The sequence below is a fragment of the Pelobates fuscus genome, chromosome 2 (assembly GCF_036172605.1).
Source record: "Pelobates fuscus isolate aPelFus1 chromosome 2, aPelFus1.pri, whole genome shotgun sequence".
NCBI classification, from domain to species: domain Eukaryota; kingdom Metazoa; phylum Chordata; class Amphibia; order Anura; family Pelobatidae; genus Pelobates; species Pelobates fuscus.
In genome coordinates, this window is record NC_086318.1 from 233988979 (window position 1) to 234061067 (window position 72089).

The 72089-nt window shown below is 40.8% G+C and overlaps 2 protein-coding genes across 6 annotated transcripts in view; one reads left to right on the forward strand and one right to left on the reverse strand.

Annotated features, from left to right (window-relative positions):
• Positions 1-2174: 2174 nt before the first annotated feature.
• Positions 2175-57935, forward strand: LOC134587121 (uncharacterized). The gene is made up of 14 exons (XM_063443264.1): positions 2175-2715; positions 12607-12726; positions 14704-14823; positions 16642-16761; positions 17317-17439; positions 21358-21440; positions 30610-30735; positions 35762-35807; positions 37008-37141; positions 38461-38589; positions 42961-43075; positions 44317-44451; positions 53104-53229; positions 57310-57935. The coding sequence occupies exons 1-14, from the start codon at positions 2493-2495 to the stop codon at positions 57444-57446; spliced, it is 1737 nt and encodes a 578-aa protein (XP_063299334.1). The 5' UTR covers positions 2175-2492; the 3' UTR covers positions 57447-57935.
• Positions 57936-69326: 11391 nt separating this feature from the next.
• Positions 69327-72089, reverse strand: part of MAP7 (microtubule associated protein 7) — a 171650-nt gene continuing 168887 nt past the window's right edge. For all 5 annotated transcript variants that reach the window (XM_063443272.1, XM_063443271.1, XM_063443270.1 and 2 more), the window contains exon 18: positions 69327-71388. In XM_063443272.1, coding sequence (XP_063299342.1) covers positions 71378-71388 — 11 coding nt within the window. In that variant the 3' untranslated portion in view covers positions 69327-71377. The remainder of the gene's footprint in view (positions 71389-72089) is intronic.

Consider the following 72089-nt stretch of genomic DNA (forward strand, 5'->3'; position numbering starts at 1 on the left):
AATCCTCCCCTCTGCCTGTGATATAATTACTGAACACAATGGGTTAATGTAATTTATCACAGGCAGGAAAAATACAGTTTTTACAGCATATTCATAACTTCTAAATTATACATCACATTCACATAAAATATTTATAATAATTATATATTCACAATCAATCCATTCAGGGGAACAACATATCAAAAAATGGCATGAATCAGACCAGGGGTTCAGAAGTTAGTAAAGTATCTTTTGGGGCCTGGCTGGCAGCATGGCTATCTGGCCCAAACCGGTTTTACAGAGCCCTCTATCCTGGAGACAATGGGGAAAATAATCCAATTTTATCCAGGGATAGAGGCAGATTCCATTGAGCACATGTTACCAGTAAAACACAAAAGGATACAAAAATACATAACTCCTATCATACTGAATTGAACGGGCCAAATCTCCCAGGGTCCATAGTCACAGGGCAAGAGGCGGGCAACCAGGCTTCTCCAATGCAATGTGGCGAGATTGGTCTTTAGAGATTAGGATTTAGTGTGTGTGATGCTTAGAAAATCACTTTATTGTTTTATTTGTTTATATTTGCTTACTGCTAGATTACGCCAAAACATTGAAGTTAAAATGTAAAGGACTTCTCAATGAAGTGTTCTGGGAACAGTGGCCCTGTTGTTTTGGTCCTGATTTGTTAAACACTGCCATTTTAAAGTTATGGCATTGTTTTCATTGTAGAGCTAAAAGCATCTTTAGTAGCTTTCTTCATGACAACCATTAGTTGCAGCTTCCTACAATTAAGTCAGATTCGATTCTCTGTTGTTCAACATCCTCATGCATTGCATTCAATGCTTTCCTACAAGAAACATTTAGTTGGAGACGTACACCACTTGCCCTCTGGCACTTACCTTCCCCATCACGCCTGCGGCATCCTAGAGGTCCTCGGGGCCTCTCTGCTCGGTCCTGCCGCAATCCCACCACTGCTCATTTAGGCTCCACCTAGGTCCCGCGGCAAGCTTGCAGAGACCAAACAGACACTGGTGTGGCATGTGGGTGGGCTCGGGAGGGCCGGTGAGAGGATGACCTGGACAGACTGACGGGAGAAACTGGGTAATAACCAACATGGCATCCAGTCTCTTTTCCTGCTTCAAAGGCATTGAGGCTCTTCCTGCAGGGGCGCATTAGCATTAGGATTTCCACATAGGAAAGCATTTTTCAATGATTTCCTATGGGGTTTTGGGTGGCTAATGCATAGCAACCAAAAGTTGCCTAACAGCCGGGAAGTCCTTCTAGAGGTGGAGTTAGCCCTAGCAGGTAATTAGCATTATGATTTCCACATAGGAAAAATAATATTATTTTTGGGAGTATAGTTTCTCTTTAAAAGGAACACTATAGCGTAAGGAATCCAAATATCTATTCCTAACGCTATAGTACCCAAGTCACTGTATAGGTGACTCGGCCTGCAGTGCCAGGGCAAGAAAAAGGTATTTTACTTACATGATCTACCTTGCTGCACTGGTGTCCTCCGTACAGCTCTGCCTCTTTGACTGAGATCATCAAGATCAATGATCTCAGCCAATCTCTGAGGCCATCTAACAGAAAATGCTGAGTTTTACTTTTATTTCAGGAAAGTACCTCTAGTGGTGACAGCCAATAGAGACTGGTTTACTATGCAATTAGTATGCAGAATGCAGAATGGCAATGTTTTCAGTTGCAGGGTTAAAACAAGGGGGGGTACATTAAGATTAAAACAGCTGTATATATATATATAAATCTAAATTAGAGAATTTGTACATCAGCTATTTTAGCATAAATATTGTGATTCTGTTTAAAATTCTCTAGCCTATTTTGGAGTTTAGTGAATAACCCTATGCGAATTACTGCAACTTTATAACTGATGGAAATATGCTACGATCTCTATTCACTGTTACCTAGAATAATACTTGATGCAAAAGTACAAATACCAACAAAAAGTTAGTATTTACAAATATATCTAAAAAAAAACACCAAACCATATTCAGTCATAACAAAAATGTTATTGTTAGTCAGTTTAAGCCCATCAACTATATACAATCCTTTGTTCAATTTCAGACTAGAAAAACCTGTTTTTGTTGTCTGAGCTAATCCTCTGTTTACATAGCCCAATAGCAATGAAGGATTCCAATAGTGGGGGAGGAGCCACTGTTAGTCATTACATCACACCGATCCTGCAGTTATCCCTGAGAAGGTCCTTTGCCTGCACAGTTCTTTGTCTGGAAACCCCATCAAGCAGCAGCTATTGCTTATGCTAGGCAAGCTTGCTCTGCCATACTGATTGAGATTAATGTAAGCATGTAACGCTACGCTCTATGATAATACGTCTAGCAATCAGACCTTGTCCAGTGCAATAAAGAAGCCTTTTGGATTTTGCTACATTCTTTGCAATAACAGTGGCGTATCTCTGTGTTCTGTGAATGGATACATTGTAGCGAGGCCATCAGGAAACATCAGCTCTATCCACCTGCAACCAAAAACTAACCATGGGTCGACTGTGTGATAAGTGCATTCAGCTGATGCATGACTTCGTGAGCTTTGTCAAGAGGCTGTCCTCCAGGATAGTGGAGAAGATCCAGGAGTGTGTGGTCCTTCTAAATGAATGCTGCTTCACGTCTAGGAAGACCAGGGTGAGACAGCTTTATGAGCCTGTTCTTCAGAAGCATGAGAGACAGGCTGCCCAGGACTTCCTCAATCACATGGAGGCAGGTGAGCTGACTATTGACATCATCTCCTACATAATCACAACCAATAAATAGCCACTAGTCAGCTATAGTGTTGCACTATCTGATAAGCAATGCGTTCTGCAGCAGTGTAGCAGACTTCTAGCATTCCCTAAACTGCACTGGCCACCTCCAGCTGGGATGTTTACAGTACACTGAGTGTAGTGAGGGACACCCATTATCTACATAGGGCGTTCAATGAATGCAGAGCTGGCTATGGAGGGGGAGGGGGCAGAGCTATGCTTGCTTAGAAGTACACGTGTTTGTTCAGCTGTGACTGTGGCTGCTGGAGCTACACTTTGATATTTAAATTGCAGATTGTGAAGAGAAAAGAAGTTCAGAAAATTCATTGTGGTGGCATGTTCTGTACCTGGGGGAGGAACGTGGTGTAGAGATCTTCTGTCTTATTTTATTAACTTTTTTTTTTTTTCTATTTATGATGGCTGTGAGTTTGAAGAAAACTGGTGAAGAGTTGTTTGATCTCTGAGAGAAGTTGCTGATGAAGTAAATGATGAATGAGACTGAATTGTGAGAGCATAGTCTGACACTGCAATACAAGAAGACATTCAAATCACATGAAAAAAATGTCAGTGTTCTATAGCATTACAATCCACATATGACCTAACGTAATCCACACAAATATAGTATTTGTTGTTTCCAGTTATGCTAATCCTATTTAACCAATTATCAGCGCTGCAGAATCTGTTGGCGCTTTATAAATAGCAGTAATAAAACAATTTGAGATGCTAAAGTAGATGGAGATGTCTATATATACTTGAGGGGAGAGCATGCTCCCGAAAGCTGAAACCATTTTGATGATATAATAGGTCAAATGCATATATGATTATTTGTTTTAATTTATTTTCCTATAAATGGGAAAACACGGTGGTGTCATGCCACTGATTTTATGTTGTACACTAAATATAGTAATAAATATCAATTTAAAATCTGATCTGGTCTCAACCCCAATCTTTGTTTGTCATTCTTATAAAGAGCCGTCCTATTATTTAGCCATATCAACAATGGCAGTACTGTATTCTTTAGAAATAAGACTAAACTCTTGCATCATTAAACATTAAGTGACAGGAGGTGAGAAGGCACTGTCCAAACTAGCTTACAATCTGTGAGGAGGAGGTAAAGACACACAAGAGGAATAACAGGAAGTCAGAGAGGGTAGGGATTGAAGGATAACATGCCTGTGTTAAAATAAACTAGTAAAAGAACCAAACAGTGGAAGGAGAGAGTGTGGTTTGGGCTATGGAGGTGAGGGAACTAAGGGCAATTGTAATTAGAAGTGACACCCATGAATGTGGTATGCTTTCCTAAAGAAGAATGATTTCAATTACTTCTTAAAGGACTGGAGGCAAGGGATTGGGAATTCCAAAGAAACAGGGCAATACTTCAAGAATTCTACAGATGGAAGTTGCAGTGTGGGATTGAGAAAGTTATTTGAAGAGCAAAGGGAATGGGAAGAGGTGTATTTGTTGAGTAAATAGAACATGTAGTAAGCAGTGGAGTTAGTGAGGACTTTATAGGTTAGTGTTAGCAGTTTGAATTGGATCCTGAAGGGTACAAGAAGTCAATGTAATGATTGGTAAAGATGATGATGTTGATGTTGGAGAACTGGTCAGTCAGGACAACGAACCTGGCAGCAGAATTTATTATAGACTGAGGAGGGGCAATGTGGGTATTTGGAAGGCCAATGAACCATGAGTTGCAATAGTCAAGTTGGGGAATGAGTGCATAATCAAGTGCCTTAGTTTTAGCTTGAGTTAGAAAAGGGACAATATAGGCAATATTTTTACAGGATTTGGAGACCGGCTGAATATAAGGAGAAATGGTAAGACCGAGTCCAACGTAACCCTAAGGCAGGGAGTTTGAGGGGTTGAGGTAATGTACAATGGCAGTCCTGTATTCTCTAGAAATAAGACTAAACTCTTGCATCATTACAAAAATTTATTTCAGTGTATAAAGTAGGGACACTTAGGTGTCCCAGTGACTTGCAGAAAGATAGATTAAGGAGGAATATTACAGTGGTGAAAGATGAGGAGTCCAGTTTTAGAAAGCAGTAAGACATCCAGTTAGAGGTGTAAGTGATGCAGTTTGTGATGAGTTTCCGGAGGGCAGGAGGAGAGGTAAATCTATTATCATCAGCATATTGATGGTAGTGACATTTAAAGGAGTTAGTAAGGTAACCTAGAGAGGCAGTGTAAACAGAAAATAAGAGAGGATCAAGAATAGATTCTTGGGGACCACCAACTGAGACAGGAGGTGGCACCAGAGAAAGAGACACTAAAGGAGCGTTTGTAAAGATAGGCCAGAAAAGTGCAGTGTCATGGCGTCCAAGGCTGTGGAGGATTGGAAGAAGAAGAGAGTGGTCGACAGTATCAAAGGCAGCAGAGATGTCAAGACAAGTAATAACCTTTATTTTTAGTAGTGATTAGGTTGTTTAGTCAATCTGTTAAGAGCAGTTTGAGTTAGAGGAGTGGAAGCCAGATTGAAGAGTTTAAAGAGAGCGTTAATAGTGAGAAAATAAGTTAGACAGGAAAGCACAAGCAGTTCAGGAAACTCATAAGTGAAGGAGAGTAATAATATAGGATGGTAGAAGTATGGTCAGGACTCAGGAGATGGCTTTGTTTAGTGTAGGATTGACGAATGCTTGTTTGAGGGAAGAGGGGAAGATGCCAGTAGACAGAGTAGACAAAAAATGCATTAGTAACGAGACTACATTAGTGGAAAGAGATTGGATAAGGTGTGAGGGGAGGGGATCATGTAGTGCGAGAGGATAGGAGATGTTTAGAGATAATTTTCCAAGACTGGAGAAAAGTAGTTGAGTGGAGGAAGGAACAGTATTGGAAGGATGAGGAAAGAGTGGAGTTTGCATTCCTTATTTGGTTGTGAAGTGACCTGCAACAGGTGCTTCGAGTGAGCTTTAATTGGTGCAACCATATCTAGGGGCAGGAAAGAGTTAAGAGAAAAGAAATTGGAGACTAGATACAGGAAGAGAAGTGATACATCTCAAGATAGCTCATATTTCTAACACTCAATACTAGCCTGAGGCTAGCTAGGTTTAATATGTTGAGTGGGGGGCACATTGACAGTGCAGGGTAGAAGACGGTGATCAGACCGTCAGACGGAGAGTAAGTTGTGTTAGACAAAGCATATTTTGGGAAAAGACAAGGTCAAGGGTATTGCCAGATGTGTATAGGAGAGTTAGTCTATTGAGTAAGGCCAAAGGAGGAGGTGATAGATCAAAATCTAGATGCTATTAAGTTGTTAGGTTGGTAAATAGGAATGTTGAAACTACCAAAGATAAAGGAAGAAATGTCAGAGGAGAGAAGGTAAGGAAGCCAAGTAGACAAATGATTAAAAAAGAGTAGAGGACAGTCAGGGAGACGGTAGACATTGACAATGTGGGCTGAGAGAGGAATGACGAGACAGATGGAATGTACTTTGAAAGATGAAATAGAGAGAAGGACAGTTTGTGTCCTTGCAAGTTACCAAAGTCTGGTGTTTTCGGAATCAAAGAACAAACCTGTGATGGTGTGATATGGGTCTAAAATCAGGACTATTGTACCAAATCTGGGACAGCTGGGGGTATGCAGATGTAACATTTATGGTTAAACATGAAAAGTATAGGGTTACTCCAAACAAAATGCAGTGTTTTAGTTTTTTTTAAAACACTGGTTTTGTTTAGAGGTGGTCTGCCTCTAACCAAAATAATAAAACACATACTAAAAACTTTCCTCCGTTCCAGTTTGATCCTCCTTGGCTGACATCACTCCCCCACACCGGAGTGGGAGGGACTTTAAGGAGGATGGACTGAGAAGAAGAGCAACATGGCGCGGGGGCAGCCAATGGCTGTTTAATGCTAATATGCTTTGTGTGCTGGTGTGAAACACAGAACTGATGTTAGTCAGCCCAGAGTTAATGGCTCATGACACTGCCATAGATGAAGTGGTTAATTTATGCTGCTATAGATGAAGTGGTTAATAGCGAAACGCTGCAGTCTTCAAATAACTGATGTGATCATGATGCTTGAAGTAACCTTTCAGAATAGACCAATTGTTGCCAAAGGTGATTGGTACTTTCAGATATCCAGGTATAACATGTCCCTAACATTTTTCACTTAAACAATACATGAGCTATTTATAACCTGTGACAACAGTACTGAGCTACATCCACTTTGCTTTCTAGAGAACAATAATGTGTCATTATGCAAATATTTGCAGAGGCACTCGTTAACCCTTTTATGACAGGACTGTCGGGAAAGAAGACAAATACAGTGACTTGAACATCCATATACAACAATGTAGAAACAATCCGATTCCTTTTAAAATAATCTTAATAATCCACCCACAATTCTGTGTTTTTATTATGAAGCACTTGGCACAATTGTCTAGTTTGCAAAATGTTTATATATCATACAACATACTCATTCACTAAACAGCAATTTCAAAGCTCACACAATGTAATCGGATTAGGTTTTTTTTTAATACCTAATCTAGGCAAAAACAATGTGGGTTTAGTTACAGTATATGATCATACATTGCATAAACCTGCCACAACGCCAGTGTGTTTTTTTTGGTAGACTAAATGAGGCAGTTACGTATATCCCACATTTTATAATGCTATTTCGAATCGACTATTTTATGTAAAGATGGCTATATGCTTTCTTCAGAGACATACAGGAAGGTACCACATCTGTGTTTCTAGAATAGGATAGGGGTGCTTGTTTTACGCTTCCAATCATTGTACAATAAAAGTATTCAGATGTGCAATTTGTGACCTGTTTTATTTAAGATATCCGTGACTTAAATGCAAATATTCCATGCCCCATATATTTATAAAAATATTTTATAGGGTATGCAATTAAGTTCTCATTGTAAGGTCTCCTGAATACAGGATGTGTTTTCTGTTTTTGAATCCAATTATTTTGTAGTTGGCTACAGATTGGTCATTGTTTAATGAGTGACAATCTGTATCTTGCCCCTAATGTATATGACACTGTGTGCAATGTATGTGTGTATTTAATATTAATTATGCTCTTCCCACGCCAAGCTTAAAATGGAACACACCAAACATTTGCATACCCAGCTAACCCTTTGCTATTCATAGACTGTTCCCAATGATTGAATAGCTGCGAGCAGTGTAGAGTGAGGCAGGATCCCTTTATAAAGAGCAGGTTTTTTTTATTGTTTGGGAGATTTATCAAGGCAAAGCATGTTGAGAGATATTCAATTGGTTTCCATGGTGATTACTCCTTATTTAGCACTTTACCTAGGAGTGGCACCCAGTTTTTCCTTGATAAGTCAATTCCTCTTTATGTCTTATAATATAAATTTGCTGTTGCATTGCCATTTGCAGCAAAAATATGAGAAAATTATTCTACATGTGAAACATATTATTATTTTAAAATACATAAACATTCACCCATGCAGGAGTGCAATGTATATGAATAAAAGGACCTACATTTAACATGAATTAATTCTATTTTTTAGATTAGTTAAAACAACAGTTGTGAACATTATGTCCAGTTAATTACTTTTCTAATGCATGCAAAAATACATCAATTATGCTAGGTTGAATGATGCATAGCTAGCCAACCATATCGACTTAATAAGGATGCTCTTGCATTGTTATTAATATTTATGCAAACCCTGTGACTATGCATAAATTAAAGCTTTATTACTAACTATAAGCATATTGCCTTAGGGCTTGTGCTATTTATAAAGGTGCCATAATGGGTGATGGGTTTTATATATTAGAAAAATTGATATTTTTACATTTTATTTTCCATACTCCATACATATGGGGGAGGGGGACCTGAATAATTTTTCATTTGTTTCAAAGGCAATTACACATTTCCAACCTGTGAGTACAGAGTATATCCGTAATAAACATATTCATGTTATAGACATTGCATACACATACAGGCAAACCATCATACATGTCTATCAGATCAGTTCACTTTTGTAGTAATGGGTCTCGAAAGTCTTAAGTTGCGTTTTACAGATAACGCCTTATACAGCAAGGCAGGGAATTGCTGTGTGCAATAAAGCGGTGTAAAGTCTGTTGCATTATTGCTGTGTTTTTTTGGGGGGGGTTATTTTTTTTTTTTTTTTAATATAACCCTTTTGTGGGTGGTGGGTATCTTTCCTGTGTAACAGAGGGAAGCGGGAGTGCAATGTTTTAGGGATAGCCATTTTCCCCTTACATTTGCTCTGCCTGCAGGAGGAAGATTTCTGGGTCTGTTATCAGCCAACTTACAAGTATAGGTCAAAAATAGCAAGACAGAACTACTGGACTTAAAATGGCCTGGTTTAACGTTGAAGAAGAGAAAAGGCATAAACATAACACTAGCTAAGATCGAGATATCAGATATATGAGAATGCAATAGAACTAGCCAGGTCAGGATTACAGATGTCAGGAAGGACAATAAACAAGCCAAAGCCCAATAACCAGAAAATCAGAGAATACGTAATGTACTATACATGGAAACAAGAGGAAACCACAACAGGGCAAAAATTATGGAGCCCAAAACGTTATCTTTATGATCTATCTGCAGCAAACAATTTGAACTACTAACAAATACAATATTTAACGGTCATATCCTACTCAGAATTTTGGCCCACCCTGTATATCAGAACATTTTAAATAACCCCCATTATCGCATTAAACTATGGCCAAATGGGATCTCCTTTTGCTCCCTAACCTCCTTGCTAATTTTCAAATTATTCACCCTTTTAATTGTTATTATTATTGCCATTTATATAGCGCCAACAGATTCCGTAGCACTTTACAATGTTATAAGGGGGGGATTTAACTATAAATTGGACCATTACAAGAAAATGTACATGGACTATAGGTTGAAGAGCTGTGTCGTGGTTGGTTGCTTTGTTCCTGGGAGGTGTGTGTTGTACTGATGATTTTCTTTGCTGCTGAGTGAAGGCGAAGAAAGAGAATGCATGGTACTCGCCTCCGTGCCATCAATAAAATCATAACTTTACGTCATGCTAATAGTAAAATCTGGGAATTATGTTTTTACTGTTTCAGTGCCAGATATGGGACTTACATTTCTTTCCAATGTGCAGGTCACATCTATGGCATTTAAATAAGTCAAACCATGTAAAGTGGGTTTATTTTATTTTTTAAATATTTTCCGTTCATTTCATTTTTTTACATTTTATTTGAACGCTATATTCATGTTTCATATGGGTCCAAGTTGAGAGGGGGTGGAGCCAAGTTATGTGGGGAGAGTCTGGCGCCCACATCAATTTAAAACTTCACCAGCCTCCCCTGGTATTCGGTTGTGCATCCTCTAATAATATGCAGTCTCTATAACAGTGTTTCCCAAACCAGTCATCAAGACCCACCAACAGCGTTCTACTGACTAACAGTAATAAGATTAATTTAGAGATAAATGAACTCTGTAGTATTAGGAAAACAAAGATGCATCCTAACACTAGAATGCTCCCCCCACTGTTCAGAAAAGGGCTTAAAAAACATAACGAAAAAGCTTTCTTTAACTTGCCTGATTCCAGCACCAAGGTCCCTTGGTACTGTATCGTGCGTCTCTTCCACCAATGTCAGCTAATTGGGGGGCAAGGGACCCTAATGCACGTGTGGTGAATACCACCTGCATTAGGCCTCCTCTATAGGAAAGCATTGACTCAATGCTTTCCTATAGAATGTTGCTTGATGCTGGATCTCCCTGTGCAAAGCGTCAGGATGTCCAGAGTTGTTTCACCGAGACAAACTCTGTGAAACGTCAGAAAGCACCTCTAGCAGCCACTAGACAAGGTCTTCACGCTGCAATGAAAACATTGCAGTTTCTCTCTCTCTTTTTTTTTTTCCCTTTTACTAGACTGTTCCTGGGATAAGTGCGCACACCAGACATAAAGAAATTCTCTTGATTGAAAATGTAAAGATGTATAGGCTTTCTCATAGATACCGAGCTCATCCTGTTTCTGTACTATGCACATTAGGAGGGATTTGACATATCCTGCCTCTGAAATGTCTAGTTTGCATCAAAGGAGTAGCTGAGCGTCTACAGCAAGCTTTCCCAAACTCCAGCCCTCCAGATGTTGCTGAACTACAACTCCCATGATTCTCGGCCTATCTATTTCATTCATAGAATCACGGGAGCTGTAGTTCAGCAACATCTGGAGGGCCGGAGTTTGGGGAAGCCTGCTCTACAGTCTCAGACTTATATATGGGAAGAGATTGGGGAAGGTCTCACATCTCATTTTACTCCCAAAGCTTTCAACAAACTCATTCAGATTATATACTTTATACATAAAAGAAAACCTGGTGGCTGGAGATCATTTATGATTGGGACATATTCTTTTAAAAATATTGTTTTTTGTAGAATTGTGCAGGCTGCACGGGTCATTTATCCGATATTACTACATTTTAGTTTCAATAATGAGTAGAGCTCCTTTAAAATGTGTTAGTGTCTCTTTAATAACAGCTGACCTGTGGGTGGCGTTTTTACAACTTAAAGGGACTCCGCTTCCTTTCATTGTGTGTTAATGATTTGACTGTTTATAACCTTTCATAGCTACAGTTAATAATTAACTGAAAACAAAGCATAATACGACTGGGTCCGTTTAAAGTTATTATGCCACCAGACTTTATTTTTCTTTTTGCACATTCATATAGCATTTTAAAAATTGCTGATGTGATATGATACTGTTTAATTTTTTTCAAGTAGTTTCTTCACTTGTAGTTTATTGGATTTGTTATTTTATATATAATATAAGGGACACAAGGTAAATAAATGGTGGTGAAATATATATATTAAAAATACATATATATATATATATATATATATATATATACATAACGCGAAACAAAGTAAATGGGCATGTCCCCCATGCATACAGTTACTAGGGTAACTAGGGTAAGGTTGTGGGCAGGATTTAAAAGCAGAATTATTGTGTGCCTGAGTCTGGTATAATACCTTTAATGAGAATACAAAATAAAGGTAAATAAATCAAGATAACTGTCCATTGTCAGGTTATGTTAGCATCACCGGGTAAACGGAGCAATTGAGCATCTAAGGGTTTCTGTGGTTTGAACGCAGGCACTAGATCTGCTCCTGGCCTATTGACTGTTATATTTATATGTGGTTTGGGCAGTCTGTACATTTTCAATTCTTAAATAAGTATAAGTGTTTTGTTGATGTCTATCAATGACTGCCTAAAATGTTAAATGATGAAGAATGCAGAAAAGTTATCTGATCTTTGTGTAAACTGTAAATATTCCCCCTGACCAGTATATACTATGTATATATCACATCACAAAAAAATATATATAATTTTTAAACAAAAGTTCAATATATGATTTTTTGTTAACATGACCTCCCTTTGTAAAGAGGATATCCACCATGATCAGCAATTTCAAACAATCCTTTCCTCTTATCTGTGCAGTAGAATTGTATTGATTAATCAGTTCAACTGTTGAAATTCCAGATTGTGATTGGTTGCTGACATCATCATACTTTTGCATATAAATGAAGCATTGTTAATCTAAACCTATAGAATTGCTAGCATGTTAAGTCTAATAGACGGACTAAGATTTAACATCTTTATCCTGCATTATGTATATACATCTACATAAAAACATGTCTTGATTGATTCTTGGCCAACCACAATGCCAAACTAAGTCAATGTCAGACTTACGTACATGACTTTTAAAGTCCTTGCTGTTTATTCTTGTACTGAGGACTGGTTGATCAAAGCTGCTTTACATTAGTAAAGAACAATCGTGGTTTAAGAGACATATTTCCTGTTAATTGAACCAGGAGTGGAATATACATAGTATAGAATTTTTTAATCATTTGTCACTTTCTTTTCTTTTATTATTTTTGTAGGTTTGCAATCATCACCACTTGGAAAGGAGACTCTGGATGCTTTGAAGATTTTGGCATTTTCAGAAAACGCTGATCTCCAGCATTCTGCAGCTCTTTACTATTTACATATGAGCCAACATTGTAAGTAAATGTGTTTCCTTGCCACAGTGGACACAAATACCGGTTTATCAGAATAGTTTGCCAATGGCATTCATTCAAAACCACCAAATTAGACGAGGTGGAGGACGGGAGAACCAGAGGGAACTATAGTGTAAAGCATAGAGATTTGTATTCCTAACACAAAAGAATCTCTTGAAACACGTTAACATCTGATTTACAATGACATTTTTTTTTCATGTTGGCTGTATCCCTAACAGAAAGGGGATGATTTTCAAGCTTCCTGTCAATCAAGCATGCTGTTGCATACAATTCAGGGAGTGCTGTTTCAGCACTCTCTGCATGTTCTTAATGGCTTTAGTGTAGAGAGAGTGCGTATAATGCGACACTCACACTAGGCATTTGTGGTCGGTTGTCTGGTGTCCCCAGAAGCAGGTAACACATTTTGGAACTTTTGGGAGGCCTGCAGCCCTTACAATACCTCGCTTGGCTGTGACCCATGGAAAGAAATCCAATCTCATAGCACAGTGTGTTTACTTTAGAAGTTCTTGTGGCCTGCTTTGTTAATTTAACTGTAGTGGAGCTCCCTGTACCCTGGCTGGGGACATCTGCCAAGTACCACTTCCTAACTGGAACAGGGGAAAACCTCAGCGCTTCTGCCCTAGTTGCCGTGGCTTGACTGGGGTCTTCCTGGAGCCTCTTTGTACCGGAACAGGATACGGGGCAAGCTCTATTCACTCCCAGGGACTGGACAACACACAATCCTGGGAGCTCTAGTCTTTACAAGGACTTTCCCCGCCGAATCCTCCACGAGCTGGAACAAGGTGATTAGCCCTTTCCCATTACAGTAACTAGCCAATACATAGTTCTGGGAGTGCAACTGATTTTAATGAGCCAAACTCAGCCTTTTATGCACAGACCCAAGCAGGGGGTCTCCATTGTATTCAACACAAGCCCCTCCCAGGAATCTCTGGGCCTGGGAGATAATTGCGCTAAGCCGGTAAGCTAATTATCTCCCAGGAACAGTGAGGCAAACAAAAAAACATAAAAATTACCCCAAAACATCATAAAATATGCCATAACCCCACAAATAATACATCCCCAAATAGCCGTGATCTGAGCACCCAAATTCTCCAAATAGCTCTCAGATCCATGCAGTGTAGGGGAAACGCCGCCATGTTAAAGTTCTGACCAGCCGCACACGTGGTCCTATGCACAAAATAGTTTCAGGGCATTTGGTGCTTTTGCCGATCAACTTTCAGGACCTCCTGCGGCCGCAATACAGGGTGCTCCGCCTGGCTTTCAGGTAGCATTCGTTCCCCTTAGTCTCAGGCACCTTCTCTCCAAAAAGCGCTCTCCTGATGGATCAAGTTGTCCGTGAACCGCACGGTCACTTTATGCCGAAAACAGTTCCATAATATTCGAGGCTAAGCACTGCTGAGGTGACCGGAAACCCACAAATCCCTCCAGAGAGCTAGCGTTCGGTTTCATTCGCATGAAGGGAAAGTGCCGAACCAGGTGCACCCAGGGAAAGCTACTAATGGCTGCTTGGCAGAGTAACTCCGAAACATTTGTCCCAGACCTAGACCATACTCGGTGGGCAGGAAGCCGGCTTTCACACTCCTCCAGGAGTCCATGGCAAACGTGGGAAGAAGCTTTTGCCACAATAACTTTAATCACTCAGTAGGCTTTTGCAGACTCTAGCAGGGAATAAACAGAGCGGGGGATAAGAAAAGGTAATTTATACACCAAAACTTCTTACTGAAGCTAAAGTTGTTTTGGTGTTTAGAGTGTCTTTTTAGGAGTTACTTATTTAGTGCCTGAGCTGAGGATTCAGTGTCATTAGAACAGTCCGATTTGTGGTTTTCATGGTTGGTTTGAGATCTAATACTGCATGGACCAGATAAAACAAATATTCTTTCTTTTCACCATTTAAATAAATCCAAGCAATCATGCTATTACCTATTTTCAATTTATTTATGTCCATTTCTGTATTTTTAGTGAATGCTCCTCTGCCAGCTGAATACCTGGGGCCCTATCAAGCTTTGCTGCAATCCAGTGACCTAGAAGTTCAGCAGATGTCTTCCTTGTCCTTAGTGAACTTCTTACTTGAAGGAAACTGTAAGTGCCGCTTACAATCATCTTTTATGCATTTTTCTTAAATTACATAACAATATTATGTAAGTATGTATGTAGAGATACGATTTGGATTTTTTTTTTCTTTAAATTTTATTGTGAAAAATGTATCTTTTATGCCAGTCCTTGCTAACAGTTTGACAGTTCAAAAAATTTTCAACATATGTCAAGTCATGAAAATTAATTTAAAAAAAAAAAATTGTCTTGCCTTTTGGGCATGTTTCACTTTGCTATATAAAACTGTTAAATGTATTTATATTTAATTATTACTGGCTGTTTATAAAGTTCCAACACATTCCGCAGCACTGTACAATTAGGTTAGAACATACAATTTATACAGACAAATGGTAAAGAGGGTCCTGCCATTGAAGCTCTTTTACGCAAAGTGCTTTGTTAGGTTACGAGCTTACATCTAAAGGATATGATGGGGTTTTGAGACAGAGGTAGCAGGGGGGATTTGGAAGTGATGATCAAAGGAAGGTAACGGAGAGTTCAGTTACTGGTAAAATTTAAGGATAATGAGCAGTACAATCTAAAACAGCTGGAGGGACATGCTGTAAATATAGTGGGAACGCAGGTGGGTCTAAGGGAGAGGGATGGCGATAATTCTATCACCCTAAATATTAATAACTATGTGTACATGAAATATTGGTGGAATACATTCAATGAAAACAACAATAAAAAACTGCAGAAAATTACAGTGGCAAACTACAGGTGTAAATGGTAACAATGTTATAGTACCACATAATAATAATGCATGATGATGATAATAATAAGGTAACAAAGTTGGGATAAATGAGATGGAGAATCTTACAAGATTCAGTCAGTACCTGAAAGTTGGAGGATGATGAGAAATGCTGAGATCAGTGCTCAGCTACAACATTGTTACAACGTACAATTACTGCGAATACATTGTAAAAAAGAAAATAGAAACTGGGGCTTACAAAATTATCATGTTTTTTTAGAGGTCACACTAAACAGGAGAATGAGCTTTCTATATGCAAATATTTGCTCATGAATCAGAGGTGTCAGCTGCACTGCATTGACAAAGTCTATGAGACGCCCGTGTCCTTGGAGACACTCTAAGCAACAAACAACTAGAGATCATGTACCTGCAAGTTTCAATGCTCAATTCTGTACTATTTAGGAGTTAAATGCCTTTTGTTTATGCAGCTCTTGCCATAGTTTATCTACACATGGCCTGAAAAAGAGGATACATTTTTTACCTTACCTCATTGCACATGCATTTGTTTAGTTTAGAATTTATCTTTTGCACTGTTATTTGCTTGCTACGACCCGCAACAGCCTCCTGTGTGTTTATATTTAAATTAACAGAGCAAGAGATATAGTTCTGTAAGATCTGATTGAAAATTAAACAATTTTTTTTCATTCATGCTGTACCAATCACAGCAAGGGGAGGTATGGCTAGGGCTGCACAAACAGAAACAAAATTACTTTTAACTCCCAAATGGCAAATAATTAAGCAATGAGTGTGCAGGGACATGATCTATCCACCAAAATTTCTAGTGCTTAGTGTTTCCCTTTAAAGTAGAGCTTTGTTCCGTTACTCCTATAAATGAGATTGGTTGGTGTTGATGTGTAGGGATTGTTGTCAACATTAACAGCACCTTTTCATCGTGTATAGTGTGCTTTATTTATCTTCTTTCAAATCATTTTACTTTGTAAGAAACCTCCATATTTCAGGTTTGTGTTTTCTTTACCATAGACTCTAGAACCACCACTGTGAGACATTTATAAGTAGCAGGCAATGACTGTGGACTTTGTTTTCTCTTCCTTGTGCAGTAAATAAGGAGCTTGTTGTCCACGTGGGTTTACTTGAACCAGTGCTGGAGCTGCTGGAGTCAGGAGATTCTGCTGTGCAGTGTAACTCATGCGCCTGTGTCATGACGCTTGCAATGTCCGGTGGGTATCTGAACTGATTAAATGATAGTTGTTACAAGGGAATCTAAGCAATGGTGAGCAGGACATTGTTGAAGTGCCTATACCAGGAACCTGAGCAAGATAATCCTACATGAATTAGATGTGTTAGATAGGGATTTGCTGAGATTTTACACGGAGTGCAAAACAGAAAGGAGACTTAGCCTGAAAATGTTACTGACAATCCAGTGCTCCAGTGGGGCAAACCAACCCATGTTACTGGATCCAGTCTATCTGGACTCATGAGAAATCTACGCACTAAAACGTATGCATGGAGTGCTGTTACAGCACTGTGCTTCAATACTGACCTCCTAATCTGTATATAGGTAAATAATTCCAAAATGTTGTCATATTTCCATGCATTATTACCAGACTAACGTAGCTTACCTTGAAAATTATGATCTGCTGGAAATCTTGTTTTAAATTAAACTGATGTAATTAAAGATAATTTTAGGCAACAGTGCTGCCTCAAATAGGCCTGTCTTAGCCATGATTAATTATATTATGTCCAAACCCTCTGAATATATCTTTTTCTTCCAGAGTCCAATCGTGAAGCAATAGGCGTTGCTGGGGGTATCCTTCCCCTCCTTACACTGGCCAAGTCTTACGACCCAAGGGTTCAGCAGAATGCAGTTGGAGCTATTCTCAACCTAACTCGATCAGGTGTTTATACAGAGAAGTTCTCTCTTATACATGTGAAGTTAAATAGTTTAATTACATACTTGTATTATGATTGACACAGGTTAATTCAACAAACGCGGGTGTTTTGCATACAGGAATCCCCTTTCTTATATGTGGAAACTTGATTAGATTAGTATATAGAAACATATTCTTTCTGTCACGTTAACTCAGTAGACCTGTGCAATTTGTTTTGTTCCAAATGTACATTCGGACGAATTTCGTGGAATTTGGAAATTCGGATGCTTATGAAAGTTCGGTAGTTCGGAAGTGCCAAACCAAACCGAATGACATTGGTCCGAATTGCCAAAGTGCTTTGGGTTTCTGAAAAGTTTCAAAACAAGAGAGGGGGCGGGGGGAGAAATTACGTGAATGATGACAGTAATCTTGACCAATAAGCTAATTCCTGGCAGTGGGAGCCCTATAGGTGTGTAAGTGATTGTGGTGGCAGTCCTGGCACTGGGAGTCCTATAGATGTGCAAGTGGTTGTGGTGGGAGTCAAGGCACTGGGAGCCCTATAGATGTGCAAGTGGTTGTAATGGCAGTCTGGACTCTGGGAGCTCTATAGATATGTAATTGTTCATAGTAGCAGTCCGGGTCGGATCTCATTGGTTGAAGCCATGGCTAAACATTTTCACTTGCCACTAGCTACTTGGTGTGTAAATATTAAAAAAAAAAAAAAAAAAAAAAACAGCCCCAGATGTAAGGTAAACTTACTCTTTTTTGGGTTACAGAGGTAATAAGGGCATAACCCAGAGAATACATGAATAGAAAAAAGAGAACTAATGAGGTCAGAATTCCACCTGAAACAGGAGGAAACTGCACCCCACTACAATTACCTCTAAATTAAAAAATTATTTTAGGTAATAATCTTTATTACTAAGAAAACACCCAACACACACAAACAACAAAAAAGTGCAACCCAAAGTGAATGAAATTCACTTGTGAGTATGTCTACCTGAGATCACCCAGGATGACATACTTCAAAGATTGCTGTGGAATCACTTTGTTGCCCATATAACAATTGAACCATAATATGCTAAATGTATCATACAAAGGGGGGGGGGGGGCATATGGCAAATAGTCGAGGAAAATAAGTATATTTACAAACAAGTAGCACGGCAATAGGATTATTAGCATTAAAAAATTGTATAATATTTCCACATAAATCATAGAGATCAGAAACTCATATACTAATAAAGGTTATTACCTAAAATGTTTTTTTTGTTAATTTAGAGTTAATTCTAGTGGGGTGCAGTTTCCTCCTGTTTCAGGTGGAATTCTGACCTCATTAGTTCTCTTTTGTGTAAATATTTAGCCCAGATGAGTAGAAATTCACCCCCTAGTGAGTATGGAAGGGACTTTCCAGACTTGCAGTAATTAGTAACATTAAAGACCTGGCTTAAGAGTGTAGGACTTTAAATTTTAAAGGATCTCCAGGCATTGCAATTTGTTACGGTGCATATGGGTGCCAAGTGCCTTCTTGCCTTATGGAGCTAAACCATTAACACACGGTTTACCCCCAAACTCTAGAAGGCTGCGTCTGATCACTATGTCCCTCTACTATCCTATGATAGTAGATAGTAGATCTGAGGCTAAAGTCGGACCGGTCCGGCACTGCTGAAGGGCTGCAAGCTTCAGCTATAACTCTCAGCCTATCACTAGATCCCCTCTTTTCTGAATGGGTAGCCTTATAAGAAATAGAGGGGCAGAGCGATTGGGCGCGGTCTTCCAGAGTTTGGGGTTAAACTGTTTTTCTTAACGGTTTAAGTCCTTAATGTTAGATGGTGGTGAAGTTGTTATGGAGCCTGGAGTTAAACCCTACTGTAGCGATTATACATTTTTATACGATGGCTTAGAGAATGGAATATTCTGAAAGTAGAGTACAAGAGTAGTTAAGATAAACAATAAATTGGCACAGATAATGGCTTTAACCCCTTAAGGACACATGACATGTGTGACATGTCATGATTCCCTTTTATTCAAGAAGTTTGGTCCTTAAGGGGTTAATTACCGTATATACTCGAGTATAAGCCGACCCGAATATAAGCCGAGGCCCCTAATTTTACCCCAAAAAACTGGGAAAACGTATTGACTTGAGTATAAGACTAGGGTGGGAAATGCAGCAGCTACTGGTAAATTTCTAAATAAAATTAGATCCTAAAAAAATTATATTAATTGAATATTTATTTACAGTGTGTGTATATAATGAGTGCAGCGTGTGTGTATGAGTGCAGCGTGTGTGTACGTATGAGTGCAGCGTGTGTGTACGTATGAGTGCAGTGTGTGTGTGTGTGTGTGTGTGTAGCTGAGCCTTGGTGGGGGGTGGGCAATTTTATTATTTTTTTTAATTATTTTAATAATTTTTTATTATGATTATTTTTTAGTATTATTTTTTATTTTATTTCATTTTTGTTCGTCCCCCCTCCCTGCTTGATACATGGCAGGGAGGGGGGCTCTCACTCCCTGGTGGTCCAGTGGATGGGCACTGTGTAGGAGGGGGGTCTGTCAGAGAGTTTACTTACCTCTCCTGCAGCTCCTGTCAGCTTCCTTCTCCACCGCGCCGGTCCGTGCAGCTCCCTCTGTCAGCTCACACTGTAAGTCTCGCGGCCGCACTATGACCCCGCGGCTCTCGCGAGACTTACACTGGGAGCTGACCGAGGAGCTGACAGGAGCTGCAGGAGAGGTAGGTAACCGCTCTGCAGACCCCACAGCCCCCAGTCTGTATTATGGCAATGCAAATTGCCATAATACAGACATTGACTCGAGTATAAGCCGAGTTGGGGTTTTTCAGCACAAAAAATGTGCTGAAAAACTCGGCTTATACTCGAGTATATACGGTAATTTGGTATTCAGCAAAAATCAACACAAATAGGTTGGTAAGATGAAGCCTCAAGAGATTGTCAGAACATGGATTATTACTAGCTTTCAGAGGGGTAGGTAGAAGCATTCTTATACTTTGAGCTTTCTTTTTTTTCAGGAAAGTTTGAAGGAGAACTTTTTTTATTATTGCCATTTATATTTATTATTTCCATTTATATAGCGCCAACAGATTCCGTAGCGCTTTACAATATTATGAAAGGGGGATTTAACTATAAATAGGACAATTACAGATAAACTTACAGGAACAATAGGTTGAAGAGGACCCTGCTCAAACGAGCTTACATTCTATAGGAGGTGGGGTGTAAAACACATTAGGACTTTGTAACTTATGTGTTTAGAACAGTTGTTCCAAAACCTTAATTAACAATGACATTTTTTTAGATTTTAAATGACTTAAAGTATTACAAGGTATTAACATGTATAAGGACACAAATAAATACAACTGACCAGTGTGTAGGAACACTTCTAATGAAGAAACGAAATATAAACATTGTTATTCTGACATAAATAGCTATCATTATCTTTCCCTTTCTGATAGCAACACAATTTAAGAACATGGCATTAGATTGATGACCCATTCCTATCTTGTTGCCTCATGCTTTATTTGTATTATAATACACTTCAAAAAACACTCTGCACATCCCTTCATTTGATTCTGCCTCCTGTTCTGGTGAAGGAAGTAATGTGACAATAAACAGTTGTTTGGGACAGTTGTGTACCTGTCTAACGAAAAGAAATTCTTGTGTTTCTACCGTTGAGAACTCATGAAAAAAAAAAACCAAAACCATCCAATATTGATAACAATGTAAGGGAACTACTATCTTTTTTTTTTTTTCTTTTCTTTCTATTTTTGTGTTTGAAGAAGTTAGTTGTTAATGTGTGATCTGAATTTTCCCACCCTGCATGGGCAAATTTTTTTTTTTTTTTTTATCTTTTAGGGGAAACGTGTGTAATGTGAGTGTTGTGATGTTCTCTGACATTTTTGCTTGCTGGGTTTCAATACATTATTTTACTTTGCAGAGAGGATCAAGAGTATCCTTTGCAGAAAGGGAGCCCTACCTGTCCTTACCTTGTTACTGCAATCTGATGATGCTGAGATTCAGGTATGGGACAATCATGCATCATTTTTTTTTTTTAAATTCTTTATTTTTGTTGTGCGGGGGGTTACAGACATATCATGTCATACGCCACAACAGCGTGTCACAGTTTGTACATAGAATAAACACTGGTGTGAGGGTTCGCACATTTTTGTAAATTTGGTAAGTTCAACTAAACAATTATTTCAACAGAGTGAGAAGTAGCTAGGAAGGCTAGCATATTTAAGTATAATTATGAAAGTAGCATAAGTAAACGTTGCTTACATAAAACATCATAGGAGAACACGTTTAAGTTCGCTTTAGGTTTGGTTTTGATGTAGTGCACTCTGCATGCCCTCTGAACCAAATGTTAAGTGTGGCTGGCCGTTAGGTGTCGTTATATCAAATGCATGTAGTTTTTTGTTTGGGTTAAGCCTAATTAAATGAAGGCAAATACAGGCGTGTGGTTAAATGTTATACAAGTTATGGAAGTCAGAGCCACAACAATAAACATACAAAGATGAAACAAAAAGATATGGCAGAGATAAAGCTATACTTGCTTTTTCTAACTTAACTGGATTTATTGAGTCTCTCATACTTAGACTGCTTTGTTAAACTAATATAATAAGTAAACCATATCTGAATAAAAAGTTAACTTGGCAACATGTGGGCAGCCGTGGTTGCTGGTGTCAGGGAGGAATAAGCAGGATAACCTTGCAACATTAGCTATGCAGGTTGGACATTGTAATGCTATTGAGCGAGCTTAGTCTAAAAGTGGCAGTGTCGCTAGTATTACAGGCTAGGTCGTCTAATTACATAGTTTACCAAGTTGAAGCGATCAAGTCCAATGAGACTCACTGAGTGCCGACTTAGTCGTCTAGAAAGCAATGTCCCGGTGTGGATAGCCATTAGAGGTTGCTAAATGGTATCCGCACTGACAGAACAGGCTGTGCCCCAAAGTGTTCTCGGCTGTGGGCGGCGTGAAGTGGGGCTGCGGGCCGGCGGGCCATCTGTCAGCCGATGCCCCTACTGGGGAGGCTGGCATCTCACGCTGGTCGGGTCGGCAGGGGTTTGGTAGGTCGTAGCTGTGAGGAGTGAGCACCCCAGCCCCAGGCCGGTATGAAGGCCAGCACCTGTGGGCCACAGACACGGGATCTCGCAGTTGAGGCCGGGTCTTCCCTCTGTTGGGCGCCTTGGAGAGCTCGGATGTTTCGCCATCGCCTGCGACGGCTGGGCTTCCGGCGGTGTGGCTGGTGCCGTGGAGGTGCTCTCCGGGGGGCCTTCGGCCCAGGAAGGAGTACGGTGTGGTCAGACTTTCCTGGCCCCTGCGACTTCACCGTGGCTGCTGGGTAAGTAGTTGTAGATGGCTGCAGCGCTTTCGGGTGGCCCCTGGCTGGAGAGTGGTTAGGTATCACTTTCTTCCCGTATAATGGGGCCCCTTGCTGGTCGGCCGTGGGTCTAGCTTCTGGATTAGGCGGCCTCTGAGGTTAATCCCGTCGGCTTTGGGCTTTGGTGAGTGCCTGTCCGGTCGGGAGTCCCTCTAGGTCATTCTCCGGTGAGTTCCCTCGTGTGGACAGGGGAGAGTCTCTCATTCTCCTCTCCAGCTTAAGCCAGAAGGACTCAAAGATGGCGCTGATTCTGTCGTCTGTAGTTTGCTGCGCCGCTGCCGTGGGCCCACGTGGGTGGTCCGCCATGTCGGGATCAGTCAGCTTAGCTTGCAGTTGTTGCCATAGAGCAGGTGAACGGCCTCCCGGGACTGGGATAACCCCTGCCGGTCCATAGGGGGGAGGACGTGGGCCCTTTTTCAGCCTTCCAGCCTCGTGTGGCAGCGGGAGAGCGTCCGTCTCTCCCGCGCCTGTCGGCTTCGCAGGACAAACAGAGTAATCTCTCAGGTAGCTCTCCATAGTGGGAGTCATTCGAAGCCCCTTAACGTCACCGCTGTCTCTGTATTCTTATATTTTGAGTTTAGGTAGTTTGGGGGCTGTTATAGCGCAATCGTTGCCTCTGGTAGCAGGAGCTGTTCCGATTAGCGTCCGCTCTGCTTGGCGGTCAGGCCCCGCCCCCAATCATGCATAATTTTTAACTTAAGCAACTAGACTTTATATATCTATATGTCAGTGTGTATATATGTATGCATATTCTCATAGATCAGTGCACAGTGTATGTATAGGCACAGCCTAATGAGGGTCAAGTAGAGACAGTTCTAAAAGCTACTCTCCTACCTAATTTGGGGGGGAGAAACATTGCAGACTTCCTATTTCCAGTCTGCCGAGCAGGACACTGTGAACTCCAGCAGACGACAAAGTCTTACAGCAGCTGAATTAAAACACATTTCTAAGGATGCTATGTTTCCAATTACGCTTTTTTGAGCCTGACATTTGAAATTCTAATTTTAGTGCATAACGATTATATTGTAAACTTGTAATGTGGGCTCTCAAGACCTAATGCATCAGTTTGATTCAGTCTGAGTTGCACAATTCAGGCTAGCATAGCCAAAGCTGAGTTGGAGATGTTTGTCCAAACTGATTATTTTAGCCTAAATGTTGCCTACAGTGTAGTAAATAACCCTTTAGGTTTTGTTCTAACTTCTACCCTTCAATCCGTGTACAGAGGGCTGCAGCACTTTCAAAAAATGTGTCAGTAAATAATATTTAAAATGATGTGTATCAGTTCAAAGGCCATTCGTTTAGTGCTTGCATGATTTAATTTACCATTTACCGTAAATAGCGCACTATTGATCAGCTGCTGCTGTTGCTTAAGTCAATATAAACTCAGTCATAGGTCAGCTTTGCAAGATAAAGCCTGTAATGTTTACACCTATCTATAGCAACTGCTAAAACCAGCATTGTTACTAAAGTATAGACTATTTATGTACATTTACAATTATACAATGACCATTGCATTTAAAAATGAACAGGGAGAGACCATTTATTATTAATGGTTTATAGTGACAATTCATTAAAATGATATTAAGAATAAAATTAATATTAAGCATGTCTTCCAAGATCCTGAAACAGTACAGCTGTAATTAGCTGACTGCCGCTTCAGATAGAACCAGGAAGTGGCTCTACCAATAACAACTATGAGGTCTGATCTCAGTAGAGAATGTATTTATTATTATGTTGCAGTGCCGCACATCTTACCGAATAGAAACCATACAGAGGTTACTGTCACTGTATACACACAACTACATTTAATCTTTGTGAACGGCCATGTGTGCATTAATTGTCAAAGTGACAAGTAACACAATACTCACAAGATTTTAGGGGCAATTAAGATTCAAAGGGTCCTTCCCCGATATTTATTGGGGGCTGTTCCATTAGATGTATCTTCATGGACTCCAACGTCTCCACAAGATTCAGCAGGTTGATGTAAAGGCTTTTATTGTTTTAAGATAAACAGTGAAAATAAGTGATCCTATACATTGCTGCATGAGTCTGCCCTATGGCCTCAATCCATCCCCTCAGAGCAGTATGATAACGTGCCAACCAATGTTTACAGTTATTTCTGTCATTTCAAAATACGGTAAATTATTTTTAGTTTTTAATTGTGTATTTGCTTGTATGGGTAGTCCCAGCCAGCACAGGTAGCCAGGTAGTCGGCAATTAAGATGTGTAATCTCTTAAGGGTTAGAAGAATAAACGGCTCGTCACTTTCTTCCCAGATTTTTAAAATATGTTCTTTAACCCCTTGTTTCCCTTTTATTCCAGAAGTTTGGTCCTTAAGGGGTTAAGTGTCATTTGTTTGCAGTTGATAAAGGGCAAACTGAGGCTTTCAAGTTGTTGAAAAGGTCTACTGTTAAATGACACTAATTAGGTCAATTTGCAAACATATCTCCAACCTATCTCCAGACGTCTGATTTTAAGGAAGATAGAACAGTATTTCGCAGTTAGACTGGATAAACTCTCTATGAACAACAGTTCATTAGCAATCAGATGAGTAGTGACAGGAGCTGGCATTAAGATGTTTTATCGTAGTGCCTAGAAAATTCTCATTTTTATTTTGAATTATGTTATTTAGTCTGTAAACGTTTAAGAACCTTCTCTTGTTTTATTCCAATATATACAATTTCATGGAAAATCTGTACACAATTTAAGAAATATACTAAATATAAAAAATAATCTAAACAAGCCAACAGAGTGGAATTTTATAGATTGGTGTATAGCAGTGTGGGTGATTGTTTTATACACACCACGTCCGCCTGTGTTAATTATAATTTGTCATGGTGATAAGAATACACTACACTTTTTGATTTACAAATCAAGATATCAATGGATTTGACATCGTAACCACTTCTAAACGGGGAAAGAAAACCATATTTGTTTTTATGTAGATATTTTGGACTCAAATGGCAGTAATGTGGCCTGTAATAGAATTTGTTTAAAATGTAATTTTAAGTGATCGTAAAATGTGCATAACTTTTAATTCATTTCTATTAAAACAGATCTAATTTCCATTAACTTTTCTTTGCTACACATCATTGTTCCTTAGTATGTTACAGATATATACATTTATTATTATACAGCAGGTGTGATAGTACAGTGATTCCTTACACTGTATTAACACAGGGCTGTACAAATCTGATGTATTACATAGCATAATCACTTTTTAACTTTCTATTGTCTTTCCATTGAAACCTAATCCATATATTCAATGTTTTTTGTGTATTGCATATTTATTCAATTTGTCAATTTAAGATGTAGAATCTGTGCCCACTGCATATATTCAGTTTTACCCTTCTTAGCATTCTGCTATTTTATCAGATTTATATGTGTTTGAAATGTTTGGTTGATACGTCAGCTGTTGGCCCAGAGCCAGGTGTAGCTGAGTCACAATGTGAATTGCAGTTGCTGAGCTCTATTCTAGTTTAGTCACTAATGCTTGAGGCAAATCCATTCGACATTTTCAGCTTTGAAATGGAAATAGAAACAGCTGTTGCTAAGAGCCTGTTTCAATCCGATATGTGAACACTTTTCTTCTTTTTTTTTTTCCTTCTGAAGATAAATAGTAAGTAGCAAGGGTCATGCAATAAATACTGGTTTTACCGCATTCTTCCTTAAAGGCTTGCTTAAGCTCATGGCCTAGGGTCCCCAGTATGCCACTGGCTATTCCTTACTCTTTGAGTGACTTGTCCAAAACAGTGTGCTGCATCTCTTCCATAGTACCTGAACAGAAGCAGCTTGGCTCCTGAATAGTTCCGTGTGGCTCCTTAATTATATAATAACTTTCTAAACTATGCTGTGCTTCATGATTTGTTTTAATATTATAACCATAGTTATGCTCGGAGAACTAGATTATAGCTGCTATTTCCATCCTATTAAATTTTTTCTTGATGTAGTTTTTTTGTCACATATTGTTTCTGTTTGGTTGATCTCTTGATTCCATCCACATCGTGCAGTTTAATTGGTTTATTGTGAGGTCTGACGTACTTCCACTCTTAATCTCATTACATACTATTAAGAAATGGAGTCAGGTAGATGGCCCCTTGTTTTAACTGATGTTGCTAGTTTACAGCATTTGTAAAGTAAAAGAGAATTTAGGGTGCACCGTTCCGAGTCATTCAATCGCTATTGTGGTTTCCCCTTACTTTTTATAGAGATCTCTCCAGACACACTGTCCTATGGAGACAATCGTACCGCCTTGTCACTCAAATGTGCAGGAATGGAATTTCTTGCAAATTGGGACCTCACTGACTGCTGGCAGATAGGCATCTACTTTCTTATGGTTGCTGCAACTGTTGACGGAGTCCATCTCAACTTTGAGACGTCCTTTATGGACTATTGATTAGATTACACTGTTAATACCAGTAGTGACATCATAAGTAACAGTTGAGCCCCATCTAATATTGACGTGTTCAATTTTGATATATTGTTTTATTTGTATATTCTTTGATTTCTTTTTTTTTGTTCCGTAGGCTATGTACATGCCATACAGCTTAATTATCCCATATATTGAAGGAACATTATAGCATTAGGAATACATACAGTACATTGCAAGGTTAAAAGGACAACATAACTGCACCCAGACCATTTTATTGAGATTAATTGATCTGGGTGACCGTAGTGTCTCTTTAGTTAACAAACCTCCCTGTTTTGAGTGGTAAAACGTCTAACCTTAAGCATGTTGATGTGGCAGACATGTGTCCTCTGCCACAACTGCTTCCACCAAAGTTTTGGCATGTTATTGAGATTCTTTTGTTGCTATAACTTATAGAATGGGGCCTATCTTTTATTATGTTAATTAACATTTCTGTAATTCTTTTGCCCACAAAAAACAACAGAGGTGCTGAGAAAGTGCCTTGTACATCACAAAGCGTAACTCCCACCTTTGTGCCTGTCCCAATCCCCCCGCACATTGTGTTCCTATGTAATACTTTGCGTTTAAAGGATGTGTTTTATCCGACAAGATTGATCCTGGATTTTTTTCCTGCATGTGAACCCTGCTCTGTTGAATAATTTTTTTGAGGTAAATAATAACCCACCAAGTGACCCTCTTAATTAGAAGACATCTCTCGTGTGTTACAGCTGAATACAGTGAGCTGTATTTTCACAGGACAATACCTCAAAATTGCACGACATTTTAGGAGGTTTTGGTACCTGCTCTGAGAAATTCTTCTTTGAGCATTGGTTTTTCAGTTGTTTTCACTATGGCCTTCAAATCAGCAAAATTATGGTGGCCACACATAAATTTATTTTTTTTCAGAGCTAATGGTCATTTTGGCCAATGGAATGTGAGAACATAGTAGTGGCTGAACTAGACTTTTGGAGTAGATTGATTATCAAAAATACTTATGTAGGTGGAGCGCAAAGTCAGATCTATATTTCCATATGATCCTTTAAATCGTTTCAGCTCAGATGAGTATATGGAAAAGATAAATAAAGTGCATATAATAGTGAAGCACAGTTTTGAAAAAATAACACAATTTATTTACTAGACACAAAACACTCCTAACACTGAAGGGGATTGATATAATTCAATCTCGAGTAAAATACTTAAAAGATACTGTATAAAACCAAAATAAACACAATAAACAATGGATAAATGAATTGTAAGCCTCTTACAAGATAAAAATAAGTGAGTTTTATGCAGTCCCAGCTACTACTCACACACGCTTTGCAATTGTCTGAGCCCAGGTGTGGTGTTAGCTGGCAGCCGGCTTCTCTTCTTTCCTCCACGGATATGTCGGTGAGAGCAGACCGCTTTGGTGATCCTGGGCGTCAGTAAGGGTTTTTTCGAGCTTCCCGGGTGCTCCGCCCCCTTTGCGTCTCTACGTCACTACGTTACAAGCGTGCGTGGCGTGCGTCACTGCGTCGTCTACGCGTATCGCCAAAGCTTCCTCAGGACGTGATGCAGTGATGTCAGCTCGTCAATTGTTCATTATTTTATACGATCCTCTCATTTCTAATTGGATCTTTTCTAATAGTCTCTATAAAAACGTGTTGATTTGAAAATTGCAATCTCTATTAACCCTATACTTAATCAACAAAGAATACACCTTGCACATTGCATATAGCTACTTGAAAAATGCATATTGTACATGTGTTTTATCCGACAAGATTGATCCTGGATTTTTTTCCTGCATGTGAACCCTGCTCTGTTGAATAATTTTTTTGAGGTAAATAATAACCCACCAAGTGACCCTCTTAATTAGAAGACATCTCTCGTGTGTTACAGCTGAATACAGTGAGCTGTATTTTCACAGGACAATACCTCACTACGTGACAAGCGTGCGTGGCGTGCGTCACTGCGTCGTCTACGCGTTTCGCCAAAGCTTCCTCAGGACGTGATGCAGTGATGTCAGCTCGTCAATTGTTCATTATTTTATACGATCCTCTCATTTCTAATTGCACATTGCATATAGCTACTTGAAAAATGCATATTGTACATGACTGATTGATACATTTCTGATAAACATATAGAAACCTGTTAATTATACACCTTGAACCCTAATATTCAAGAAAAGAGAAATGAAGAAAATTAGTAAATCAATATTAACACTTAATTTGAACATACTGTTTGTATCAATTTTCAATCCTTTTTAGCCACAATGTCCCTTTTCATAGGACATGCACATATTTAAAATGACCAAACCCAATTATAAGGTACTCTAGTTTAAATGATCCAAATACAAAGTATACTGGTATACAAGATATTCACGATATCCTGGATCAAAATGTAAAATATAAAATATAAACCAGTTTTTAAAAAAAATTTAATTAAAAAATATTTTTGATAAATTAAAACCTTTTTTTTTTTTTTTTTTTTTATAAGAAGTGGCACAGCTCAAAATCATTATTAAGGCCAAATGGAGTGAGAGTATTAAGTTCAAAGATCCATCTCATTTCCATTTGGCCTAATTTCTTTATGCGATCCTCACCTCTCCAATTGAAAAGTGCTTTTTGGATTCCAACAAATGATAGACCAGTAGGGTCACTATTATGTTGCTCTTTAAAGTGTGCTGACACCTGATGTAACGCAAAACCCCTACGTATGTTGTACACATGTTCACCTATTCTAGTGTGTAGCTGGCGTGTCGTGCGACCTATATATCTTAATCCACACGGGCAGATAAGCATATATATTACATTGCTGGTGTGACATGTTATACAGTCTTTTATCTTATAGGTTGTAGTTGGTGACGTAAAGTGGTCCTTAAAAGTTCTATGGGAACTTGTGGCCTTACATACAGATTGATTATCACCAACAAAGTAAATCGTTTAAGGACAAGAGTAAATGGTCAGACCAATGGGTCCAGGTTTTGTCAGTATTCCCAATGGAACAGAATAAGGAATAGTCTAAAACCTGGACTTTTTGTGCTTTGAAGAGTGGGTTAGCAACTTCTTGTTTAGAGGATAGATGACAAATCTGTTGTTACATAAAAATATTGTTATGGCATGGTGTAGTAGTAATTGACATTACTCAAGACAAGCTGTAATTTTTTTGCTTTTGTAAAACTTAAAATAAGTGAATACATTGTGGGGCAACATATCATTGCCAAATGTCCCATGAATTAAGATCTACATCTATATGTAAAATTATACATCTCAAAGCGTATACGTTCTATTTCCTGATCGATATATCTGTATACACATCGTTTTGTTTTCTGTTCTTTTAGAATGCAATGCAAAATAAGGTAACAGACCAGTACTGGTACACAAACATCTAATGGTTTCTGCTTTCTCACTGCTTCCTCTAGTATTACAGCTGTGCCTCTCTGGGTAACATTGCAGCAAACCCAGATCACCATCAAGCCATGTTAGCGATTGGAGATGGATTCATCCTGAGAATGCTTGTTTCTCTGATGTCTTCCTCGGTGCAGAAGGTATTATAACCCCTGAAACACTGAAATATTATCTTCATTACCTATATGAAATATTAAGGAAATGTAATTGCTATTTTCTTTTTGACCTGTAATGACCTTTTGAAATGTAGAATATACCCTGCTGCCATCATTTTGTGAACTTGGTTTATGACAACTGCAGTACAGTATTTTTTGTATACAGGTTCTAATTAAAATAAAATATCAAACAGAAAGTGGAGTAGGTCACTGCTGTACCAAAAGAAAAAAAAGTGAAATGTTCAATATTTGCTCAAGAAACCTAAAATAACCAAAACAGGTATAGTGTGCAAAGAAGATACACTAAGTGCAAAGTAGTCATCAAAGGTATATTATAAAGGCAATATTACCAACGTAAGGCTATCTTACTTTACTTTCATGCTCTATACATTAATTTATCATGCTGCACCTTTGAAAATGGGGCGCTGCTGATGTTTGTTCTTCAGAAAAAACCCCACCTTGGCTCACTCCAGGCAGCACATGGCACTCTTCCACCTAGTGCATCATAGATTTAATATTACACATTTAGAACCAGTGTTCTCACTGAAATGTTTGAATAAGTGATGGTTAATGATTTTATGATGTATACAGTGGTGTATCCTGGTTTTGTGCTGCCCTAGGCAGGACAAAACTCAGGCACCCCCCTCCCGCCCGCCCGCGCCACCCCCACCCAACCCTTCCCCCGCCCGCCTTCTTAATACACACACACACACACACATTCACTGACAGATACGCATACACTAGCTAACAGAAACACACACATACTAACAGACACACTCACTAGCAGATACACACACACAGTCAGACACATACAGACACACACACTAACACATACAGACACACACTAACAGACATACACAGACATACACAGACACAATAACAAACAGACACACACAATAACAGACACACACAATAACAGACATACACACACACACAATAACAGACATATACACACACACACACACACACACACACACAATAACAGACATATACACACACACACACACTATAACAGACACACACTAACAGACATACACACACACACACTAACAGACATACACACACTAACAGACATACACACACTAACAGACATACACACACACACTAACAGACATACACACACTAACAGACATACACACACTAACACACACACACACACACACTAACACACACACACTAACACACACTAACACACACACACACTAACACACACACACACTAACAGACATACACACACTAACAGACATACACACACACTAACAGACATACACACACACACTAACAGACATACACACACACACTAACAGACATACACACACACTAACAGACATACACACACACACTAACAGACATACACACACACAATAACAGACATACACACACACACACTAACACTCACCCACTAACACACACTCACCCACTAACACACACACACACACTAACAGACACACACACACACTAACAGACATACACACACACTAACAGACACACACACACACTAACAGACACACACTGACAGACATCACACACACACATACACTAACAGACACACACTAACAGACATACACACACACACTCCCTTTTTTATTTTTTTTATTTAAACCCCCCCCCCCCAGCCTCCTTACCTTTGGGAATGCTGGTGGTCCAGTGGCTGCTGGGCTGGCGATCTGCTGGGCGGCGCTGGCGGGCGGCCGGCGAGGGAGCACTTCCTCTGAGCTGTCTGCTCAGCTCCCTCGCGCTCCGCAGAGTGAGGCTGGGAACCGGAATATGACGTCATCTTCCGGCTCCCAGCCTCACTCTGCGGGCGGCACGCGAGTGAGCTGAGCAGACAGCTCAGAGGAAGTGCTCCCTCGCCGGCCGCCCAGCAGATCGCCCGCCCAGAGAGCTTGTCTGTTTTTTGCCGCCCCCTGGAAAATGCCGCCCAAGGCAAATGCCTTGTTAGCCTCGCGGCTAATATGCCCCTGGATGTATACATGATGAAAGTCTTCAGAGTCCTTCAGTTGTAAAAGTTGTGATGTAAGCCATGCAGGGATTAATGGCATTCATGTTTAAAACTCCTGTGGATGAAGGTAGTGGACTTCCTGTGTGGGCATGTGGGCATGCTTAAGCCATAAAAAGTGTTAGAAGCCCCAACGCCCTCAATTTGGCAAGATGTTAAAACAATCGATCCACAATAAGCTAAGAATAAAGAAATTGTCAGGGATTTAAAAGTTGTGCATCCCACTAGGATGTATTGGTCATGATGCTTACAATATCCCGCAATGTTCCAGTGGTAAGCCATTATCAGTTATGTCCTTATAACCATGGCCCAAACTAAAGCTTAAAGGAACACTATAGTCATCTAAATTACTTTAGCTAAATAAAGCAGTTTTAGTGTATAGATCATTCCCCTGCAATTTCACTGCTCAATTCACTGTCATTTAGGAGTGAAATCACTTTGTTTCTGTTTATGCAGCCCTAGCCACACCTCCCCTGGCTATGATTGACAGAGCCTGCATGGAAAAAAAAACTGGTTTCACTTTCAAACAGATGTAATATACCTTTAAATAATTGTATCTCAATCTCTAAATTGAACTTTAATCACATACAGGAGGCTCTTGCAGGGTCTAGCAAGCTATTAACATAGCAGGGGATAAGAAAATCTTAATTAAACAGAACTTGCAATAAAGAAAGCCTAAATAGGGCTCTCTTTACAGGAAGTGTTTATGGAAGGCTATGCAAGTCACATGCAGGGAGGTGTGACTAGGGTTCATAAACAAAGGGATTTAACTCCTAAATGGCAGAGGATTGAGCAGTGAGGCTGCAGGGGCATGTTCTATATACCAAAACTGCTTCATTAATCAGGTGACTATAGTGTCCCTTTAATTTACTCTGTTAGTATTGACAGCTAGTCTTTCAAATTGGGAGAAAGTTAATTAATTCAAGCAAGACTTTCATGATAACTAGGAATATGCCTCACTGTTAGCCTGAAAAGGTTAATCAAGATCAAAATATGGGGGGGGCGGGGCCTGACCTGCAAACAGAGCAGCCGCATGTTGGAGGAGCTCCCGCCATACCAGCCACTTATTGGGATATACTCGAAATCCTCAAGCCTGAAACGATGCCGGGGCACACCACCCATGTCGGGGGCTCCCTGGTGAAGCATCCGATACCGGACTCGAGCGCATCCCGTAACCGAGAAGACAAGGCGGCAGGCTGCGGCCGACGGAGCTGGGGGGGAGACGGCCGGTCCCCTCGCCCCAACACCGGAGGCACTAACCTACTGAATACCCGTTCCCCCCCCTCGGGACCGGTGGGGGTGATCCCGGTCCAACCCCCCAAGGCAGGGGAGCTAACTCATGCACTGAAAGGTGAACCTCTCAGACAGCCCTACACTACACGGGCCCACAAAATGGCGGACGTTACATGTCCCCATAATAGCCAAACGGAAAGGCAAAACTTACACCACCAGCTTGATGCCCTATTCGAAGCCTTTTGGGCGAAACTGGCTAGCAGAGGCAGACAGGCTGCAGAACCAGGGCACTCACCCAACAGAGAACCCGCACACATCCACCAGAACCGCACGGGCCCCCGTCCGACGAGACCCACAAGATGGCGCCGGAGAAGGAGACCTCTCCCGCCCGCACATAAACAAGCAAGACCACACTGTGCAAGGAGGCCTGCTCGAAATAGCCCACAAGCCCTTTACAGACCTGGCAGGAGCCTGAGACACACGACTAGCAAGCACCCCACAGAGCTCAGAATCCACCTGAAACCACAGAAGGCCTCAGAGTATCAGAGGGGAACACCACTCACCTGCGTCACCAGAACAGGCCTTCACTACAACGAGCAGACAAACCAACAGCTGGTACCAACGACACTGCACCTTGCTGTGACCAACTCTGACATCTCACCTACAACCTTCCCACTATTGGGCATCGGCTGATAGGGGTCTCACAAGATGGGAACCACAAAGGTACACATCCCAAACCTTTGTTACAACAGATGCTGGACAGACCACATTAAAGCCTCCCAAATAGAGACTCATCAACAATGCAAAACCTGTTTAATGTTTAATGCTAATGTTTAATGCTAATGCTTAATGCTAATGCTTAATGTTTAATGCTTGAACACTCTAACCCAGCTAGCATCTCACAGTACACCCTACATATACCGCAGTACTACACGCACCAACACGCTCTCAAGCAGCCTATCACCCAATCACTTAGAGAAGCTGAGCCTGGTACTCATGGAATACTCTATCTTTACACGCGCAACTTACACGCATGCATCAAATCTACGTTTAACGGCAAAACACACACACACTGTGTCCTGATCATTAATATGGATGTATCTCTCAATGGCCGACTTAACCAATTCACTCTTAACGAATTCACTTACAAATACAACCTGTCTTTACAAAAAAAATGTGCAACTGTATATCATCTTGATATTGTCTACATCATTCAGCCCGTGATTGCTGTCGTGGCACCACGGGCCTGTCTGTAAACTTTACTGCACCAAAAATAAAGAATTTAAAAAAAAAAAAAAAATCAAAATATGGACACCAAAACATGATCATATTTCTGTCAGCAGAGCACTCTATTATATGAGAAACATGGTTTTAAATGCATTTTAAATTAAGCATTATTCGCTGTTTAATAAATAAACCCCATTGCATTTTATTTGCCTGATTTGGTAGTGAACTGTTCTTGTATTAGTCAGAACGACCAGTTGTATGATTTTTTTTTTTTTTTTTTACAATAAACTCTAGTGGAGCCAAATACCAGAGCAGAGCACAAAAGGGTGCATACATCACCCGCCCAGGAAATACTTCATATAACTTGGATACAGATATTTTATTTATTGTCACGGTATAGAAAGACATCTTTGCATCCTGACCATTGTCCCACAAAGGAAAGGTGTGGCTCACATGTCCATTATCCATCATGCAATGCAGTAAAATGTCAATCTGCCACTAAAAATGTTCTATTGATGTCTTCAGCTTTTCACGTTCTGTTTTATTTTATAGGTCTCAAGCCAGGCGTGTCTTTGTTTGAACAACCTAGCCTCTACTGGTAAGGGATCTATGCAGAGATAGATTAAAAGTCTTTCTAGATCAAGAAACAATATGATTTCTATATAGCACTTTGTTAAAACTTTTTATGATTCATTTAATACACCAGGAATTGTTGAGAAAAATAAGGAAATTGCACATTTAAAGGAACAGTGATATTAATTTTTAATGTTGTTGTTGCTGTGCTATTATATTATGGTCACTTCCAAACTAAAAATAATCTCCTTTTTTAGACTTTCAGGGTTATTCACTAAACTGATAATTGTTAGGAACTCAGAGTGAATTTAAAAGTTTTAAGTCAAAGGAGCAAAATTTGAAGTTTAGCTGACGTCTTCCAGTTTGGCTATTTTATCCTTAAATTTAAAATTCACTTTGAATTCCGAAATTTCTCACCTCAGTGAACACATTTTTTAATGTCTTCATGAGGAAGTGCTTCTAGTGGCTGTTTGATTGACAGCTGCTCAAAGCACACTGACTAGTGTAAACATTGGTTCCCAGAAACAGCAATGTTTGCAGAGCAGACTGCAGGGACATGGTCTGTGTATCAAAACCATGACACTGAGATGTCCTTTTATAGATTAAAGTAGCTAAGCTATAACGATAACTAGAGAAAGCTAGAGCATTTTGCAGCTCACCTGTTCTGGCCTAAGGTGCCCATTTTACCTATATGCCTTCAACATTACCTGTTTCAGGGAATAACCCTGTGTGTTCAGTTATATATGTTAAACTCCAGTTAAGAATGGTCAAGATAACTGTTTCAGGAGAATTAATTGCACACACTGCCGACTGAACAATTCCAACCTAAATTGGATCAATTTTGTCTCTGATTTTACGTAGGCTTCGAAAGTGTCTAGTCACTTTTTATTCGGCTTACCAGTAAGAAAGCAGCATCCAGTAAGTGGTACAGCAAACAGTCCAATGAGGCTAAATTGATAACAGAGCACTGTTCACAGAATTACCAGGACACTAAAAATAAGAAAGTTCCACGATTTTCACCTATATTTACATTGTATATAAACTGGACTGAAATGTGAGGTTTTCCCTTGTATTTACAGGAAGCAGGTAGCCAGACTAATAGAGACATACTCGCATTCTGAAGAGAAGACATTACCACAGAATACATTATTCAATGTTTTTTCTTCTAAATAAATGCATGTTTGACTGTTACCAATATGAAGGATTCCTGTTTCTTCATACTCAGGTGAAGTCCGAACACACCTCCTGTCAATGGACATCATGCCATTCCTCTTAACCTTGCTGAACTCAAGCAATAAGGATGTCCGGCAAGCTTCCATTACTCTGCTCTGCACCTTGTCCCACCCTCCAGGAAGTGTGGTAAGTATGCACTCTAATGTCCAATAATAAGGCATACAGTGTGATTTAATGACCAATTCCAAGGCAAGGTAGCTAATGCATGATAGTAGTACCAACATACTGTCGGAACTGCAATATTACAATGGGATCTCTGTATGTCATTGAAAGACTGCTTAGAATTTCAAATTGATTTATTTCACTGTTCCCTGAGAAATTATTTTCAACCTCCCAACTTTGGAGGATGGACGGGGCAAGGTTGGCATGTAAGTGAATACTATCTTGGCAACCTACTTTACTACCCCTACCCTTACCTTTTGTGTCACTATATGCCTCTACCTCTAGCATGAAAGCTCATTTTGCAGGGCCCTCAATCCCCTCTGTTCTTCTGTGTCCAACTCGTCTGGTTACAAATACGTGTTTCTTAGTCCACCCATTGTACAGCAACACGGAACTTGTTGGTGCTTTTATAAATAATAATAATAAGTGACACAACTGTCACTGGGGGTGTGCCAGTCTGTTCTAGGCTTACAGATAGCCCTGCCAGCTTGCCCATTGTAATGGTGACTATGCAAAGAACATTACTTAAGTGCTCTTGTATAGGAAACAAAATGCTCTGGCTTACATTAGTGCCCAACAAGTGTATTTAACGATGTACTAATACTGTGCTTTTGAGGGAGCGGAAGCAGGACAGCAGAGGACCAACCCGGCACACTGGGACAAGGGTTTAAGATTAGGACAGTCCCGTGCAATTCAGGATCTTTTGGAAGTTGTGTGATTTTATGTTCTCTTTATTTTGTGTTTTGTTTTAGTGCAATTTGGCTTATTATATACTATTCATGCTTTAAAATGCCTGTGCCTACTATGGCAGAGGTAAGAACCAAAAGAGTTGATAATTACCTCACGAATAAACTTACAGCTATGATTCATAACAGCAGGCAGTCATTTACAAAAGGTTGGGAGGAACTGATTGAACAGGAGGGGTCTTTGGTCTTGCACTTGGTCTTTTGCACTTGGTTTTCTAGTTTATTTTGGTCCGAGTTTTCTTGTGTTTTTTTTTTCCCTAGCTTGTCTTCATGCATAATCCATGCTTCTGGCCTAATTCATGCATTGCGGACATTACTTACAAGAGCATTTATTTTATTATTCAATATTAAACCTATTTTTCTATGTTACTGAAGCTAGTTATGGAGGCTTCTCTATATATATTGTAAACGTGGAAACACTGCGTGCCAAAAAAATGTGCTTAATGATTGTGTTTTTATTTGTCCCTGACTTTACATAAAGAATTTTAAAAATGCATGTGACAGTACTCATCCTTCTCCATTCTATCCTGGTTGTAGGAGGCGGCACTGTGTGAGGAGATGCTGCGACATTTAGCTGCACTGATGCAGACTGAGAGGACAAACCCAGTGGTTTTGATTCATGCTTCTTGTACTATCCAGAACCTAATCCGAGAAGAGAATATGGAGGTACTTCTATGATTAAAAAAACCTTACATCATCATGCCAATATTGTTAGAAGTCCCTATAAGGGCTATTCACTAAATGAGAATTCAAAGTGGATTTCAAATTCAAGGCCAGAGTAGCCAAACTGGAAGCATAGCTGACTCAGGAAAAGTTCGATCTATTTTGACCTTAAATTTGAGATTCACTTTGAATTCACCTTGAATTCTCACTTTAGTGAATTAACATGTATATTTATTTATTTTTCTCTTCATCCTTCCTTATCCTATAGGTAACATGGTTATTCTTAACACCATCAGGATATGCAAGTCCTGCAATATATTATAATTTATTAACAAATTCTGAATTTACAAACGGCAAATATTAAATGGGATCTGCCACTTCCCGTAGGAAAGCATTGGGAGGCTATTGTGCTGCGCCAATCAGCATCTACTCATAGAGAATCAATGCATCTCTATAGGAAGCATAGCGTGGAGACACTGAATGCCAGTGCTGCACATTGTACGACACTGGACTAGGAAGCACCTCTAGCAGTCATCTGAGTGTCTGCCATTAGAGGTGTTCCTAGGCAGCTATATAACACTGCATTTTCCCTGAAAAAGCTGTGTTTACATTTAAAAGCCTGCAAGAACATGCTATAGACACCAGAACAACTACATTACGCTGTAGTGGTTCTGGTGACTATTGTGTCTCTTTAAATATAGAAATCCACAAATCTTTATCATGCAATTTTGCATTTCCATTTTAACTCCTGGCAGTAAGCATAGATGAAGTCTACAATGTATAGAGAAAGAAACAATGTTTACATTACTCCTCTTCATTGCTTTGTTTTTCCTGGTCTGAACAGGGGGTGCGATATTTCTGAAATCTTTAATATTATTTAAAGAAACACTTTAGGGTCAGGAACACAAACATGTATTTCTGACCCTATAGTGTTAAAAACACCATCTAGCCCCTCATATCCCATAAATATAGTAAAATATTACCTTGTCTTTATTCCAGTCTGCAGCTGCTGACTCTGCCCCTGATCTGCCTACTTGGCTGACATCATCAGAAAAGCATTGGATTGCCTGGGGCAGAGCCAAACACTACCCTGGACAGTTAATGCATCTCTATGAGGAATGTTCAGTGTCTCCATGCAGAGGGTGGAGACACTGAATGGCAGTGCTGCTCACCTCTAACATCCATCTGAGAAGTGGCTAGTGGAGTTATTCTTATGCTGTAATGTAAAGACTGCCTTTTCTCTGAAAAACAACAGTGTTTACGGCAAAAGCCTGAAGGGAATGATTATAGTCACCAGAATAACTACAGCTTATTGTATTTGTTCTGGTGAGTACAGTTACCCTTTAAAATAAATCATTCAATGGTGTAATATTCCGTGGTTGTAACAGTTCCCTTTTATATTGGCATTCCAGGATGGATGTAGCACCAGTTGGATTTATATAGATAAAATAAATAGAACATGGGGGGCGGAGCCTAGCTGCAAGAGCGAGCGGTCGCACCAAACGAGAGCTCCGGGCACAAAGCTAAAAATCGGGGGCAAATACCCTCTAAACGGACCTCCAAACGAAGGCCAGGGCCCTCCCAGGGTACCCCCAACGAAATGGGTCGGAAAAATAGGAAAACAACCCCGGACAAACCATCCCCAGGGCTTACCATCGGAGAAATGTGGCGGCAGGCGCGAGGCCCAAGCGGACCTAATATGGCGGCGCTCCACGGAGGCTGCTCAGACTTCTCTGAAGAAGAATCTGGAGAGGAATATCTGACAACACCTGCAACGGGACAACCCCCACAACAGCTCAAACCTAACCCGGACTCAGCTCCGGTAACTACAGCGGTCTTAAAGCAACTACTGAACGACCTACAAACGACACTGCAAAAGGACATCACAGCGGTGCGAGGAGACCTGAAGGGTTTGACGACCCGCATGGGCGCCCTTGAGAAGACATCCATAAGCAACACCAAAGACATAGGGGAACTTCAGCGGGCGGTAAATGACCTGCATACAAGACAGCGTAGACAAGAACTTCGCCTAGCGGAATACGAGGACGCTAGGAGGAGAACCAACCTAAAGGTGCGTGGGGTCTCGGAGTCTATACCCGAGGCAGAACTCCCGCGAATGGTTGAGCAATTGCTTGCTACTATAATGGCGCCCTCGAACACCATCAACGTTCGCCCTGAACGCGTCTTCAAGATCCCCAAGCCACCTAAAGCGCCGACCGAGGCCACCAGGGACTTAATCATTGTCTTTCGCAACACCCGGGACAAATCGACAATCCTCACGGCCCTTCGGGGTAAGACACCCCTTCAATTCAATAACATGACGCTAACCTTTTTCACCGATCTCTCGAACGAGACCCTGGCATGGCGACGCTCCTTCCAGCCGCTCACCACGCTACTCCGCAGACATGACATACTGTATAGTTGGCGGCCTTTCCACACGCTAGTGGTACGGCGGGGAACGGAATCCCACAGACTACAAGACCCAGCAGACTCGGCGCAACTACTGCAGGCCTTGGGCCTACCTCCAGACTCCTTCAACCAGGTAGCCCAACAAGGCGCCGATTCGCCACAGCACTCCTGGGACCTGACGAGAATAGTCCCATTCCTACCTCAAGGACTGACGCCCGATCCATATGTAGCGGCCACTACATGAACGGAGACCGGCTAAGACACCAGCCGGAACATTGCTGATCTGGATCCCTGAAACCGACACAAGGCCAGAGATCCACACGTTACCCTTAGTTTCTCACTCCTCAACAGAGAAACCCCCACTGAGCTCCCGTTGAGCCATACCACCTCACTATGGAGCTGGCCTTAAGGCTTTCACCAACTTTTCATTTGTTTCAAGACGCCTCAGATCCCGATAGGAGACCTCATTTTTTTTTTCACCACAGACTCAGACCTCACTGGGACGTTTACAAACTGTATGTACAACCGACCCTCTCAGACTATCTCATTGTTTGTTCTTTGTACTTAGGCTGACCATAACTGGACTGCATAACTAAACGTTGCAATCACCTTCGCCCACAAAATGGTGTATCTGCGGAAGTAGCTAAGACCCATTGCTTGGGGACGCGGGCCAGAATTTGGTTTTCTATGTTTTTCATGTTTTCTCTCACATCTATCTAACTGTATTGGCAGCTCGTAGATCCGAAAACTACAGGACAGACTTGGACATAAAGAGGTTTGCTTTATGCACACTGTAGCGTAGTAGAGGCTAAACCAACAGTGACCCTAATCTGCCACTCATGCCTAGCTCGCATTTCATAGAATGCATACACAGAATACTCATGTGCTCTATCGCGATTTGAATGTCCTATTATCATAATATAGCAGGCTGCCATATAACCCAGACAGCATAGATTAATATTGCCCCACATTATAGGACAGACACAACATCGCTGACAGCTTCCTACTACATCATAATCCATAGCAGCTTAACATCGTATACCAACCAACCATTACTTTACTCACTGCTACCTATGGCCATGCTTTGAGCTCACATGCCTGCCCTTACCTGAGAGGAGACCAGACAATCAACTTAACGGCAGAACGCATTGCCAAAAAGTCTTACAGCTATCACCTTATGTAGGAAGATGCCAGGATAACCGGTAACATGATATGGGACCACAGCACACTTAGGACAAGGTTTCCCTAGGTGACAATCAAGTTGTTTCTTGTACAGGTACCGTGTTTAGCTTAGTCTCTCACCTCCCAACCTCTGTGCCTAGCGGTGCATTTAAACACCTCAGCAGGTCGCCTAGAACCACCAACAACACACTCATTACCTTCACTGACCATCCCTGACTTAGCGACTGATAGGTCCCATTGAAGAGGTCTACGAACCACATACCAAGCGGCATGCCTAACATAAATACAGCCGCGCTCACCAAGTGGCACCTAATGTCACATTCTACTTCACACATTGGGTTACCTCATGTTAACAAACGTTTTTTTTTTTCTATTTCTATTGTTTTTACCGATAACGTAACTGTTTTGTTTAAGCGTGATATCCGCTACATTATATGAAAAAAAGTGCATTCTGTCTGCCACTGCATACATACTGTAATCTTGAAATGCGCTGTTGTGGCGCCTGTTAATAATAATATGTAACCACCTGCACAACCAAAATAAAGAATTACAAAAAAATAAATAGAACATGCTCTAACATTGGAAAGTGTGAGTGCCCTTCATTTTCAAGCAGGCTAAAATGTTCAAGCTGTGACTATAACAGAGTTTGGTGTTCAGTGAATGAACCCTAATGGACCTGGCACAATGTAATGCTCATTTTTTCTGCTATAAATCCGTAATCAGAAAATAGATCAGATTTGTTTTAAAACTAAAAATGTATTTTTTTGTGCTCTGCATTGACAGATGATAATACATAGTCCGTGTTTTGAAGAACTTCTTCTTGCGCTGGTTAATCCCTGTATTGAAGAAGAGGAGTTGCAGTATGTGGCGGCATGTGTTGCGGAACTGGCCAAACATGGTAGGATCATGGTGCTGCTCCTGTAAACACCTTGGACATCTTGTATTAATAAACACAAACGTATAGATAAATGTTACTTTACCCAGTTGAAGATATGTGAAGTAGTACATGCATTTTTCTTTAGCTTTATTTTCTTTGTGTTGACGTAAACTGAGGGAATCATTCATCTTGCTGTTCCTTTACCCTGTTCCTTTAATGTGATACTTTGCCATCATGGCAATATGATATGTAAAGACTTTTGTAATGGCATGTTATGGAGGCATAGACACTCATTGGTTCTTAAAGGACCACTATAGGCACCAAGACCTTCTTCTCAATGATGTGGTCTGGGCGCATTGGATATATGACAATGTTTACATCCTTCCTGACAGCCACTAGAGGGAGCTTCTGCTCCTACAGCTGAGTCAGACTCGCTTCTGTGAAGTTCACTGTCTTCACACATTGCATGAGGATGCCCAACGTCCTCTTAAGCTGGACATTTAGTCTACTTTTTTCAATTTGAAATTCTTTGATTAATTCTTGACCTTTCACATTTTAGTAAATACCCTTACTATTTTGCTATTTGTGAGAAACGACAATGTTTACATTTGCCACTGAGGATATCTCTAGAGGGGGTCAATCCGAAATCTTTTTGAATACTTATTATTGAAAGTCTTAACACTCGCCATGCCGAATGCTGTGAATGATTCTCCTGCAGAAGCATTTGATTCACTGCTTATCTGCATTAAGCATCTGACTGGTGTAGCTCTGTGATTACCGTGCACATGCCATTGGGTCCAAAGTACTTGTATTTGAGAAGCATTGGATTGGCCTGAGATAGTCCATTGCAATGATCTCACACTCTGGTGGGGCATCTGCAGGAACCAGACCGAGATGGTGCTGGAGTACAGGTGAATTATAAAATTGGGGGCTCTAGAATCTTATACATGCACAGCAACACCATAACATTATAAATAGATATATTTATAATGTTAAATACTTCCATGTATATACAGGGACATTATCATCTCACTGCATATACACGTTATAATTGGTTTTATTTCAATTTTTTTTTTTTTTTGCTTGACAATAGCTTGAGTGAAGTATAACTTACTGGGTATATCATATGAAAGAATAATTAATTGTTTGTGTTTACTGAGCAACTATTAAACACATAACTTACTAATACTAAACATAAAACTTTTCAAAACAGTCTAAAAGGATACTAATTCTTTAATTTTGAATTTATATTTTTTCTTTAGACATCACAAGGGTGCAGGTAATTAGAAGGAAGGAGAAAGCGCTCATTAAACGCCTGGTGCAACTGGCCGGGCAATTGGAACACAAAGAGCTCTCATTTCAAGCTGCGTCTGTGATCAAGGAGCTGTCATATTCAGGTAACGTACCCAGTGGAAACTCCTTTACTAGTTATCTCATCTAGTACTCCAACTGTTCCGGACACATATATGTAATTTTGTAATATTTAATCATTCTCCTAGGGCAGGGGTAGGCAACCTTTTAGTAATACTGTGCCAAAACAAGATCTTGAAGTCCCTTTATTGTCCTGATAAAAGCTCTCAGTTGGGAGCTGAAACGTCGACATTTTATTGGATCATGTAAATAAAAGCTACATTTTATATTTTGGTTTTTTTTCAATGTATTTTATTTTTCGTTTGTCAGAAATAATAATAACATGAAAAATCACATTGGTGAGGGGGGTACAGAAAAGAAAAAGGGAGGGGGAAGGAGAGGACAACAGCATATACCACATCTGTTTTGAATACACATCAGTTGTATACATACAAGGTTTCATCCAGTTTGAACATAGTGTAAAAACAAAAATTGGTACAGTTGACAGATTTACAGTTTAGTCACTAAGCATATAACCAATCAGTACAGGAATCCCTGATAGCGATGTGTAGGATGGCCTATACGCATCTTGTCCTAACTGGGTAGTGGGGGAGGAGGGAGGGAGGCAGCAGCGCGCGCTAACCTGTGATCGCTTACCATCTTCGTTACGCTAGGAGTTCACTGGCCCTAAATTAAGTATTATGTGTCGTTTGGCTGTTGGGCGCTTGTTATTTACTTATTTAAATATATATATAGTTTTATTTTTTATTTTATGTTTTAATCTATATTTTGTTATTTACTTATTTTTTCATGTTTTAATTATTTACATGTTTCACCCTGCTGGTATTCCACCCATCTGTGCCAGCGTGTCATGTGTTTGACTTGGTTACTGGTCAGACGACTAGCCATACATTCGTACGTGTAGGTGGAATCTAGTCTACTCAGGATCTCTGACAGGGTAGGCGTCTGTGTGGACTTCCATTTATGGGCTATAGCAGTCTTAGTTGCCAACAAGCAGTGGATCATCAGATAGAGTTCGTCTGCAGGAATGGTGTTCGGGAGGATGTGTAACAGAAAGCTTTCAGGCCTCATAGGCTCCTCAATCCCTAAGTGATTGCGTAGGAATGACGCCACGTCACCCCATAGTGTGGAGATCTTTGGGCAAGACCAGAAAATATGGTAAAGGGTACCCACCTGGTTCTGACACCGCCAACACATGTTATCCGACCCTGGGTATATGTGAGCTAGCTTGGATGGAACCAAATACCAGCGCATAGTCAATTTGCAATATGATTCCCAATGGGAGAGGCTACGGGAGGCCTGTTTTGTTTTCTTTTGGGCATGGTACCATGTGTCTATCGGGAAGCAGTTCCCTATATCTATTTCCCACTTTGTCATGTATGAGGGTTTTGTTTGTATGTTTTGGGATAGCAGTGCATGATAACACATAGATAATGCTTTAACCTTCGGTAGTTTCCCCATACATTTTTGAATAAACGGCGGTAGGGAGGCTGGCTGTTCGAGTCGGAGTCCGCACTCCAGTGTGATATTTCTAATCCTTAGGTAAGGGAACAATTCTCGGGATGGTAGTTGGTATTCTCTAGCTAATTCCGGAAATGGTTTGATGCCTTGGGGCGTCAGGAGGGAGCGAACATATTGGACCCCATGCCTCAGCCACGGGTCAACCTGGAGGTTCGAAGTCCGGGCCGTCAGAGCCTGTAACGGCGCGGCCATAAGTAAGTCGTTTTCCCTGAGAAACAGTGGGGTAGTCTGCTTCCATGTATGGAGCAGGGTTTTCGTGACTGGTAATAAGGATTTTGAGGTGGGGAGCTTAGTGAGCTGAGTGCCCGCCCAAAGGGTAAGAGGGATCGTGGTCATGGGCATACATGCGTTTTCCAGCGCTAGCCATAACGGAGGAGATGCACACTCGAGGATCGTGAGACCCTGTGCCAATATTGATGCTTTGTAGTAAAGTTTTATGTTGGGAATGCCTAATCCGCCTTTAGTAAAAGATCGCCACAATGAGTTTTGTGCTATCCTCGGCGGTTTTCGCTTCCAAATGTGTGCGTTAATTGTGGCCTGAAATTTATGTAAAATGGGGTTGGGGATTGTGATAGGGAGGGTGCGAAAAAGATATAGTATGTGGGGTAATATCATCATTTTAATAGTGTGGATTCGCCCCAGCCACGAGATCTCCTTGCCTTCCCATTTTTTAAGTTGTTGGTCTAGTCTGTTAATAAGTGGTAAATGGTTTTCCTTTATTATCGCTGCGTGTGATATGGGTAGTTTAATGCCCAAATACGAAATGGAAGTTGATCGCCAATCAAAGGGATATTCTGATTTCAGCTGTGTTATGGTGGCATGTGGGAGCCCTATCGCTAACGCCTGCGTCTTTTTGGCATTGTTCTTGTAGTAGGACATCCTCCCATACCTCTCCAGCAGTGTTAGCAGGACTGGCAACGTTGTCTCCGGGTATGTTAAAAAAAGAAGAACATCATCCGCAAAGAGGGCTATCTTTTGGACCCCCAGCGGCGTGTCTAGTCCTCTAATTGCATGGATATTCTTAATATGTCTGATCAGGGGTTCCATGCATAGGATAAATATTAAGGGGGACAGGGGGCACCCTTGTCTAGAGCCGTTGGTAATTCGGAAAGGCTGTGACAGAAAGCCAGAGTTGAATATTTTGGCAGCAGGATTAGAGTATAAGGCCATAATACATTTCAGGAAGACTGGGGGGATACCCATGTGTGACAATACCGCCTGCATATACGTCCAATTTAAGCGGTCAAACGCTTTTTCCGCGTCTAACGCTAAAAGCATGCCTATTTGGTTGGTGGTTTTGGCCCAAGTGATTAAGTTTAGGAAGTGGCGAGTGTTGTCCCCCGGTTGCCTGTTTGGAACGAAACCTGCCTGTTCTGGGGAGACTAAGTCTTTCAGGATGGGTTGTAAACGCGTGGCTAGTAATTTGGCGTACAATTTGACGTCCGCATTGAGCAGCGAAATCGGCCTCAGGTTGGCACATTCGGTGGGGGGTTTACCTGGTTTGGGGAGCGTAACAATATGGGCTAGCAGCATCTCCTCCGGAATGGACCCTGATTCCCTAAAAAAATTAAAGAGGTTCGTAAGGTGCGGAGTTAGAAGAGATTCGAATGTGGTGTAAAAGCAATTGGGGAACCCATCAGGGCCAGGAGCCTTGTGTTTGGGAAGTTTGAGAATTGCGGATCGCACTTCATCTTCAGTGAAGCTGGCCGACAGTTTAGCGCTATGGTGTGTAGACAGGCAAGGTAAGTTCGCCTCTCCCAAGAAGATGTCAATCTCCGCCTCTAGCGGCTGGTGGAGGCTAGTGTCTTGTGTAAGGTTGTAAAGCTTATTGTAAAATTTAGCTAGTTCATTCACTATATCTTGTGGGTTGAATAGTTTTGCCCCCGTGGCTGATGTCATGAAGGGGAGTTTGGATTGTACATATTGGGATTTTAGGCGTCTAGCAAGCATTTTACCCGCCTTATTACCGTGCATATAATGGGAAAGTTTCAGCTTGTGTAGTTGTCTTTTTAATGTTATTAGAGACAACGCGTGTAACTTTTCTCTTGTCTTTTCAATTTGTTGGGAGAGTTTTTTGGTTGGCCTTACTTTGTTGTCTTTATCTAATGTCTTGAGGTGTGTGAGTAGTTTGTCAGTTTCATTCTGTACCTTTCGCTTGTGTATCGAACCGGCTTGGATTAATCGCCCCCTCAATACTGCTTTGAGTGCTAGCCATTTAGTGTCAGTGCGCGAGGGGTCATTTTCATGGATTTCATAGAACGATTCAATGCAATTACTCAGTGTGGAGGCAGTGGTCTCGTCCTTGATAAGAGACTCGTTCAGGCGCCACGCACTCCGCCCACGGGCCGGGTACATGGCCCTGAACGTAACAATTACTGGGGCATGGTCCGACCAAGTCCTGTCTCCTATCTGCACCTCCACAAGGTTCGTAAGGGTGCCCTTGTCTACCCAGCACATATCTATGCGGGAATATGTGTGGTGGACCCGTGAGTAATAGGTGTAGTTTTCCTCCTCTGGGTATAGGGTGCGCCACGTATCATAGAGATCATGTCTGTGCAATAGGGTATTAAGGTGATAGCTCATAGTGTTGGCTTGTTGGAGTGGATTCTTGCCTTCAATTCTTTTAATGTCTAATTTTGGGTCTAGGGTGCAGTTCAGGTCCCCGCAGATTATGGTATGGCCCACCCGTATTTTGCTTATTTTGTTTAATGATTTTTTTATGAAGGAAGTTTGGAGGTTATTGGGTGCATAGATGGATGCAATCGTAAGTTGCATTCCGTTCAGTGTGCCCACCACTATGAGGAGTCTGCCTTGTACATCCACGTAAGAGTTATTTAATTGGAAAACCCAGTCCATATGGAACAAAATGGCCACACCTCTAGTTTTATTTGGCGATAGAGCGTGGTATACTTGAGGATACCTGGAGGGTAGGAAAGGAGGAGGGTTCCTAGTGCACATATGTGTCTCCTGGAGACATATTATCGCTGCCTTAGATTTGAGCATATCTTTGATCGCTACACTCCTTTTGTATGGGCTATTCAGGCTATTCACGTTCATAGATAGACATTTAAACTGACAAGCCATTAGTGGGTTAAAAATATTCTGGGTGGCTTAATAAAGGTGAGTCTATATCCATACAGGGGTGTGATCATTGGGAGAGCCAGCCGGTCAATAGACATTTGAAGATGACTGGGCACATGGCAAGGCTTTACGAAGATATAGGAGATCAGCGCTGACTGGATAGGGGGGGAAAGATTAACCAGGGTAGAACAGAGAGTAAAAAAATTAGGTATATACAGCGTCTCTCGAACCAGAGAGAATGACAAGGGATACAATGGGGAGACTACTCGCTCCTTATCCATTGAGAGTCCCGTTTGGGGGTCGTGCGGAGCGGATCCGCACCCGGGCCAAATAGTTGTCGTTGAGCCGCATTGTTGGTAATGATTGTGATTACCGAGGGGCTTGTCTTAGATGGCAGCAGCTTCTCTAACAACGATTTCCCAAGGAAATATGAATATAAGTTGGGAACCGATATAGTGCCACTCCGAGGGACCATTGATTATCAGTTGTGAGATGTAGTAAACCATTTTGCTCGCCTTTTTTTTTTTTTTTTTTCTTCTTTTTTTTCATTTGTTTGTATACATTATACGGTTTGAGAGGCCTGATTTAGCCACCATCAGTTCTACTACTTCAGAAAGGCTATGTTTTACCTAAGGATATACAGCGGTAGGGATCTGGGATGGGATTTGGAGTAGCATGAGAAATCAGTGGCAGGTATAATTAGCGATATCACAATAAAATAAGCATACAGTCATATACTAACCACATAACAAATATCAGTGTGCAAAAAAGTACAACTCCAGTTAAACTTGAAGTAACTATTAGATAGAAACCTCTGTAACCAACAAGTGAGTTGAAGTCTCTTGAAAATGTAGTTAGTTGACTTGCGTAGGGTCATATTGTGGCAGCTATCTGGGTTGGGATTTATGATATCGTGAGTGAATGTGACAAATATTGGTAGATCACAGTAACCTGGGCTTACAATGATAGGCTAAGTCCCATTACAACAACAGTGTGCAGAGAAGGATACGGCCCAAGCTGAACGTGGACTAACCAAATGTGTAAGGGCCTCCATACCCAATGCATGTGTTATAGTTTCTTGAAAACTAGCGCCGGAGTAAGTGTAAATCTACTAAACAGATGGCGCAGTAAGGTGTTATATTAAATACGGGCACTGGACTAAAGCATGATGGGGACTGATAAGAATTATGGGTACCATTTTTCCTTCGTTTTTTTTTTTTTTTTTTTGTATTTTGTATTTATCCCTTTTTTTGTGTTTTTTTTTTTTTTTTTTTTTTTGTTTTTTTTTTTTTTTTGTTTAACGTGGTCTACTGTACTAAGTTAAGTCCCCACATAAATACCAGTCTCGTCGTCCGGTGATATCAGCCAAGTCCATTATGGTAAAGTAAGTATGCTGAAAGAGCTTAGGACCATCGGGTGGCAAATAAGCGATAGTTCTTTTGGCGATCCGATCAGGTCACAGTCAGTTGGGTAGGTTCCTCGTAGCACTGGTAGTTTGTCCTAAGGTGATAGGAGAGAAAGCCGCCATCTTCAACTTTCGTTTAGCGGGGTGGGAGGCCCGCCATCTGCCAGTCTGGCCTGATCTTCTTCGGCGGAGGTGTGACAGCTACCGATGTAGAGGCCTGGTCTTGTACATTCCATAAGCCCCATTTAGTGAGCGTGGTCAATCCTTCCAACGGATCTTCTATAACATGGAGTTTGTTGTTTCTCCACACCAGGAGTTTGGTGGGGAAACCCCATCTATAAGCTTGCTCGTGGTTCCGCAGGGTTTTGGTGATGGTGGAGAATTCCTTCCTTCTTGCCATTGTTAATGCTGAAAGGTCAGCATATATCGAGATTTCGCTGAAGGGCTCCGGCAGCGACGGAGTTGATCTGGCCGCCTTAAGGAGTGCTTCTTTGGCTTTAAAATAATGGAAGCGAGCAATGATATCGCGCGGCACTTCTGCTGCCAACCTGGATGGTTTTGGGATGCGGTGGGCTCTGTCTAGCTCCCAATTGACGTCTTGTAGGCTGGGCACCAGTGTGGAGCTTAGGGTTTTAATGTAGGTGGGAAGCTGGTCAGTTGTAACGGTTTCTGGGACCCCACGGAATCTCACATTGTTCCGGCGGGAACGGTCCTCCATGTCCGCCATTTTTTGCCAAAGCTTCACATTTTCCTCCTCCAGCTTCTGAACCTTATCAGATAAGGTATTATGAGCTGTGCAGAGATCATCAGTTTTCCTTTCGACTTGATCTGTGCGGTCCCCCAATTCTTCTAATTCTTGGTGGATGCCAGACACAATGGTTGTGAAGTCGTCTTTGATCGTTGCTCTTAAGTCCATGAGCATAAGTTTCAGGTAACCTTTAGTTACCTGGCTTTCGTCTGTTGCGTTTTGTGAAAACGCCTCTGAGTTGTTGTCTGTCGCAGGAGACTGGGCTCTGCTAACGGCGCCATCTTGGGCCTGCTTCTGCCGTTCCTTTCTGTGCTGACGGACCGCGTCCGTTAGTTTCGTCTGCTTAGAGGGCGACATAGCACTCCTCTAGACTGTCCCACTCGGTTTTGGGTCTATTTGTGTAGGTAAAGGAATACTTGGTTGCTCGTTCGGCCCAGGTTAGTACGGAGCTCCTACTCCATGCGACCGTCCGTGCCGGAAGTTGGACACGCCCCCTACATTTTATATTTTGTAATATTAAGTCCCTGGAGTGCGTTTTTTCCTTGTTTTTTGTGTATGTAATGTGTATGTGTGTGTGTGTGTGTGTGTGTGTGTATATATATATATATACACAGTGTTCATGAGCAGTTTGTGGTATTGTGTATGATACTTATGAATGTGGACTGTGGATGCGGGCTGCTCGTGGAATTCTGTGTCTGGATGATATGTCACATTGTTTGTTTGGTGTTGTTTGCATGTATGAGGCTGCTTGTGTGGTATTGTGCGTGTATGTGGATTGTCAGTAGTGTTGTGGGGACTGTGAATGTGTTTATTTGTGGGTTATTTGTATGAGGGGAAGGCCTATTCTGCAGCTCTGTGTATATCTAGCAGTGTTGGTGGCTTCCCTGGGGTCCAGGGACCAGGCTGGCCAGGTACAGGTCAAGGGCAGGAGCTGCTATAGCTGCTGCGGGCTGCTCTACTCGCGGATTTCCATTCACGAGTGCTGGGAGGAAGGGATCTCAACCCTCAGTCAGTGCTGCTCAACGCTCTCCTCAAGGTACACCTAACAGTCCAGGATTTAGGGACTACCCGGATGTGTCTAAGGTGTTTAGAAAAAGAAAATAAAAACATGTTAGAGTCAAAGGTGTTTTTAATACTTTTGTATTTTTTTTTTTTTTAACCCCTTAAGGACACATGACGTGTGTGACACGTCATGATTCCCTTTTATTCCAGAAGTTTGGTCCTTAAGGGGTTAAACACCTAAGATACAACCGGGTAATCCCTAAATCCTGAACTGTTAGAGCAGTGCTCCTCAAGGCACACCTAAGTGCTGCAATGCGTAAATTGAGGACTGACCATTACCACCTTTAATCACAGCTCGGTTTGTACTTGCAGCTATCTGAAGTCCCACTGGGATTCCTGATAGGCCAGAACCTGTTTGTCTATGCCAGCCTTCAGTACTGTGCAAAGGCACCTTGAGTTGCTGGGGTGTCCTAGGGGGAAAGGTTGTTGGCAGCAAGGTGTCACAGAATTGTTTATACTCCATTCTTTCTTTAATAAAGTGATCACTTTTTAACTTTAGTAAATAATTTATTTTTTAATCTAGGCCACAATAGCCATATTGGAAAAATTCTCCAAGTCATTTATGTTTCCAGTTTGGCTACTGTGGCACAATGTAAATATAAAATCTGGAGATGTACAGAATGTTGATGCTGCTCAGTTAATATAAAGATGTTAAACAGTGCACTGCAAGCAGAGTGCAGCCTGAAGCTTAGCCTTTTAGTATGGTTTAATGTAGAAATGACTGATAATCAATGAAGATAACATGTTCTGTAAAATATCACTGAGTATTCGGTCTGTAATCATCACAATGAAGAGGTTTCGTCTCTCCAACACAGACTCATGTATTTTTCCTTTTTTTATTTTTTTATTATTCTACTACAGTGAAAATTGTTTCAGAATTAAACTTTCATATGAAAGAAGTTCAGTCCTACCTCATGAGTTTCCTCATTGACCAGGAGATGAGATTCCAGCATCTTGGCATTGCTACGCTGTGTTTGTTAAAGGAAGGTATGTGTCACATTCAGGACATGGGTCGTCTCTGTGTGAATGAGAGTGATAGTACTTGGAAATGTGGGCACTGCAGATTAGAAATGTAATGTATCTAGCCATCCTAGCTGTGTAAGAGCCAAATAAATGCCTGCACAGTTAAAGTGACTAGGTTTTTCTAATAACTCAAATAAGAGAACTGTGGCAACAGAACATAAGGAGTTATTTTATTACCACATAATTCGTTATTATTATTATTAGCCTTTATATAGTACCAACATTACAATTTTAGAAAGAGCAAGAGACTAAGAAGGCACTGCTCCATAAAAAAAAATGGTTGTGGTACCATATTCTCTAGTACCCAATGCCATTTTTGTGGCATATGAGCAAATGTTAGACTTTTTACATTTATTTACATACAAGGGAAAAAGTATATAATTGTGAAATATCCTGTTGACGTGTGTGTGTGTGTGTGTGTGTGTATATATATATATATATATATATATATATATTTTGAATGTGCTTTTTTTTGTTTTGTTTTGTTTTTATTAAAGTGGTTTCCCAAAAATACAATCACAATGTTAACTTTATACATTTATTTTGGCATTATGTCCACACACATTAAATATAGCGGCTTTTGAACTCTGTAACTACTTCTCCTCCTATGCAGCAACACTGTACAAAGTGATACAAACTAAAAAGAAAAAATATACAATAATGGTGTATATTTTAGTGTAGCGCTGGTGGCTAAATTGCACTCACAAGAACATTTTTTGATTGCAGGTGTATAAAGGTACCTTTAAAGATGAAACCTTCTTTTCTTCACTTATATCCCTTCAGTCCCCATCGTGCTCACTCCTCCCAGCCGCTGAGCTCTTGACTTTTTTGGGTTTTGGCCAGATAACCTTTATAAACCTGCACTCAATTTTTTTTTCTTGTGAGTGCAATTTAGCCACCAGTGCTACACTTGGTTTTAAAGTACTACACCATTATTGTATATTTTTCTTTTTAGAAAATCTAAGTAACAGTTTAAGGGTAATTTTTTATCCATTATGTTTTCACTTTCTGGTGTGCACATGTGTTATATTCCACCTTACTGTACAAAGTGAGCCTTGGCTGTTCCTGTACATTGCAGGTATCTCATATTATATACAGTTTCTCGGCTGAATTAAAAAAAAACAAAAAAACTTTTGTATGTTATTTTAAAAATCACTGCATATTTTTATTTATTCATTTTAAAAAATTTTTTTTATCTGTGTCCTCTATCCATTACTTGTATATAAAAACGGAGCTTGCTTCCTTTTAATGATGTTTTTCATATCACTGAGCTGGAAGAATTTTGGGGACATTAAACTAGACAGAGCGGTAGAATGAAAAGATCAGTGTCATCATGCGTTAGAGAGATTTCTTACACAGGCTCAGGGCTATAAGCCCCAGAAATGCCATCTAAACCTTGCATAAATAGCTTATCTTAATTTAGCTTGAAACGGAACCTTCACACATAATTCTAGGACATAGAAAATGAAACAATATTTGTCATGTAAAATGGCAATATCAAGAAAAACCATTATAAATTCAGTGAAAGCAATAGTATATCTTGGCAAATAACCATTTATTTACTATTACTGACCACTTATCATGGACCATATGATGAACTTTAAAGCCAACAACTGAACAGATGGGAGGTTATGTATATAAAAAGCAGTGGTGGTGTAGTGTTTTATAATTGAGCTTTCACTGGTGATCTGGTTGAATGCAACACATATGACATTGTATAGGCAACCTTGATAAATTGTTTTTGGGTCTGTAGATGTTCACCAAAATTTTGGAAAACAAAACACACATTTGCGGTATCAAATTCAACCTGTGGAATTAAATTGACATCAATCTTTGGTATTAAAGAAGGTGGTAGGAAATGGAAACCAAACAATATGGAACCAAAGGTTTCTCCAAACTGTAGCAGCCATTGGCAGGAAGTTTATTCAGATACAATGGATCCAACTCCCTATATCCTGTACACGTGTTTTCCACAAGTTCCTAAACGTATTCTGCTAAGACTGGCCAGAAAATACACTCCATAATTAGAAAAAGACCAAAAGGTTTTTTGGTTTTTTTTCTTTCTTGTACTCACTAATGACATTGTTCCCATTGTCCATCAAGACTACCTTATTACAATCATGGACATACAGCTTTGTATTATCTAGAACTCCCAGGAATAATATCCATATCCCACTGGACAGAACAGACATGACACTATTGCTGAATTTTCTTTGACAATCACTGAAGGGCTGTAAGACAATCACACCCATCCTGTCTTTTGCAGCAAATCTTACTGGGGAATTATATCTGCACAATACTTCATGTATTCATGGAGCATATTACTATCCATTGTTTACCTTTCTTTGATGATAAAAAAAAAAAAAAGTTCCCCCCCTCCCCTTCGAGCATTCTCCGTAGAAACTAATAGAATGCCAGTGTTGATTGCCCTATTTTTTATACTCCTTCCCACAACAACATGACTTTCTCACACTTTTAAGCGTGTCCTTGTACAAAGATCTGGGTCCTTGCCTTCTTCCAGGAGAACTGAGGGTCTCCATGGTGTTCCTAGGAAGGGAACCCCCACAACAATAAGTGAGCTGAGTCATTTCCTGTTTTTTGAGAGCTCCTTGCAGACCCGACAAAGCCTAGAATTTGCACTATTAGCTGGAACTTAAATTATGCAAAAGCAATTCATAATAAATACCCACATAACACATTAAAAATTCAGACTAAAGTGTAATTGAATATGTAGAGTGCAATTTTTACAGTTTAACTATGTAGCCCCAAAAATTACAATTTCCAGGTGAGTTCCAAGCAAATCTAGCTTTAGTGAATAACCTGTTTATTAAAAGAAGCAGTTAGGTCTACAATATGTGGATGTTTTTATTACATACCCCAGTGAGAGAATACGTGTTTTTGCAAAAAGGGATAGGGACACTATAGTCACCAGAACAACTACAGCTTATTGAATTGGTTCTGTTGAGTATAATCATTCCCTTCAGGATGTTTGCAGTAAACACGGTTTTCAAAGAAAATGCAATGTTTTCAGCCTAGTGATATCTCCACTGGCCACTTCTCAGATGACTGCTAGAGGTGCTTCATGGGGGAGTGTTGCACAGTGTTTTTCACCCTCTGCATGGAGACATTAAACTTTCCTCATAGAGATGCATTGGTTCAATATATCTTTATGAGAAGATGCTGATTGACCAGGGCTGTGTTTGGCTTGTGCTGGCCCTGACCCTGATCTGCCACCTTTGGGAAAGCATTGTTATTGGCTCAGAACACAATGTTTGATGATGTCAGCCAAGAAGACAGATCAGAGGCAGAGCCAGCAGCAGCAGACTGCAATAAAGGTAAGACTTTGCTATATTTAGGGAGTCAAAGGGGGAGAGGGGGGATTTAACACTATAGGGTCAGGAATAAGTTTGTGTTCTTTAACCTATAGTTTTCCTTTAAAGATACTTTGTTGTTTTACCTTTTGCAGCTGCAAAAAGCTCTGTATTTTATGTAAAATGGGCAACGAGCGAAAGAAAAGGCCGGCATAGTTGGAAGTAAATTCTGTATTTTTCGCTCTATGGTTTTAGCCAATCACAATAGTACTAGACTTAATTACTGTGAGCTAATGGCAACCTATTAAAATAGCCATAAAATACAGACTTCCTAGATCACTATGAGAAATATGAATGTTTTCTAACAGGTACATATATCTTTAGACTTTCCAATGCATTTTATATATACAAGCAACACATGTTTACATAGTATTATTTTAAGCCCTAGGTGAGTTGCTTAAACAGAAAATCCATTCAGGGCCCTAGGCGATGTGCTTACAGGTTGTCTGTTGCAAGGTGTAGCAGATGTGTAAGTTGGCGAACCAGATGTGCGAGCTCTGTCCTGAAACATATGAGGTGTAGACAAAAGACAGCAGTTTCTAATTCCACAAATATTTTTACAGTAAAGGTTAAAGACCTCTTTGAGTGTCTTGACCGAGTGAAGATGTCTAGATTCCTTCATGGCTATATGAATTCCCAATTACATGTAACATACCTCTGTTTTCTTTTCTAGATCCGGATTTCTCATTGGCAATAAGCCAAAGCTGTTTGAAAGAACAATTGGAACAAATCCGCCAACAGACAGAGGAGACCCAGGCGCTGCTCAGAGTTGTAATCAGTCAGACAGACAATCTGAATCTGAATGAATGATGTGCAAGCATTCCGTGTGACATGTTTACAGATTCCTGGCTAGTGGGGGTGATATTATATCCTCACTGACTGTTTGTTTGTAGTGTTTTACTTTTACTACAGGTAAGGAAGACATACAGTGATCTGCACCTGCATTCTGCTAGAAATGCCAGTACATCCTGCCAGTATGGAACACTGGCCTGGTTCTTCACTAGGTTGGAATCAGAATTACCCGTGATTTATTCATGCTTCACTCAGCAAAGACTCAGACACAGATTTCACATCTTCCAAATGCATCTTCCATTTTATTTATTGATTAATAAGCTATTGTTCGATCTTGAAATAACCTTTAGTTATGTTTTTTTTTTATATGCTATACTTTGTGGTTTTATATTTGTTGAATGTGGCTCGTTTTGTTCCTTCTGTATTTCAAACCATAAACACAGACAATGTGATCTTACAATCAGTGTGTCAAGGAGCAATTAAACAGAAATCTAAAGTGGAAAGTTATTCCTTGATGCATTTTTTTTTGTCTTCTTATTGATTGTAACAGACGTGCTTTCGCAAGAAATGAAACCCTAATTGTTATCATAATTCTAGTTTTCTGTCGATTAGGACAGCGACAGGATCTTTGCAGGATTCCTACACTACGTGCAGATAGAGCTCATGGTTAAAATCGGTAGTCTGGAAGTAAAGTCAATGACCGTATCACAGTATTGTTTTGACTCTTACAACATACATAATTCAATAATATTACCAAATGCCATTGAATTGAAATATGCACTGCCTTGAATTATGTAGCTTGACTTAGAAATTAATCTACTGTATTAAAACCAAATCCCAGGATCTGTCCACATAGGTCGATTTTAAAGAATAGTGCCTTTGGGTAAAAACACAACCGTATCTGCATTAATTACTCATTAAAAACCAGTAGAACTAGTTTGTGAAAACTTTCACCTTCAATATTATATGTTTATTGTGCATGGTTATCAATAGCGTGAAAGTGTGAGAACATTTAGCTATCCTCCTATATTGAATATAAAGATTTTCTCACATTTATATTTCTATCCAAACATCTTCCTATTATAATCATTAGCAAAGTTCTTTACAATAAGTTTGTGGGAAGTAGAAATAAATTCAACAGAAAGTTGACATACAGGAAGAAAACACCACACAAACAAGTTTACAATCCGATATAAATAAATATAAAAAAGGAAACCTCACAATATTTGTCACCAAAACAGTAGCATTTTACAGATTTTTAGAAGGTGGGAAACAAATGTGGGAGCTACACAATAGTTAGTTGCAAATTATGGCTTTTCAAATTATCACAAGCCAACAGCATACATGCTGAATAAATGATGTGAAAAATTTAGTGATTTCAAGATGTTATATAAAACGAACTAGAACTGAATGTTGTCTACCCTAGAAAGTCAAGTATGTCTGTCTCCGAAACTGTGATCAGCAGCTATATACATGGGCTGATGGGACTGTCCTTGGAATTAAAAAAAAAAACTACACAACAGACATGATAACTTGTCCACCACTAATTGATTCATTAGTTGTCCTAACAGTAATGTGAATGACCTTGCACTATTTTTCAATGACCTGCACATTCACAAGATTTGTCTAGCCAAACATTTTATGATAAAATCTCTGTTTCCAACACAGAACTCGCACCTCTCCTTCAAAACCAGTTCTTTGATTGACATTCATCAACTATAAGCTATCAGCAATTCCCAACTAAACTGTAAAATATCAGTCCTTCCAGACAGGACTTGATTAAGAACCTATTGGTCCTGGTGCGGACAATTATGATGGGCCCAAATACAGAATCTTTCTGATCAAAATCACTAAAACTGTTATACCAAGCAAAACTTGCAGGATACATTTTTAGGAATAATTTTTTTTTTCTATCTGTCCATTTTACAAGCCTCAGAGCTCTCCTAACCACACTCTCAATAATGAACTCTGAATTCTCTCCATCAGGACTCCTTTTTCCACTCGTCTCCTTCTTATTAAAAGTTAGAAGCTTGCACTTGGTATGCAGCCTGGGACAGAGAAAGAGGTGAATGTAGTGAGTGTAGCAGAAAGGTGACATACCAAACTATCACATGATGACACAGAATATATTGGACTGCTAGCATGTCATCTTTACATTCTCTGAAAAACAAGGAAAGTGTACCGGTAAGGGACTGGGATGGATAGGATACTCTGATGTGAGTACCGGATAACCACAAAATGACTGCCAGACCAGGAACGTAATGATAATAAAAGCAAAAAAATTAATTGTATAATTTTTTTTTAGAAATATTAAAATAGGTGCTTGTGTACAAAAAGGTGAGCAAAGTGATAGGTATTAAACCAGTTACAATAACTAGAAGTGTTACTATTGACACTAGGAATTCTTAAGACATACCACAAGTCTATATAGCTCTGATAGGCTAACTCTAGTGGTATATATAGAAATAGTGTCAATGGATTTTCATAATAAACTGGTACAGGTATAATAACTACATAGCCTGCAAGGAATTAGACCAGGAACATTAATTTGGATGTCACCATTAGTACTAAAATGGATCTCAGAATGTAACTAGTAAATATAACTTTGATGGACTGCCTCAAATAGTATATAGAGTTAGTATCAATAGATACTTAATGTTATAATAGTGAAGGTTGAATATTAGCCTAACGAATACCGGGATAGTGGCATACTGTAGAGCTAACCCAATAACTGTATTATCCTGCACACATCTGTGCCTAGATATAGAGCTCCATCAGAAAAAAATGGAAAGGTAATGAAAGATATTGGAAATACATAAAGTTGCAACTGTGTATCAGAAGGATTAAAACTTTCTTAGCCACATACAGAAATAAAGTAACCGATTAGAGAGATACATTTAGTCTATCAGACGTAGGTTTTCATAAAATGATCTTATTTATCAAAATGTACCGAGTACAAACATGTATATGTGCAAAGATGCTACTGTAGACTCATAGTGACTATGTTTAGCAGGCTGGAGGGGATTTACCAAATTAGTTTATGTATGTATACAAAGAGAAGTGCTGATAATGATTTTTAGAGCAGCTGCATTTATAATGCATAAAAAGTTGAGCTAATTTGTACTGTAAGAATGGCGAGATGGATATGAAAAAGTAGTACTATACAATGGTCTTTCGTGCGTTAATTATTTCGGCACATAAATGTTATTGCTCATCGAGAATAGTGCCGAGAATCGGTTACATTCAGTTAAAAAATTTGTTGAAAGTCTGGATATTATAACAATCTGTAGCATGGTTTCTACTACTTTTCTTTGCCACTACTATGTAAGTAGGCGAAAGACTTCTTTTATACTATAAATGAATCACAATATCTGAAATGAAAGTGTGATTCTATCCTTTAGTGGATAGAACCAATGTATGTGTGCAAAGATGCCTATAGTACCTGTATTTATCAAGCATGGGGAATTTTCTCTCAAGCTACCCAATTAGTTTAACCCCTTAAGGACACATGACGTGTGTGACATGTCATGATTCCCTTTTATTCCAGAAGTTTGGTCCTTAAGGGGTTAAATATGTATACAAAGAGGGGTGCTACTGATGACTTTTAGATCAGCTAGATTTCTAATCTTATACTACATAAAGAATGGAACTACTTAAAGGATCACTATAGGGTCAGAAACACAAACATGTATTCCTGATCCTATAGTGTTAAAACCACCATCTAGCCCCCCTGGGCCCCTCATGCCTCCATAAATATAGCAAAATCTTACTGTATTCAAGCCAGAAGCTGTAGCCCTGCATGCTGTTTGCCAAAAAACAAACAAAAAAACAAGCAGTCTACTGACATCATCAGAAGTGGTAGCCTAGGATTGGCTGAGACTGACAAAGAGGCAGATCAGGGGCAGAGCCAGCACAATTCAAACACAGCCCTGGACAATCAGCATCTCTTCATAGAGATGAATTGAATCAATGAATCTCTATGAGGAAAGTTCAGTGTCTGCATGTTTTGTTCCCCTGCATAACTCCTAAGTTGGCATACTTAGTTCCCTCTGTACAACATCATAGAGCAAGAGCATGTAAGGAGTAATGCAAAAATGAATAAATACAATTCCCTGGCCTATTCCCTTGGCACAGACCTGTATCTGCAGCTTCTTTAGCCACTCTGGTAATCCAGCCTAGTATCCAGACAAAGATTTTTATGCTCACATTTTTCCTTTTGTTTTCCTGTTGAATGTGTGTTTAAAATTATCCTGCTTTTCTCTTTAAAACATTATCAACATATACTTTCTCATATACCTATATTAGAATAAATTAATCAACTTTAAATCTAAAAACCACAAAAGGTGCAAAACAAAGACAAAGGAAAGTGTATTCAAATTAATGTATTTGTGTAAAGAGGTGCAGTCCAAGGCACCTTGGGACCCCTAGTCACCTTGATTGGGGGGGAGGATTTTCATTTAGGGCCCCCACCCGCTGCTCAGGGGTGGGGGCCGGGGGGGGGGACAGTAGGTCCCCCCCTCTTTATTTAGGGCCCCCACCCACCGCTCAGGGGTGGGGGCCAGGGGGGGAGGACAGTAGGTCCCCCCCTTATTGTTTTTTTAGGGCCCCCACCCACCGCTCAGGGGTGGGGGCCGGGGGGGAGGACGGTAGGCCCCCCCACCCACCGCTCAGGGGTGGGGGTCAGGGGGAGGACAGTAGGTCCCCTCTCTCTTTATTTAGGGCCCCCACCCACCGCTCAGGGGTGGGGGACAGGGGGGAGGACAGTAGGTCCCTCCCCTCATTATCATTATGGCCCCCACCTGCCGCACAGGGGTGGGGGCCGGGGGGACGGGGGGAGGACAGTAGGTCCCCCCCTCATCTTCATGGCCCCCACCCGCCGCTCAGGGGTGGGGGTCTGGGGGGGAGGACAGTAGGTCCCCCCCTCATTATCTTCATGGCCCCCACCTGCCGCTCAGGGGTGGGGGGATGGACAGTAGGTCCCTCACTGTTTAGTAGACATGCCCCTACTCACGGTATAGCGAGTAGGGGCATTAGGCCTTGTGCTATTATGGGGGTCATGTTGACCCCAATAGAGTGAGGGGGGACATGGGGGGGTTTAGGAAGTGGCGGGGAGCACTGCTCCCCGCCGCTTCTATCTGTACATATTACAAGGAGGGAGCTGCATGCCGGTAGCTCCCTCCTTGTAATAAACCGAACGAGCAAACGAACACTGATACTCAGTGTTTGTTTGTTCGTCTGATTTTTCTATTCATTCGTCTGTCTTATGAATGAATGAATAGATGGAATTCCCGTTCGCATGCCCAGGTTTTTAACTGGGCATGTGCGGGAATCTCACAGTCTGTCTAGTGTGGGCAGATGACGTGTCCCACAGGGACTTCATCTACCCACACAAAGATGGCGGTGCCCTGAATATAGATCGGGGCAGAAAATAAAGATTAAAAAAGAGGTAATCTGGGGGGCTTAGGGGTATTTGGGGGTGACTAGGGGGTCAATTGGATGTAGTGGAGGCGGGTTAAAAAAAAAAAACGGATTCGGCATGACCGTGCCTTTTTAATGTGAAAAATGTGTTTGTTTTTTTAAATTTATTCAATACAAATTGGCACTTCAATAAATACAGGTAACACTCAGGGCCGGCATGTCCATAAGGCGGGAGTTTTTTCAACTCACCTGTCTCCCTGCAGCCTGCGGAGTCGGCTGGCCCCTCCTGATGATGTCAGGAGGAGGCAGTGTGACAACCACTGCTCTTCTCCCAGACTGCTGGGGAGTCTGGGAGAAGAGCAGTGTAATTCACGCCTCTCCTCCTGACATCATCAGGAGTGCCGGCCAACTTCACTGGCTGCAGGCTCCAGATTCTGTCCCCCCTTTCCTGGCCTTAAGTAAGCTTTAGTGAGGGAGGTAATAATAAGCAGCCCCACCACTACTCCTGTGCACTTCTCTACCCACCACAGCCCCTGTCCCCCTCCTTTACAGCCCATGTGCCAGCTCCTGTCCCCCTCTATAGGCCCTGTGTCCCCCCTCTACAGCAGCTGCCCCCAATTTTATCCTGTCCCCCCCTCACAACCCATGCCACCCCCTTCTTCTGAGCCCTCTTCTTCTGTCCCTCCTTCTTACCCTGTCCCCCCTCTATAGCCCCGTGTCCCCCTCTACCGCTCCTGTCCCGCATCTACAGCCTGTGTCCTCCTCTATAGCAGCTGCCCCCTTATACCTCCTGTCCCCCATCTACAGCCCCTGTGCCCTCATCTACAGCAGCTGCTCCCCCTCACAGCCATTGTCCCCTCCCCTCAGCCCTTGTGGCCCGCTCAGCTGCTGTCCCACCCTCTGAGCCCCTGCCCCCCTCTCTACAGCCAATGTGCCCACCTCTATACCAGCTGTCTACTCCCTCAGCTCTTGTATCCCCTCTCAGCACCTGTCCCCCCCCCCCCCAGCCCTTGCACCCCTCACTACATCCGCTACCTCCCCCCTACAGCCCTGTTCCCTCCACCACAGCCCCTTACTCCCCTACCACAACATCTATCACCCCACTACACCCCCAATATTTTTACAGACCCCTGCTCTGTATGACAGTATCTTAATGTCTCTGTATGACAATGTCTGAATATCTGTGTCTGTGTGTGTCTTTATTTGTATGACGTACTTGTATGTATAGATTGGTATGACTGTGTGCCTGTATGACTGTTTGATTGTATGCCTGCATTTCTCTGTGACTGTGTGGCTGTTTTGCTGTATGGCTGTGTGTTGCTATATATCTATGTCTATTAGGCATGGGGAAAGAAGACACACAAAGAGCCCTGGGGGGAAGGGACACACAAAACAGACTGGGGGAGAAAACCACAGAAAGCGGCTGCAGGAAAGAAAGACGCACAAACAGGGCCGGCTTTAGGCCTTTAGGCCCCCTGTGCGAAAAATCTTCACAGCGCCACCTTACCCATGTCATTCATGTATAGTGTGTGTGTATAGGAGTGTAGTAATTGTATAGGGGATTTATTAAAGTAATAATGATTTGAAAACAAATATCCATTCCTTCTTTCCATTTACCTAGATGGGAGATGATCTGTATCTGGTCTGCCCCTCCACTGGGTACAGACCATGCGTAACGGTCTTGCAAGCTCAGGGACTTGCAGTGTCCTGTGGTAATCTGCGGCAGCGCTCTGATTATCCCGAGCTAGGAAGACAGCTACTTATGGTCTGCAGCCAACAAAAGTGCAGGACAGAAGTGCCAGACTGCCTCCCCTACATTACAGAGGAGCAGACTAAATTTGTCACATAATACTGAGAGTGGTTTTGCTTTGGAGCTCTAGATTATACTTGTTTACCTTGATCTCTTTGGATTGAAAATTTGTAGTAATGCACTCTTTCTCCATTTATCAATGAGCTCCACAGCAACAAAAAGTCCTCACAGTACTATGTGGTGTGTGCCAGTTTATCATAGAACTCCACAACAATACAACTCCAAGTAATGTGCCTATTAGTGTATCACCGAGCTCCCTAACTATAAAACACAGTAACGTGTATTTTATACGTGGTATTTTATATACCAGAGCTCCACTGTAATACATCTCACTATAATATGATGTAATGTTTGTGTTGTCTGTGTATGTGATAGGTGTGATGACTGTGTGTGATATGTATCTATGTGTTGGCTATGTGTGATATTTGTAATAGGTGTATTAAAGGACCACTATAGTGCCAGGAAAACATACTCGTTTTCCTGGCACTATAGTGCCCTGAGGGTGCCCCCACCATCAGGGACCCCCTCCCGCCGGGCATGATGGAGAGGAAGGGGTTTAAACTTACCTCTTATTCCAGTGCCGGGCGGGGAGCTCTCCTCCTCCTCGGCTGAATGAGCATGCGCGGCAAGAGCCGCGCGCATTCAGCCAGTCTCATAGGAAAGCATTATCAATGCTTTCCTATGGACGCTGGCGTCTTCTGACTGTGATTTTCACAGTGAGAAGCGCGGAAGCCCTCTAGCGGCTGTCAATGAGACTGCTATGTTTATTAAAAAAAAGGGTTAATCCTAGCTGGACCTGGCACCCAGACCACTTCATTAAGCTGAGATAGTCCTAGTAACAGATCCTCTTGTATAGGTGACTATAAGTCATAGATGAGAGTCAATTTCAAGTACTTGATAGAAAAATGAAAGATCCTCAGTTGAAACGAGGAGTCCATTAATTCGAGCGCTCCGTATGCATATATAAAAGCCCAAAAACGGAGGACAGAGGATAGTGCAATAAATGGGATTAGAGGTATGTTATAAGTAGAAATAATGGTAGTACACTCACATTTATGCAAGTTATAGCCAGCTCTAGCATTATAGGCGTACAGCGGTATAATCCCACTTATAGGATATGCAGCAAGTGTCCACCTCATTAGCGATATCCAAAACCCAGGAAAGGGATAGAAAGACAACTACTAGTGCTCTCAATATAGAAATATCAATAGATAAAATGAATAAAAATGTACTTACAAGGACAGAGCAGGCTAACTGCTCTATTGTATCAGCATTGGTGGAATGATCCCCACCTAGGAACGGAAAAAGTAAAATGCCTTGACGTAAAATCAGTGTAAAAAACAAGAGATAATTGGCACAACATTAAAAAAAAATAAAGGCGTTGGATAGAGTAGTATAAAACCTGGCAGTTGGAGTTTATTTAAGGCTAAAATGGTTAAAATTGGCGCCAAAATTAGGTTTGCCAATTAAAAATTAACATATACATAGTTTACATAAAAGGAGAAAGAAAGACATTTTTAAATGTAGTACTTAAATTAAATCAGTGGCGTCTCCAGGATTCATACTTAGGGAGGCCAGTATACACACACACACACACACACACACACACACACACACACACACACACACACATATATACACACACACACACACACACACACACAGAGCTTGACAAATTCCAGGCGCCAGGTTGACAAGACATTTCACCCTGGCGCCTGGCATTTGTCAGCCCTTTGCTAAGCCGCGCAGGAAACATTAAGCCGGCCGACGCAGGCAGAGCCGTCTATAATATTAATCTGACCCTGGGCAAATCATTTTCTTGGGCCCCCTATACCCTCCCCCCCCACCCCCGCCCGACTGTCAGTTTGTGTGTATGTGTCACTAACGCAGACATACTGACACACACACTGACAAATACTAGCAAGCACACACTGACAGACATACATACTGACACACTGACAAATACTAACACACACACAGACAAATACTAACACACACACAGACTGACAAACTAACACACACACAGACTGAAAAATACTAACACACACACACACACAGATTGACAAATACTACACACACACACAGACTGACAAATACTAACACACACACAGACTGACAAATACTAACACACACACAGACTGACAAATACTAACACACACACAGACTGACAAATAACACACAAACGCTGACAAATACTAACACACACTCACACACACACACTGACAGACTGACAGACATACTGATAAACACAGTCACACATTCACATACAATCACACATGCAAAAATTACACTTTTAACCTACCTTCTGTTTCCAACTTTGAAGGGTGCTTTCCTTGGTGTCCAGAGTGGTGGCTGAGGCTGTTGTGAGTTAGGGGCTGGGTCTCCCGGCCCAGACCGCGAACAACAGGAGCACCACTGGCAACCCGTATCCCACCACCTCTGGACCGGTGGGGGTTATCCCAGTCCCCGCTGGGGAAACTAAAAGGCTTGCACCCTGAAATCTCCCTTCCGGAACGCAGACCACATGTCCGGCCCAAGATGTCGGGCTCAAGATGTCAAGATGCCAAGCACCAACCCCTGCAATTCCAAGAAAGCACGGAAACACGGGCATGGAGAGAGCGTTTTGAAGCTCAATTTGCCCACATATGCCGGGACTTTTGGAGGCACATAGAGCACAACTACACCCACCCTGCTATACTTACCACACAGCGAGGGCTGAAGTGGCGGTTTCTCAGCACAAAGCACATACAGAAAAGCAACATTCTCGCTGACGGGCCCACCGGCGGATCCCCCAAGCACGGAACTGCACAGCGGTACGACGCCACCCACCACGCAAGTTACCACCTGGCAACCACATTCCTATACGGCACACACGGGGGAGAAGACTCCACGCTAGTATGCTGCTCAGTTGGAGGGCCCAACTATGGCGCACTCACCCACGGGCACCGTGATGGCCTGGAGGCTCAGCCCCAGCGACTGGACTCTGTGGCGGAGAGGTCTGGGAAGTATACGAATAAACAGGCACTTGGGACTGGTGATGCCCTCACCTACAAAAAGACGGACTCAGATCTCCCGGGCCTGGCAGGCAGCCATTGGTGGGCATTGGTTAAACCGCATCAGGCTAAGGTTGCAGGCCAGTTAATACATGGCTAACCCCTAATAATCTACTCGCTTGACCCATTACCCAGAGACACCGCTTTCAAACCAGCCACCCTACGCATATGTATTATATGCCGTGCCATTTCTCACTGGTTGTCCCCAGTCTCATTAGGGCTATCCCCGGTTGCCTCCCTAAGTCCCCAGCGGCAACCAAACGTCAGACTTAATCTGGCTTGCTCAGTTACTAACTCATTTACTGTATTTAATAATCTTCATGTCGGATATTTCTTTTTTCTTTATCTATAAAGCTTTCCTCCCTTCTGACACACTGAGCTTCCTTGTGTTGCTTTACACTTTCCTCCTAGCTGTAAGCTCATTTTAGTAGGGCCCTATGCACCTTGTGTGTCCAGGGACGTATTAGCCACGAGGCAAATAAGGCATTTGCCTTGGGCGGCATTTTCCAAGGGGCGGCAAAAAAAGCTGCCAACCCAAATGCCCAGGGCAAATGTCTTGTTAGCCTAATGGCTAACTAAAAATCCGGTCGGGTGGGCGACGCTGGCTCCCTCGCCAGCGCCGCCCACCCGACCGGATTTTTAGTTAGACGTCCTATTCCTGCTCCCGGCATCACTCTGCAGCGCGCAAGGAAGCTGAGCAGACAGCTCACTAATCAGTGCTCCCTCGCCAGCGCCACCCACCTGCCCAGCAGCCCCACTGGACCACAGGGAAAAAGGAGAACCCCCCCCCCCCCAGCATTCCCAAAGGTAAGGTGGCTGGGGGGATTGAATAAAAAAAAAAGTGAGTGTATGTGTGTGTGTGTGTGTGTGTCTGTTAATGAGTGAGTGTGTGTTAGTGTGTGTGTGTGTGTGTGTGTGTGTCTGTTAGTGAGTTTGTGTATGTCAGGGAGTGTGTTACTATGTGTGTGTGTCTGTTAGTAAGAGTGTATACATGTCTGTTAGTGAATGTGTGTGTCTGCTAGTGACTATGTGTCTGCTAGTGAGTGTGTATGTCAGTGAATGTTTGTGTGTGTGTATGTGTGTATTTAGAAGGCGGGGAAGGGTGGGGTGGCGCAGGGGGCCTGAGTTTTGTCATGCTTAGGGAAGCACAAAACCAGGATACACCACTGCTTGTGTCTGCCAACATTTTGTCAATTACTTCTAAAGTATGGAAATGGTAGTGCTCTACAAATGCTAATACAAATCTTAAATGCGTTATGACTTATCTTTTAATACTTCTGTTAAGTGTCATAAAAGTATTGTAATGATTTTCTGGGGCTTTAAATTCTCACAAAGTCACAAGAACACAACCTTATGTATCATGTTGGCATGATACTGGCTAAACCATTATTCTTTATTTAAGAGTATTGCACTTTTCTAACATGCTCTGTATGTGCTCAGAGATTTTTCTATATCCACTTCTGCCAAGCTGCCTAGAATTTCAGTGTACAAATGAGGGTTTGTGGTGATGGAACCTAAGTGCTGCTTGTATTTAATATAATTTGTTGGTGATTTGCAAGCCTATGTGTACATGTTGTTAGTGAGGAGTTAAGAAAGAACACTTGAAAAGCAAACAAATTTCAATTATTTCAAACAGATTTATTCATTAATTACATGCTATATAGGTTAAACGAAATAAAAACGGCATCATTTGAACTTCATTTTAAATATAACTTCTATTTACATGGACAGAAGGACAAAAATGAAACAAAAACAGACAAAGCAAATTCAAAGTATTACACTGTGGGTTGTGTCTGCTATACGGTGTCAAATGTGACACCAAACATTATTGTTAAATAGGAAGAGTATCTGTGTTAGAACCACAATATAAGGGGTTCTCTGGTGACCAGATTGCGATAAAATTAGGATATCCTTAAATGAACTCTCTAGGCACCATAATCACATCATTTAATTGTAGTAGTAATGGTGCCTGAAGTCTGCTAGTGCCATCCACTATTCAGTGTTAAACCAATTTTTAAAATTTGGACACTGAATGAGAGTCCCCGGATGCCCACAGCCAGGCCTCCCTTTGCTGCTCACGCCGTGCTTCTGCACTAATTCAAAAATAAATGGTCAGCAGTGATAGGCTGAGAGAACCAGCTGACTGCTCTCAGCCTATTACAGCCATTCATCTCTTTAATGCATTGTTATGGCGTAACTCCTCCTTATCCATACCGTCAGGAGGGGGTAGGCTGCAGGCACCCTCATTCAGTGTTTAAGCATTTGAGAACAGTTCAAAACTGAATAGAGTGACAGCAAAAGACTCCAAGCACCATAGCCACTTCGATGAGATGATCAGAATAGTAAGGAGATGCTTGAAAATGATAGCCATACTAATTTAATGATAAATTAAAAAGTTCAGTAGTGAAACATATTAATGAGTGCATGTTCATTTACCAGTGCTTTGTATGTATTCATAAAGGTGTGCAAATTCGAAAACTGTTGTGAGAAAAGAAAAAAGCAGACAATAAAGTCACCCTCTTAATTTATACATGAAAAATATAGATTCAATTTAACAGTTTAAACAAACAAAAACACAAAAATAATTTTCTGTTGCTCTGAAACGAGCAAAAGTGTTTGCACAAAATTATATATATATATATTTATTTTATTTTTACCCCTCCATAACTATAAGTGACTTTAAGATTTCAATAAGGCAGAGAAAAATCTACAAGTAAGAAAAGCAGCAAAGTGAAAACCTACAATATATCTTTCTTTTGTTTTATGTTATCTTACAACAGGTATTTGAAGTGTATGAGAAAATGTGTGTAGTATAATTTTCTATTTGAACACTGGGTAATCATAAACAGTACAAACCAAAAAACAAAAACAATACAGCTCTATAATCTCTACATTTCCCTATGCCAGTGATTACTAGCCTTGACACTGCATATGCATGTATAAGAGTTATTTTCTCATGGTCCAAATAGAGAAAAATATAGTTCTCACAAATCTGCTGTGCCCACCTTATTCATTAATGCCTCTTTCACAGACATTTCTAGAATATTTTGTCATTAATTAAAAATAATAATAATAAAAAAAAAAATAGAAACCATTAAAAACTGGATTTCACTGTTTGGTATTTAAACACTAGTTACACATGAGAGACCCTGATACAGAAAGACTAAACATTGTAGGCCCTTTTAATGGGGTTCCCAGCAATAAAATTTAAACCAAACGGTTTAAATTCAACACCTCAGTAGTCCTAAATGTAGGATTGCAAAGGTATATTTCAAGTATTAACCATGTACAGTGTAAAAGATTATTAGAAGGTTAAACAATTATGTTTAAAACTGGATAGTTCTGATAAAAAAAGTTCCATCCATTTTGATGTCTCTGATCACTTTCTTTGCTATATTGCAGTAGGTAAAAAAATTGAGAAAACAATCTTGCGTTCAGTAGCCTTTTGATGGGGTGAAGCCATTTTATGCACCACACAGGAAAAATCAACGTTCTTTACCCAGCTGTTATAATGTTACCACTCAGACAAAATAGTTTCTGCTCTTGCTTCAATATAAGGTCCTTCTTAAAATGGTTAGCCAGTGATAACCATCCTTTAAATAATCTTCCCTTAAGAAGAATCCTTGAGGGAAAAAAGCTGCTTTTCTATACTTCACTATTTACCTTCTTCAGATGACCTCTGGAAAAAAAGGAAAAACATTTTTTTAAATTTAACATGAAAAGCATTTTGTATTGTGCGGTGCAGTGCAAGCTATGCGGAGATGTTTTACAGATCAACTTTTTTTTTGGTTTCTCAATTTTTACATAGACGAAGATGATCTTTAAATATACTTTTGAATAGTTTCCAGGCAATATCCCATCTATCCCAACAAGAACTAAAAGAAGAATGCTGAAGTACTGCTTTCTTGTTTTTACAAGACTTTTACGGTAGATGAAAATGTTTATGTTGAGACTTCTCCTGTGGTCCAAAAGAGATTTATGATTATTTCTCCCAATTTGTGAACAGGGATAAATAAGACATACAACAATAAAATTAGCATGACTACATTCCCTAATGCAAATATTTATATTATATCTGTAAATTTAAATTTGACAGTCTTCGCAAATCCAATGCTTTCCTATATGAAAACCACTTCTGATGATGTCAGCTAAGCAGGCAGATCAGGGGCAGAGACAGCAACAGCTAACTGGAATGAAGGTAAGATTTTACTATATTTAGGTGGGCAAGTGGGCGTGGGGGAGCAAAGGGGGCTAGATAGTGTTTTCAACACTAGAAGGTAAGGGATACTTGTTTGTGTTCTTGAGCCTACAGTTTTCATTTAATCCTAAAAATTCCGGAGGTTTAGCAGATCATTGAGAGTCTGGTTAAAAGTTAGAAAA

Bases quoted from the DNA above. Each gene is read 5' to 3' on its own strand.
- LOC134587121 (XM_063443264.1), top strand. From the start codon at position 2,493: ATGGGTCGACTGTGTGATAAGTGCATTCAGCTGATGCATGACTTCGTG. The intron at 17,440-21,357 runs GTGTTTATACAG...TTTACTTTGCAG, and splicing joins TCTCAACCTAACTCGATCAG to AGAGGATCAAGAGTATCCTT. The intron at 30,736-35,761 runs GTATTATAACCC...TTTATTTTATAG, and splicing joins TGTCTTCCTCGGTGCAGAAG to GTCTCAAGCCAGGCGTGTCT.